This window comes from Haliotis cracherodii, unplaced genomic scaffold (assembly GCF_022045235.1).
Source record: "Haliotis cracherodii isolate W230 unplaced genomic scaffold, xgHalCrac1.p SCAF_6, whole genome shotgun sequence".
Classification (NCBI taxonomy): Eukaryota; Metazoa; Mollusca; class Gastropoda; order Lepetellida; family Haliotidae; genus Haliotis; species Haliotis cracherodii.
In genome coordinates, this window is record NW_027266319.1 from 19,726,316 (window position 1) to 19,790,835 (window position 64,520).

The window sequence follows — 64,520 nt, forward strand, 5'->3', positions numbered from 1 at the left end:
TCGGTAACAGTGTCACAAAATACGCCTCGAAGGTGATGCCAAAGTCGGTGCATCTCATGTTGGTCTAGATATCGGTCCAAATAGTTTAAACTGACTTCATTTCGCCACGCTTAACCTTTTACATCAAATCAAATTGACAGTCGCGAAATCGGTCGTGTGCATTCCGCTCAGTCGTCGTACATGGAAAATGTATATAGCTCGATCATATATTGTCTGTAGATCCGTGTGTATATACATCTGAATGCAAATTGAATTTGATGCATATGGCGATTTGGTAGAGTGTTAATCTCAAAAAGGTTTCATTATTGTTTATGAATGAATGTAAGTTCCGCCATCACCTCGCATGCGTGACCAAAGCGAGGTCACGGTTATCCAATCAAAACGAATAAAACGAGGTCAACCTTGTACGACCCATGTGTGAGATTACGGAGTTAGTATCTCAGCACCTTTCGCTGCACCTCGTGGGTAATAAAAATATTTACGTCACATCTTTCAGAATCGGATACACGAGTATGCATGACGACCTTGAGTGAAACACGTCGATCGATAGTTTATGTGCTGTTATCTTTGTCAGTGACCTTAATAAGAACAAGTGCGATCATGTCGAGCCTTTATAAAACGCAAAACATTGTTAGATTAAAGATAAAAAACATTAAGATAAAAAACGATAACGTTACTTCAGCGTTTACAAATTTGATCAGTCTTTGAATTACCCGTGAGGTTTACGGTCTAATACCCCAAGGACGACTTTATTTTAGAGGTGTTTCGTAACGATTCACCGCAGTGCCAATCCAACATTTTCTAACGTTTCGCTAACATTTAAAACTCTCGGCAAATTTTAGGAAGCTTAGCTCAGTTTTTGTCTAAATGTCCCACCTGGACAGTAACAAACAGGTCGATGGGAAAATTTCGATGGCAGGCTTGGGGACCTCGAGTTCAGAATGCGGTCCGTTGCAGGTCTAAATCTTAAACTTGAAATAAATCGGCTCCCGAAAGAAACAATTAGGAACTAATGTGTCAATATCATTTACGAGGCGAGTAAACTAATATCATATCAATGAATAGGAATTCTATGCATTTTAACACCCACTGTTGTGCAATATAATTGAAAAACGCTCACATGTGACATAAAGGATAGAAATACATGGGATTGGAGAAGCAGAGGTATGGGTGTGTTGAAAGTAAGACCACAGTGGCGAGACCTCCTTTACACTATCTCTAAGCTTGGTCAGGAAAACGCAACACTAGATTGTTTGAAAAGATCCTTATGTTAAACCAGATTCGTCTCCTTACTAAGAACATAAGAATTACTCTCTAAGAAACGAGTAAACATGACACAAATTAGGTAGAAAAAGGGATATTAAAAATGTTTGACGTCAAAAGATATCATCAACAATGTGCTAATGCAGCCAGTTTTCTGAAACGTTCCGAAGGTCAGAAGCGGCATACAACGCAACTTCGGTTTTTTTAATTTAGAAAATAAAATACAATCATAATGAATATTTAAAACTTAACCCTTCAAAGTCTTGATGAAATAAACCTAATAGAGAATTCTCTCCGATTGATCACATGAATACATTAGGTGTTTATACGACTCTGGTAGTGGAATTACAACCCCTTCGTTACAACTTAAGTACGAAGAAGATGGTGACTTCTATTTCAGTGGCATGCATTGTTCAGCATAAAGGTATCCTATTCTCATGTCCGCATGTCCTCTAATGCATCCATACTGATGCATGTATACATGCATACATGCATCGCATCCTCATCCTCCTTCCCACTTACACCTACATACACATCCATCTCACTATATCTACGTCAGCCCTCATGTATCCGTACTCATATTCACATGCATACACACACACATCCCCCTCGCATCATTCTCCATTATACACCTACATCCATCTCACTATATCCACGTCAGCCCTCATGTATCCGTACTCATATTCACATGCATACACACAGACATCCCCCTCGCATCATTCTCCATTATACACCTACATCCATCTCACTATATCCACGTCAGCCCTCACGTATCCGTACTCATATTCACATGCATACACACACACATCCCCCTCGTATCATTCTCCATTATACACCTACATCCATCTCACTATATTCACGTCAGCCCTCATTTATCCGTACTCATATTCACATGCATACACACACACATCCCCCTCGCATCATTCTCCATTATACACCTACATCCATCTCACTATATTCACGTCAGCCCTCATTTATCCGTACTCATATTCACATGCATACACACAGACATCCCCCTCGCATCATTCTCCATCATACATCTACATCCATCTCACTATATCCACGTCAGCCCTCATGTATCCATAGGGGCGGTCGGATAGCCTAGTGGTTAAAGCGTTCGCTAGTCACACCGAAGACCCGGGTTCGATTCCCGACATGGGTACAATGTGTGAAGCCCCTTCCTGGTGTCCCCCGCTGTGATATTGCTGGAATATTGCTTAAAGCGGCGTAAACTCAAACTCACTCACTCATGTATACACACTGATGCTTACATACATACCCCCTTCCCCCATGTCCCGCCAAACCCCTACTTCCACCTCCACTACATCTGCGCCAGCCCTCATGTATCCATACTCATACTTGCATACATACACCAATGCTTGTCGTAAGAGCAGACTAAAGTGGGCGGGGTGGGCTCGGAGACGTAGCTGACTGCCTGGCCTAATCCCCGTTGGCATGGTCCAGACTCGAGTATTTACAGGTCATCGAGACAGTACTGTTGATTGGTGCGTGAAATAATAGACCCTGATTTGATTTGGCACGGATATCATTTGGTGTAGCCAAAGCAAAAACGCTGTCATGAACGGCCATTCCAGAAACATTTTAGGTGAGGTGAAATGGGTTTAACGTCGCGTCCAAGAGTATTGCACTTATATAGCGACGTGCATGCATGTGTGTGTGTGTTGTGAGTGTGTGTGTGTGTGTGTGTGTGTGTGTGTGTGGCTGCTTGTACTAGACCAGACTGATGCTGATTTATAGTGATAACTCACTGAGATACCATGCCGCAGTTTAACATAAATACCCCACTCAGACACAGTATACTAACTCCGAGCCGATCAGTCCTTGTTTTAGCCCCTTACTGTCGAGGGCAAGACAGGGTAACAACAAGTACCATCTCTTAACGTATTTTGGTATGACGCGATCGGGATCGAACCCAGGACCTTCCGCTCTCCGGGCGGACGCTCTACCACTAGACCACGAAGGCGGTCTAGAAACAATATAAATATGGACATACTGAAATCTCACAATACCGTCTGCCATGAGCTACACCCAGGTACACATACAACGAGGAGCTTTCTCCAAAGTCCTGCCAGGATCCGCTTGCCGGCAGTTCCAATACCACATCCAACCAACAGTCCTTGTTGGCCTACACCAAACCTTGTTCATGGTGTTTGGTTGGAAAGATCCACAATCTCAATTTCTTCGATCGTGGTGTACCGTATTCACATACACGTATCCAGTACGCCGACAGTGCACGTGTTATACGTTGTGTGTTATTGTCTTCAGCCTGGCTAGCAAACGATTTAACCACGACCTACGTACCACGCAGCACAGACCATCTGCATACAAAAGTACTGACAATGATTTAATGGGTTTCTATTTGATGATATCTAACATAAAATTAGCAACAAAATGTGATTAAATTCAATTTTTTTATTCAAAGATATCATTGCCAATACAAAGAATGTATTTGTTTTTCAGTTTTATAATATATATCATAATACATAGATAGTGTTGCTAATACTATGAATAAATGTTGATGCTTTTCATTCTAAAATATACATTATAATACAAGATGATATTGACGATAAAATGACCATGTTCTTTTATTGGATGGTGTATAAAGAATATACATGGAATAAAAAGGATGTATTGTCAACACAAAGCTTCAACGTTTTGTTAAATGATATAATGGTGCATAGCGTATTGAAGCGGTATTGATATAACTATGTTTTAATAGCAATTGATGTTATAACATATAACATGCCAAAAATATCACAGTGACAAAATCAAATTGACAACGTTATATTGACAGTATAATGACTCGGTGATCATGCTTGTTTGTTTGTTTGTTTGTTTATTGTTTAACGTCACACTCAGCAATATTCCAGCTATATGACGGAGGTCTGTAAAAAATCGAGTCTTGACCAGACAATTCAGTGATTGACATCATGATCATCAATCCACGCAATTGGGATACGATGACATGCATCAACCAAGTCAGCGAGCCTATCGCCTCTTACGACAAGCATGGTCTGACGAAGACTAATTCTTACCCGGATCTTTACGGGGTATGTTATTCATGTGTAACATGGAGAAAAGAATGCAATTTAATATGTGGTGTTCCTTTATGTAATAATAAACATCTTATAGTGTAAAAAAGATTGCATTGACAATTTGAAGATGTAGTGTTCCACTGTCTAGTCCAGACTCGATTCTTTACAGGCCGCCAACTTAAGACAGGAATGCTGCTTAGCGGCGTAAGGCAACAGAAAATTGCAATTTTATGCAAACTGCGCAAAACGCGGGTGCTTCCTGTAGAGCAGGACATGCTTATCCTTTCCGTGAACACCTGGTGTCATTACTGATTTTCAGTGATCGGTTCATACAATTGTCACCACTAGCTTGCCCTTTACGCCTATTTGAATCTGTTTTGGTGGGTATCGTTGACGTTTAATATTTTCTGTAACAATGTAACAATTAACATTAAAATTTGCATTAACATCTGACCCATAATCTGACCATAGTAAATAGGTTACCATGGCAACATCAGTTGAATGTCTCCTCTGTGTTGCATTCCTGAGGTCATGCGGTACTCTGTGGATGTATGGAATGGAATAGGAATACCTGAGCAGTATTCACAGTTGATATTCCTCACATGAAACAGTGGCACCAACACGACTGGACATACCGAAACGAGGGGCCATGCCTTGCGATAATCTGACGTTTACATTTATCATATAATGGACAAAGCATTTAAGGACAGTATCAAAGCAGGGTTAATTCTTTAGTATGCGTTCAGTGTTGTAGGAATTGAACCTAGCTGGTAAGAAGTGCGGTAATGCCATACGAGAAAATCCTGTCCTTTCCGAGCACGAGTCATCTCATTATCTCGGTACTCAACTTTAAGCCCATCTAAAGAGTTCCATGAACATATAGCATGTCAGGTCACTGAGTGAGTGATGTTAAATGCCGCTTTGATGAGAATGGCTGTTTTATCACGGCGTGCCAGCTTGGTGCGCGTGCGTGCGTGCGTGCGAGTGTGTGTGTATGTGTGTGCGTGCGTGCGTGCGTGCGTGCGTGCGTGCGTGCGTGCGAGTGTATGTGTGTGTGTCTGAGTCTGTGTTTGTCGGGATTCGGACCCACAAATTTCACCGTTGTTATCAATATGATAACACAATATAGTCTATTACAAAATAATTAAAAATTATTTTTCAGTGGCTAGGAAGGCGGTGAGAAAGAAAACAAATTATGCAACATAAAAATATGAAACCGAAAAATATAATTTCACAATAAACTGTCGTTCATTTGATATAGTTTCCCCAAATCGTTCCATAATTCCGTTTAAGGAAGTAGGATGGAAGTAAAGAATAAAAAACACAAACACGGTGCACATGTAGTGCAAAGGCGTAGGATGGTAGATGAAGGAAGAAGGAAATCCTGCAAAGGTAGCGTTCATTGTATTTATATAATTGTTAATTGATGCACAAAAAATATTCAAAAGTTGATTTTTATTACTTAAAAAGTACACGTCGATGCATCCAGAGGACACAGTAAACATACTGTGGAAGCGGCGGACGAGAATCACAGCCTCATCTGTAACGGCTATTTTGTGAGACAACAGAGAATTACACACGGGTCCGTGTGGTCAAACATTAGTGTTTCTCTTACACTCAACCAACAATAAATGCCTTCATTATTGTCAACACTATTCTTGGTGTTCAGCTTCGATTGGGAGCGTTGTGCATGCGCTAACGGAGAGGTCACCAAGTGTGACCCGGAAGTGTTTATTTAAGAGGGATTAATTAATTTACAATCACACGTTCTGTTTGCTGTTTAAAGCTCGTGTCACAAAGTGTGAGATGGCGTATTGATAGATTTCACATATAATATTTAACATGGAGAGGGAACGTTTGAGTGTATTACGAACGGAATGTCAGTGGGACTATTCAAGAAATTATTTCTAGCTGTTAAAAAATATCTCTTGAATGTTTTTCATGAGATAGAAGAGCCCCCTTTCAAACCAACACCCACCTACGCCCAAACACAGAAGATACAAGGTCGTTTACCAATGTAACTACGGTCCGGTTCCTGAATTGAACTGCTTTCAGGACATGCCACTTTTAAAGATATCAACTGCTATTTATTTTATAACGACGTCTCTTGGCTAAATCATAAGTGTGCCATGTGTATATAGTTTATTAACTTCCTGTGGTACATCTCACCTAAAGATTTGTAAAACTTTAAAGATGTCTTCAAGTGCTAATTACCAAAAAAAACAAAACGTTTTACCGCCGTAGAATGTTCTACCACCAAAGTTTAGTGCACCCAACCTTCACTCAAAACAGGTACTGTGGGTAGGGCAAGACACGCTTTTCACGAACAACAGTGATTCGTGAGTGAAGGTTTTATGTGTCTGTTGTTTAATATTGTTTAACTTTATGACGAAAAGCCGGAATGTTTTGCTATAGACGTGGACGAACGTGATCCTCTGTAGCTTTGTCGGGAGAATTGATGGCGTTCATCGACTGCCGAAAGAGAAGGATTGCAATGACAGATGGGTTGCAAATGTGGAAGGTTTCAATAGTAGAAGGTTGCAACAGTGGAAGGTTGTCAATAGTAGAAGGTTTCAATAGTGGAAGGTTGCAACAGTGGAAGGTTGTCAATAGTAGAAGGTTGTCAATAGTGGAAGGTTGCAACAGTGGAAGGTTTCAATAGTGGAAGGTTGTCAATAGTAGAGGGTTCAATAGTGGAAGGTTGTCAATAGTAGAAGGTTCAATAGTGGAAGGTTTCAATAGTGGAAGGTTGCAATAGTAGAAGGTTTCAATAGTAGAAGGTTGCAATAGTGGAAGGTTTCAATAGTAGAAGGTTGCAATAGTGGAAGGTTGCAATAGGAGAAGGTTTCCACTTGTAGGATGCTTCATGCTGCGGTGGTAGTTTCACACAGGATATACATACAGTGTGTTACGAGACTAAGACTAGTAACTGAATACCACCCTTCTCCTGCAGGTGTCTCTTTACACTGTGCAGAGGTTGATGGTTACCGTATTCTAAACTCACATAATCTTTTTTTTTCCTTGCAAAAAATGTTTTTGATCAAACAGGCTGGATACATTGCCAGAGAGCGGAACGTTACAGTTTGCTTATTTTTAAATGAATATTATACATGTTTTAACATATTTAGTATTTTATGTTTGCAAAAATAAACTTCGTTGTCTTCAGGTGGTAAATGGACGTTTATATTACACAGCCCGGCACAAGAAAGCACATATCGATGGTAGAGTATACGTGTAACATAGTTGGACCTCAAGTTTGCAGTGTTTCAGTTGCCGTATGGCGACAAGGTGTTTCCTAGTAACGTTTTGTTTACGTTTGTTTCGTGGGAAAGCACTGATATTATGAAATTCTCAATTAAAAATATATTGACAATTGAAAAAAAAACATCGGCTGTTTTGATAACTCATCCTTAACCCAATGAACGTTTGATTTGCTTCATTGGAAATTCATAAGAAAAAAAAAGGCATATGTAAAAATCAATTTATAGCAAAACGGGAAAAGTTAGGAATATTTTTTAGCAAAGACAGTAGAAACTAAGAACATGTTTTAGTGTCATATGGTGCTTTTTAATGAGCACTTATATCAAAATTCGATTTCTCCTGTAACGACTTAAGATATATCTGTAATTAATATGGCTTAAGACTGGCCTCGCAAAATGTATGATTTATCCAAAGGCTTGCAATCTGTTTGTACTTCATGCGCACTTATAATCAAATGTCAATCACAGGATTGTTTGGTCCAGATTCGATTTTTTACAGACCGCCGTCCTATAGCTGGCATATTGCAAACAAACAAACAAAACATGTCTCGTTGTTCCCCACATAATAGATAACAGTAGAAACTAGATGGAAGAGTGACGTCCTGTTTGACCGTACATCAGTTGAAACGACACCCTGCTCATCTTGACAAGTGGTTGAATTGTGTAGTTGGACGATTTGTCCATTTGTAATGCCATATTGTCCACAACGACAGGATTATAGATTTGACTATAGAATATAAAATTTATATATATATTGAAAAACTCCTTACAGTTTCGTCTACATCAGTATACATGCATACTACTCGAAAGACGTTAAAGATCTCCGGGTGCTTTCATATCATTATAGTCAATCCGTTAATCGAATCCGGGATTCGAACCCACGCTCTCCGATTAAGACAAGTTATCACAAGCACACAAAGTCAGCGATCTACCCTACCCCGCCACCAAGGCTTCCACTAAAATGGAAGTCCGACAACTGAGAGTCACGCACTTTGTGTACCTCTTTTGGGGGTGGCTGAGTGGGTTAGATCGCTGACTTTGTGTGCTGACGATTAGTTGCCTTACTCTGAGAGCGTGGGTTCAATCCAGGATGGGTCTAAAACCAAAAGAGTACTAAAAAATGTAAGAATGTGTTATTCCAAAATTACACTTGTTATTAAATGTGGTGTGGCACCTCGCTATAAGGCTCCAAACGCCAATGAAGGCTCGGTGAGTATATACATTTATCACGTATCAACAAACATCGTTGCCAGTACCGACCGCCTCCGTGGTCTAGCGGTAGAGCGTCCGCCCGGAGAGCGGAAGGTCCGGGGTTAGATCTCCGGCCGCGTCATACCAAAAGACGTTAAACGATTGTACTTGTTGTTACCCTGTCTTGAGCTCGGCATTAAGGGGCTAAAACAAGGACTGGTCGGCTTGGAGCCAGTATACTGTGTCTGAGTGGGGTATTCATGTTGAACTGCGGCATGGTATCTCATTGGGCTAGCACTATAAATCGGCATCAGTCCGGACTAGTACAAGCAGCCACACAAACACATACACGCACATGCACGTCGCTATATAAGTGCAATAATCTTGGACGCGACGTTAAACCCAGTTTCACCTCACCTCACCTCACCTCACCTCACCTCACCTCACCTCACCGTTGCCAGTACCGTAACAATGTGTCACAGTGTTTTGGCAAAGGGACCTGACCACTGGCCAGTATCGGATCTGATTCACCGGTGACGTCAAGTGGCCAGTTTGTCGATAATCCCAGCCGTCAACACAGAAAGACGCGTGACCACTCCAGCCAAGCACGCGTAAACTTGAAACATCCCCAGTGTTAGACAAGGATTAAGGAAGCGGCATTAACCCATCTGTTATACGTGTGGACACGGCGCCACCTCGTCATTAGCAGACTGATATAGGGTATCATAGAGATAGGCAAATACGTAATGAGCTGTCGCTGTCGGTCATGTTGCGGCTGCCAACTGCAACAACGTCCGCGACGTTGGACGTGAGGGAATGAGCAATGTCGGTGTCAGTAAACATGAACTTATTGTCAGAGTGACCAAGGTCAGGTGTCAAGTGTCACGAGGTCCGTTGTAGGAAAGCGTGCACTGAATAGTGTGAGCATTATTGTTGTGTTGTAAAGCATATAGACACACACGCAGCATCATGTGTGTTATGGCGCTATAGGGGAGACGGGACGAAAGAGTGTATGTCTTGTGTTTCAATAGCTAATTAAGTGACATCGTGGACCCTATTCAGTGACCATGGCGACATCGTTCTGTGTCATCATAATAGGCGCTGTTTCAGGAACAAGATGTTTTGTTGAAAAGGATGGCTATTTTCAATACTTTGAACAAATATGGCACTGTAATTTCAATTGTTTCTTAAATCGTTATGCATTACATGTATATATTCAGGCAATTGAAGGTCGTCATCGGCGGGTGATATAAAAACATGCTCACACTCGTATAATGGCCCAAAACTTACTACAGAAATCTCTAAATAAAATACAAAAATGGGCTGACAAATGGGGCTTCTCCCTAAACTCAGAAAAAAACACAGGAATAGTATTTAAACACAAAAATATGCAACCCGCCTCCCTAAACCTCCAACTAAACAACAAACAAATCAAATTCCAAAAACAAACCATATTTTAGGATTAATCTTCGATGAACATCTCACCTGGGATGCTCACATCAAAAACCTAGTGACCAGATGCAGCAAAGACCTAAACGCGTTAAGATGCCCAACCGGCTCCAACTGGGGGGCCTCTAAAAACACCCTCCTCTCACTCTATATATCACTAATTAGATCTAACTAGACTATGGCAGTGCCATTTACGACACCTTAAACAACTCTCTCATTAAAAAACTAGACTCAATCCAGTATCAGGCTCTAAAACTAATCACACGAACTCAACATGGCACCTCCTCCGCCTCACTCCAGGCCTTAACAGGAGAAATGCCACTTAAACTACGTAGGGAACAACTTACCCTAAACTTCTGGGCCGCGTCCCAATCAAACCCTCTAATCGAAGACGTAATAAAAAAACAATATTAGCCCTAGAAACCAAGCCCTAGCCCGGAAACATCCACTACTTACTCCAATTTCCCAAAGAATAACCAATTACCTAAATGAACACAAAATAAATAATCTTAAACAAAACAATAAATCATCCAATATCTTCACTCCAAAACTTAAAATACCAAAAATAGACACAACACTCGCCGATACACTAAATAAACAGACCGATCCTAACATCGCTAAAACCTCCACATTAGCATACATACACGAAGATTGGCCAAATTGGTGTCACATATACACAGACGGATCCTCAGATCCGATCTCAAAACACACAGGTTTCGGAGTCCACATCGCACAACCAATCAAAAACACAAATCTTACCGACTCCCAAACAACCAATCCATATTCACGGCCCAACTAATGGGCATGGCCTCAGCACTACACAATCAGCAATCTAAAAACACCAAAACATCCTCATCCTAACCGACTCCCTCAGTGGACTACAAGCCCTCAAAAATAAAAACACTAAAAACCACCCCAAACTAATAAATCAAATACTCAATAGCTCAAACAACTTAACTAGGGCAGGTAAACAAATACAGTTCATTTGGATCCCCGCCCACGTAGGAATCTATGGAAATGAATAGGCAGATAAAGCAGCAAAATTACCCCTTAAACTCCAAGAAATAAGCTGAAACTTACCCAGCTCAAAATCAGAAATCAAAAGTCTCACTAAACAAAAAATCAACAAAAAATGGCAGAATATATACCAAAACTCAAATAGCCAAATCAGGAAAGTACTCATAAAACCCCTAAATAAACCAAAAATACTACACCCATCCAAAAAAATCGACAGAATAATTACTAAACTACAAACAGGCCACATGAAACTAAATAATCACTGTAAAATAGCTAATCTACACACAACAGGAAACTGCCCACATTGCAAACAACAAGAAACACCAGAACACGTACTCATTCACTGCACACACTACCAAACACACCGAACAACACTACAGACCACCCTAAATCTTAAAACCGGACTTACACTAGAATCAATCCTAAATCCATCAAAATAAATTAGAAAAATTCAAAGCCTTAGGCATATACCTAATTAAAACAGGACTAATTAGTCGCATTTAAACCCCAATAAAATAATAAAACCAAAACTACCTTATCTAACAACCACCCAACACACACAGCTCCCTTAGTTCGTCCCCCACCCACTCTTGGCATTATTTCCAAATCTCAAAATTTCAAAATTACTACATAAGCAACCCCTCAAGCCCCCCTCCTGGGTAGCACAAACTCATTTTTCCCCTTTTTTGAAACACATTAAATGGCCTGGCCGGGCCCGTGTGCGACATACGCTTGCAGTCGCAAAGCGCACGTTAAATCTCCAATATAAGTAAGTAAGTCGTATATCAGTAGTATTCACCAGTAGTGTATATCAGTTTAGTGTTCGAAAATTGAAACTTATTACACAAACTAAAATCTTTGGTGAGGTGAAATGGGTTTAACGTCGCGTCCAAGATTATTATATCATTATTAAATAGCGACGTGCAAGTGCATTGACGTGTGTGTGTGTGTGTGTGTGTGTGTGTGTGTGTGTGTGTGTGTGTCTGCTTGTACTAGTCCGGACTGATGCCGATTTTATAGTGCCAGCACACTGACATAACATATGCCGCAGTTTAACATGAATACCCCACTCAGACACAGTATACTGATTGCGAGCCGACCACTCCTTGTTTTAGCCCCTTAATGCCGAGCGCCAGACAGGGTAACAGCAAGTAGCATCTTTTAACGTCTTTTGGTATGACGCTGTCGGGAATCGAACCCCAGACCTTCCGCTCTCCGGGCGGACGCTATACTACTAAAACCTATTATAGAAATCGGTACGTGGAAGATTATAAGGCATCTGTGAACATACGTGGTTAGGATTGTAGTATGTTGTTTGTTTGTTGGTTTGTTTGACGCCGCACTCAACAGATTAGTATTCACCTATAGCCGGTATCAGTATTCGGTATCAATAGCCGAACTGGCGGGCAAAAGAAAGTATACACTAGAAAATTAAATTTGACCAAACAATTACAAACGTTATGAAAACGATACTATGGTGGAATAGTCCCCGGAACACTGCAAAGTTAAGACCCATAACACAAGTATGATGCCCCTAGCAACCATTTTAGCCACCATCAAACATGTGTACATTCTTTCTTTTATCAGTTTATACCAGAATTCTGCATCAGTATTCTGTACCAGTATTCGATACCAAATAGGCTGTATCGATAGTAGTAGTAGGCATCGTTTGTGGCAAATTCAACATTTCATTTATTCTGATTGAATATATTTCATTTCAGACGTGGACCCTCAATGACGAATGTGACGAGGATAGGATAAAACAAGTACAAACAACATTAGTTATAATGTGACCAGATGTCGTTATATTTAAGTTTGATCCGATCTACAAAATGACAAACACAGTTCGCCTATATCACTTATGTCTAATCAATCTTCTGGTGTAATCTACAGTCTAGCTCAATTTCTCCATCAAGCACTCAATATTCGGCAAGAACTTGTCAATACAAATGTCTCCTAGAACGCACATATATGTTGAAAGTATGTATACATTGAGTGTATTTGTATATAGGCCGGAGGCCTTTCATACAATAAACTTCTTGTCTTGTCTTGTCTTGTAAAGTCAAGCCAGTGTATTTGATTAATGTCTATTCATGTAGTCTAAAGTTACAACCATTGGCAAGCATGCTATATAATATTGATTTGGGTTTTTTTTAAATATCTTTTTTTTTAATCAATAAATAAAATAAGTACTCGGGGGCCATGTGGTACTGCGTCTACCTGGCTTCCAATCCTTTACAAAGTAACTCGTCACCGCCCGATTTATTGTGTGCTAATGAGAAAAGCCAATCAACTGAGCTAAATATTTAAATGTTAGCAACTTTCATTCCAAGGTCAAGCTAACGTCAACATTTGTGACAACACGCATGTCCTTCCCACAACAGGGAACAAGTTCACCAAACGAAACAGCAAAAACAGTCGTTTAATCATCTTAAGAACAGTGATCAACAATTGGCTGAGCACATTGAAAACATGGCATCAGGAAGCAGATCTTCCCCCGAACTTGTATAGTAAAGATAGATTTGGAAGATGTACAGAACGGAACGTCAATGCTATATTCGATGATTAAAGCTGGGTCGACGGGGTGTGATTGTGGTATACGTAGTGCAGTGGCGTGGGAGACAAAAACCCGTGCCAAAAGAGCCACGTGGAATGCATACAGTCTGTGCAAAGAGGAGGCTTAGCGTCATTAAGTAGTCATCTTTGTTCGCGGAGATTGTAGGGTGACGCTACGCTGGCCTACACGCGGCAACGGCAATAGTACTTAGTCATATCTTGCGCAATTTCCGTTGTTTCACTCGTGCAGGATGAGTTTCTGGAGGATCATTATTCATTCTAAGCACTGTCATTCAGCAAACACGCTCCAGGGCGGGATACGAATATAGCTTGTGTTGATTTGTAAAAAAATGTATGAATGGGCGTTACCCGTTACAGTTAACAAGACAGGTTGTAAATTATCTAATCTGGCTAAAGCTAAACCAATGACCAACGCTCCACGCCGTAGAGTAGGAGTGCCAACTTAGCGCGACGACGACGACGACGACGACGATGATGATGATGACTCTCATCGGTTAACAAAGGTTTACGAAAGTTCTGCTCTATGGCACAGGCCCTACAACACATTATAACCTTTCGATCTTAACAAGTCGAATATTACGACAAACATGGGGACCCATTCTGCACTGAATCCGCATGGATTAAATATAATTAAAATTATTTCGGTTCTTGTGTCAATGGGTAAAATGTTTGATTCCAAATTTCAGGTGTAGCCCGTTATAATATTTCTAGAATATCGATAAATGCGGCGTTAAATCACACTCATTCACTCTTTAATATATTTTAAGTGAGTGAGTTTGGTTTTGCGCCGCTTGTAGCAATATTCCAGCATTAACACGACAGGGGACCCCAGTAATGGGCTTCACACTTTGTACCCATGTGCGGAATCGAACCCGGGTCTTCGGCGTGACGAGCGAACGCTTTAACCACTAGGCTACCCGACTGCCCCACTTATAGGCATGTAGATACGAAGGTATATAGAAAACCATACAGAAGGCTATCTATTGATAACATCCCCTCATAGCAACATTAAGATTACACATATATGACCCATCCTAGTAATTTCACAAGGTAGAAGTGCATTGCACAATGTCATTGTACATATTGACGCGCTGATAACCATCCCAACGAAAGGAAGGGCGGAGGTGTACACTGTGACGTATTGTAAGGGTTATGTAAAACTCTGCTCCCGCAAATCCACAATGTGTTGTTAAACTAACGGGAGTGTGCGCTGCAATCTGGGTGGTTGAACAATGCTGTTTATAGGATTGGATCCCGGAAAACATTCAGTCTTTGTACTGTGAATAATTTACTCTCATGGATACATTTCTTTTTTTTTCTCAGTCCAATATTTGAAAAAAAAACATATTTGAAATTCTGTTTGTCGAAAAGGATAACGCATTAATTACATTTTGTTGTAATGGAGATTATTTCAATAAGTTTTGGTCAAGTGGCATATGTTATGCAAACTGCTCCAGAAAAATAACCCAATTATAAGAAACACACAGACACACACGAAAATGTCACAGAAGCCATGTATTCAAAGGTCAAGTTACCCTTCCAAGTTGTTTGGTGTAAGATTCTTTTCATGACGTTCACACGTTTCATTTTGAAAAATAAAGAGGTTACCCGCCGAATGATTATGATTTCATTGATAGAAAAGGAATAAAAGTTGTTGAAATGAATAAAACTACAGATCAAATTTGAACAACATTTATCACAAAATCTTCTATATTGTTTTTTTTTGGGGGGGGGCATATTTTACAAAGCAGACAGATTAAGTTACCAGGAAATCTGAGGAAATCATCAAAATATATCATGACGTCAGAGCTTTGCAGCCGTCGGTTTCAAAGGACTCAATAACACCCACATATCTGAAAGCACGTGCTGTTTATCTCTAAATGAATAACGTTTTATGTCGCTTTTAGAAATAATCGAGGCGGTCTGTAAATAATCGAGTCTGGACCAGACAATACAGTGATTGACATCATAGCGCATCGATCCACGCAACTGAGATCGATGACATGCAACAACCAAGTTTTCAAGCCTGACCACCCGATCCCGTTAGTCGCCTATTACGACAAGCATAGTCGCCTTTTATGACAAGCATTGGTTGCGCGCGTGCGTGCGTGCGTGCGTGCGTGCTCGCATGTGTAAGTGTGTGTCTGCTTGCCTAATTCACACTAATGCCGATTTATATTGCTAGCCCACTGAGATATCATGCCGCAGTGTAACATGACTACCCAACTCAGACACAGTATACAGACTCCGAGCCGACCAACCCTTGTTTCAGCCCTTAATGCCGAGCGCCAGACAGGGTAGCAACAAGTACCATCTGTTAACGTCTTTTTGGTATGACGCGGTCGTGGATCGAACCCCGGACCTTCCGCTCTCCGGCAGACGCTCTCTATCCACTAGACCACGGAGGCGGTAAGTTAACAACATGGGATAGCTTATAATACGGAGTGTCTCCGATGTGTTTGGAATGAAATGGGGAATGTTTTCATGACGCTAATAATTTGATGTACGTACCTTTGAACGTTCATATACTTAGTAACAGAACATTATTAAATATGATGCTGTCCTGGGCTATATTACAAACTGTTTACACAATAAACTACTATTGGCCATGATATCTTCACTATATGATTGAAATACTGTGATGTGGCGTTAAATTATAACTCACTTCCTCACTCACTCGAGATGGGACAAGGTAGCATGATAGTTTTTATGCATGTTCGTACCTCGCCGTGATTTGTCTTACTCAACAGGCGAGGAATTCTCTTGGGAATGGAAATAACAAGACATTTCTCTGTCAGATAGACTTTAAGTTAAAATTATTGTAACTTTAATTTCAAATCGTTAGAAAGCCTCTGACGTCCATCATCAGCAAATTTAAAACCCAGTAACAAATCAGTGAGGAGTTATGTGCTTTGAAATCTCTTAAGTAACAAACAAGTGTATATACTGTACCCCTGTTGTGTCATACAAGATGCTTTGATGTAGTCCGCCATCTGCATCATCATAAGAAATGGAAATAGGCAAATAAACCTTGTTGCATCTCTTAGACATGTGCATCGCTTCTGTTGGGCCAAGAAAGAACAAATGCCAGGTACACACTGCTGATTATAACATTTACACGAGTGTCATCACTCTTTGGCTGCAACGTCACTTGATTAAATTTGACGTCATGGACAACGGATGACGCAATCTCACACTGTTGTTATCAAGATAACAATGTGGCTTCATATTGCTTCAACTCACCAATGACGTTTTAGAATAGGAAGTAACTCTATATCGTCAAAGCCAGAGACTAACCAGTCTCTATTATCCGTCATTTGGGGTAAAAGGTGAAATAGCGGTTAAAATTATATGAATGGATCACTGAAAATAAGTGACGACACCAGGAGTTCTCGTAAAGGGCAAGCGAGTCCTGCGCTATCCGTACCCATAAAGAATGTTGCACTCAATTTTTTTTAAACCTAACGGAAATGTTCATTTTACGGACCTGGTAATTTATACTTACTTACACAGCTAAATCAGATACATTTCTTTGGGTATTCTTGCTCGCCTTTCAGTCACATGAAAAAATAAACTATTGATTAAAAAAGATAACCAAACTCATGAATTATTGTTGAAATAAAACTCGTGTTCACTGAACAATTAAAATACCTTTGGTAGTACCCGCTGCACGTGAAGTATGTGAGCATGTCCTGACCTACCTGACCTCAGCACCCGCTGAGCATGATGTACAATACTGGTGAATACTACTGCTACAGCCTACTGCTACATACTACTGCTACAGACTACTGTTACAGGTCATCACGCTACAAGTGAACACACACAAGCAGTTAATAACGCAATCAGCAGCATTGCGTGCAGACAGGAGGGCAGTAAGTTTCTATACCACACTGTGGGCTTATCGAATGCGTTCTGGTGAATATAGCATTGACAGTTATGTTGCTAGGTGCTGTGTATGGACATGTATAGTTTTAATATGAAGAAACCATACACCATACAACATTTGAAGGAGTTGTTCTGGCTACCATCATCAATGTGTGGGCTATGTCTGTTACCCACGTAGGGAACAACAGTTAAAGGGGGGTAACTCTGATATTCCGTAAATCGATTCAAGCGTTGCGCTCGTACTTATGACAATACATGTACTCGTCAAATTAACAGACCCACTCCAACAACCCACTTTGATTATCTGGCAGAAAAGATCCTCATTATGTCTATCAGAACAGAGCTTATTACACACGACAGTTACCAACATTATAGTGATTTAGCAATACTCCAGCAATATCTCGGCGGTGGACACCAGAAATGGGCCTCACACATTGTACCTGTGTCTGGAATCACTGTACCCAATATCAGCAGAACAAGAGGTTCATAGATGTCACAGACATAGAACATTAACATGGTATAGATATGCATGTTACATACGTATACATACGTATACATACGTATAATACGGTTTTCACGAGAACGCAGATACAACTATCATAACGCATTGGGCAATAGTAGTTTGGGCGGGATTTAAATTTACCCAACATGAGAGCGCACATTTTCAAGATCTTTCCTGACATTCCGATATAATTTGGGCTGAATAGCTTAAACATTTGGACGCATACTGGGCTCTTTGTTATTTTAGGGTGAGAAATAGAGTACTTTGAACACTGGAAACATAAATATAGCGGAAGAGAGTTTTTAATACGTATCGGCTGGACACAATGGATGACAGTCTTTCATCAGTAGCTTGTCGTACCCATGTGACGTGATCAAGGTCTAGGCGTTCGAGGAAGGCCAGGTCTACTGCGGTGTGACGCCCTTCTGTTCGACGCTCCTGTACAAACCGCGTGCTATCCATGGAGAAAATATATTTGGTAGTTAGCATTAACATTCAAACCATGACATGTCTGTGAAAGAAAACGTTTTATTAAAGTCAACAAGTCGATCAACAAGATAAAACAAGCATTGTCATGAAACGGTTAGGAGTCTTAACAGCGCTGTCCCCCTGGAACCATCCAATAAACCCCAGTGGTAACAAGGTAAATTATAAGGGAATACTTATTCATAAGCACTGGTAACAATGCAACATAGGGAAATACAGGGTCAATGTCCTTAGAGATCCCAATGATATCAATGTAAATCATAAGGTAATACGTATTCATTAGCACTGATAGCAAAGCAACATAGGGAAATACAGGGTCAATGTCCCTTGCACACCCAAATGATAACAATGTATATCATAAGGTAATACGTATTCATTAGCACTGATAAAGCAACATAGGGAAATACAGGACCAATTTTCCTTGCACCCCCAAATGATAACAATGTATATCATAAAGTAATACGTATTCATTAGCACTGATAGCAAAGCAACATAGGGAAATACAGGACCAATTTCCCTTGCACCCCCAAATGATAACAATGTATATCATAAGGTAATACGTATTCATTAGAACTGATAAAGCAGCATAGGGAAGTACAGGGCCAATTTCCCTTGCACCCCCAAATGATAACAATGTATATCATAAGGTAATACATCTTCATAAGCACTGATAACAATGCACCAAAGGGTAAAAAACAGGACACATGTCCTTGAAACCGCATTCAACAAATATATAACAAATATTCGTTTTCCGAAATGGAAAATATGGCAACAAACTGACAGGTAAAATGCAGTAGAGAGAAGGTAACTGTGCACAATACTGACCAGTGCAATCATGAAGTAAGAACAGTTAGGAGCAACCAGGTCTAGATTTAAGGCGCATACTGGAACTGAAATAGTGGGTGTCTGTATGTTACCTACCAGGCAAAAGAAAGTACACACTTGAAAAAAATGAATTTGACCAAAAACTATACATACGCATTCAAAACGTTACCAGCTGAAAACAGTCGCCGAAATACTGTAAACAAGGTCCAAATAGAATCGTGTACCCGTATCAAATACATCACTATCGAATAAGCATTATTTCCATTTTAGCCACCATCAAACATGGGTGTATACTTTCTTTTTCCCGACAGTTTATACAGCCTCGCGGAATGCATGATATGCATACTATGCATGATGAAGAAACGCACGGTCATATGAAAGTTTTCACTTGTTCTGATTCTGCACTGTGAAAGTAACGGTACGGTCAAACAAACCCAAAACACCGTTCTGGGAAGATGTTTTACGTACGCATGTCAATAGCTGCAAGCGTCGGCCAACATAATATGTAATGACAGACACACTTGCAGATATAATTTTATCAAATAAACAAATAATATATTGATAAATAGTGATATTTTCATCTCAATTTAAAAATAATAATACTTATTCTGTTGCGTAAAAGCATTTTTTAAACCTGCATCCTACATTTTCTGAAAACTTCGATTTGAAAATCATTGACAAAGTTAGGGTGGTATGCACAGCATGATATACACATTAAACACGTTTCGCCTTAATTTAATATTCATAGTAGAATCAACATATTGTGTTAACAAATAGTTGTGCTTTGCTGGCTTTCGATATGGGTGCACTAGACAGAGTACATGGAACACATTCTGTGACTGAATTATGCAAATGCGTATAAGAAATATATGCATTCTAAAAATTAAAACTTGAAACATGAAACTAACACGTGCTTCTTGACATAGAAATGTCTCATATGGATATGACGCTGACATGCTTAACCTTTTCTCGAACACCTGGTGTCATCACTGATGGGTTTTTTCTCTTGTACGCCTATGGAATCTGTTTCGGCAAATAATCAAGACCGACTATTCTCCCGCCTTGACCGTTTTATTAAATTTGTGAGGTGGAATGGGGTTTAACGTCCAAGGTTACTGCACTTATATGGCGACGTACATGCACGTGTGTGTGTGTGCTTGTACTAGTCCGGACTGAAGCCGTTTTAAAGTGCTAGCCCACTGAGATACCATGCCGCAGTTTAACATGAATACCCCGCTCAGACACAGTATACTGACCCCGAGCCGACCAGTCCTTGTTTTAGCACCTTAATGCCGAGCACCAGACAGGGTAACAACAAGTACCATCTTTTAGTATGACTCGGCCGGGGATCGAACACCCGGACCTTTCGCACACCGGGCGGACGCTCTACCACTAGACCACGGAGGCGGTCTCATTAAATAAAGTTCAGTTTGGTGGACATCTACATGACAAAGAGGTTTTTCCTTTAATCTAGAAAGAAATAACACAGCTGCATTCAGAAAGTTTTTGAGTAGTAGGGACTTACGCCTCTCTTACAAATGCCCCATGACTGTCACAGCAATGGATTGAGCCCGCTTACCCCGCGGACGCTTTGCCGCTCGACCACACTACAGCTCTATGCATTTTGAAAAAGCTTTTGTCTATGTGAACTTTGATTTCGATGACGAATCAACCAAGCAAACAACAGAGAGTGGGTCAGGCATCACCCGACCAGTGTCGTAATCATCCTGCCTTTTGCATAGCAATACAATAACATCTGAAAACAGAAGTCAACTTCCTTTGTTCTACCAAGAACTCGGCTGATCCAATAAAAACGGTTTCCTTTTGCACAACTGTGATATCTACAATAATATATACACAAGGTGAATAGTATTACCCCTTTCAGCACTGGGGACTGAGAGTACATCTAATGACCTCAGCCGTACAAGATATAAAACGTAATTACCCAATCCCTGTATCCCGTTCTCCACAATTCTAAAATATAAAAAAGATTATTTCAGGGGCAGATTACTAAATTATGTCCTAAATTAACTCACTGAGACAAATAGTTATTAAAAAAGAAAACGTCCATTCTTTCATCTTTTGAGACCTAAAGAAAAACACTCGATGTGTTGTGTCCGGATTTAGTCTTGAGCTGAATTGAAACAGGTTTTAAACATTTTAAGGAGCAAAACATCCTTTCCACAATCATAAATATACTATGGTGCATGATACACAAGGTTTGAAGTAAAATGATTTAGTCACCGTCATTTACCAAACGGATTTAACACAATAGAGACATTATCCAGGATGTAACACTCCGCCTTGGTCACATCTGGGATGAGTTGATGTAGCTGATGTAGTCGTGCGTTGCCGGTCCCGTCATGGCCGCTAGTTCTAATGTGCTTTGGGCGTAGTCCAGCCCTAACGGTACAAATACTCCTAGAAAATGGGATAGGTAACCCACAACAGTAAGAATACAGAATTTTCAATTTCCTAAACAGCACATTTCAGCGTTGGTGTTCATATCACATATATACTCTATAAAAAGAGCTGAACACCCTTGTACTTGAGATATTCCTCGGTAGCGGTTCATATGTACATGCAGAGCATAAACGTAATCAACATTGTTCGCTTAAGGTCATAAGAGGTTCATACTTTGGACAGAAGCGGGCTTTGTCCTGGAAGCATGACAAGTCCTAAGCAGCAGCAACATATGTATTTGTATATGTAGTTGAGCGTGCAGTTTGCCACAACTTTCAATATCAATTGTACCTGGATTCTCATCAAAGTCTCTACTGTTAAAACGCTGAAGTTCCTGTCAAATATAGGTCTTCCTTCACCCGGTGTATCAACACGATGACCTAAGTACCGTGTAGTCGTATTGTGCCAAGATGCATTGAACGAGACACTGCACCCAGCTGCTTCCAAAGTTCTAATACCATAGTTATTCCTCAGGCCGGAATCATGAGGCTGTTCTCAAGCGTTCTCTCGGTCACATCACCAACTAATTCCAAACACCTACAGGACATCAAGGTCTGCTTCCAAAGCCTTGAACTGAAGTATTCTTAAGTCAACAACTGGTTCCATACCCTGCACCTGCCGGTGCTTCCTCTGCACACTGAGGTTTGTGCGCGCGGTTGTCAGATCCCTCGTTCGGAGGTTCATCCTCATCCGAATTATCGTCTGCTTCCACCAGTTCCGTTGTGTCCATGCCGGGCTGTCGTCTGATGAAGCGAACGACGGGAAGCATGGCGGTTTTGTAGTCTGGGTTTATGAGCCAGATCGCAGGTTGAATACCTGACTTTGCAAACAGAAGCCATTCAAAGACCGTAGTGACGGGCAAGATCCAGTGGATACATTCAAGGGATCCACAGCTTCCCAGACTAAGCCCTACGATGAGGACAAAGCACGGGAGTGACATTACCAGAGTGATCGCGTTAGCTCCACACAGAACCTTCAGACTGAACACTTTGTCCTCTATCCTGTTAAGCTCATGGTGAGTGGGATGGGAGAACTTCTCTTTGATGATTATAATGACCAAGAAGATGACGGTCAAAACAGCCGGAACGAAAAATCCTAGGAGACTTGACGCGAGTGCACCTGTGTAGGAGATGTCAGCATGACAGAACAGGTTAGGGTGAACGATGACAGCTTCAGTTGCTCTGAAGTTCTGGACAGATTGACCAAAGAAAACCAGGTAGAACCACAGCAGAAGGATCAAGGTCAAGTTTATGGCTAATTTCAGTTTGGGGCCAAATCGAAGACGACAGCAGTGCCCCAAAAGACGATTTAGATTAATCAGCCCCAAGGCATGAACACTAATGAATGTCGTGTAGTACAGAAACGTATTCCAGATAAACAAACTCTCACAGCCGTGAGTCCACACCTGCTTGAGGTAGAAGTCGGCAGCGAGTGGACAATAAAACACCCCAACCGCTAGATCTGCTATTGCGATCTGTACGACATACAACGTGGGTCTCTGTTTACGAAGGTATCTGCTGGTTAAGATTACTGCAATGAGGAAGGCATTTGCCAGCACGATCCAGAAGGTGAATATGACGGACACCGTGGCTACAGCCCCCTGGGCGCCCCAGGGTTTGAACTGGGGGATTGAGAAGTTGCCCCCATACCTGTCCTGGCGTCGGGCTTCCTCGGCGCCACTTGTCTCTGCCCACTCTAGCCTGCTCTCGCCAGTCATCTGCAACACAAGACGTCACTGAGAAATGTCACACCAGTTCTCTGTAATAATACACACAGAGATATAGGCCACAAATAAATATTTGTTTGTTGTTTTTGGTTTAACGCCGCACTCAGCAATATTCCAGCTATATGACGCAGGTCTGTAAATAATCGAGTCTGGAACAGACAATCCAGTGATTGACATCATGAGCATCGATCCACGCAATTGAGATCGATGACATGCATCAACCAAGTCTGCGAGCCTGACCACCCGATCCCGTCAGCCGCCTCTTACGACAAGCATAGTCGCCTTTTACGGCAAGCATGGGTTGCTGAAGACCTATTCTACCCCGGATCTTCACGGGTCACAAGTTAATGTCAATCATCACTTCATTACTCACTAACAAAACACAGGCGGTCATAGAGTTGCAAGTTGACCTCAATCAGTAAGCTCTAACAAAAGCAGATAATTGTTGTGTTGTGTTATTTAAAAAACAGATAGATAATCACCAGTTAATCGCAATCATTACCACAGTAACGCTCAAACAAAAACATAGATTATTTGTGTTTGTACCTTGTTGTTTTAAAGACCTGAGATAGATAAATAATAAACAGTTAATCTCAATCATTATAACAGAACCCTCGAACAGGAACAGAAAAATAGTCCCAAGCTAATGTCGGCCATAAGAAAAGTACTCTCTGCCAAGAACATAGATATATAGTTACAAGATAATGTCAGTCATTACAACAGTGAAGATCCGGGAAAGATTAGGTCTTCAGCAAACCATGCTTGCTGGAAAAGGCGACTCTGCTCGTCGTAAGAGGCGACTAACGGGATCGGGTGGTCATGCTCGCTGACTTGGTTGATGCATGCCATCGTATCCCAAATGCGTGTATCGATGCTCATGATATCACTCACTGGATTATCTGGTCCAAACTAGATTATTTACAGACCGTCGTCATATAGCTGGAATATAGCTGAGTGCGGCGTTAAACAACAAACAAACAAAACAACAACAAACACTACAATAGTGCCATCTAACAACGACATTAGATAGACAAAAGCTAATGTCGACCGCTACAATCGTACGCTCTGTTTGTTATAGGTGTGGGGGCGGTCGGGTAGCCTAGTGGTTAAAGCGTTCGCTCGTCACGCCGAAGACCCGGGTTCGATTCCCGACATGGGTACAATGTGTGAAGCCCGTTTCCGGTGTCCCCCGCCGTGATATTGCTGGAATATAGCTAAAAGCGGCGTAAAACCAAACTCACTCACTCACACATGTTATAGGCGTGAGTGTGCAATGAACGATGCTCCTGAAGTTCAATGCATCTGGGTTCATTCATTCATCCGTGTCATCTCATAAGTATGTGTGAGCGTTCCCGAGTGCACATCTGTTGCAGGCACAATAGTGTAATTGTTTCCAGGCTAACGAATATACGAGTATATGACCAGATACCATAACATTTGTTATGGTCCCTGGCATAACGATAAATGAGAAAACTGCCATAATAAAAACAATATTCAGTTGAATCAGAATGACAAATTATTAGTGTTAAAAGGAATATATCTGTTTCTAAAACATTTAAAATAACAAAATAGTGTTTGAAGGATGATTGTAAAATAGAGAGTATGTTAACCTACATGTGTACGTTGTATATGTTAATTATTACATTGAATTTATGCCAATTAGTGTAACGCATTTTAATCACAGTTTGGTTTTCGTGGCTGGGTATATGTTTATACGGATAAGATACTATCAACATGACATGGAGTCGTTTCCCCACGTCAACTCTTATGGACAGTCGATGTGTCAATCATTTGGTGAAGGGGGCGTCCTCTGAACTTTGACATAAAGAAACTGTCTGTCTATTATAATACAATGTAAAATGGCAGACACACAATCGATTTAATTCAGAGAAATGTTCAAAGTGGCCCAGTGGGAATGGTGACACTACTGCCTTGAGTACTATGCCACGAATGGCTACCATTATAACGAATACGTTTACATATTAGTTTCAAATAATGGTGCTCCTATCGAAAATTTATCTATGTAAACATATATATACCTGTATGTATAAAATGTAAAGACGATACACATTTCTACGCATGACACCGTTCGTAGAATCAACATTTTACATTGTGAACTGTAAAAACCTTATCGACAAATTCACTTCTTTACTTCACATATTTTATTGCATAATAGAGCTGTTGACCGAATGTCACCATGGGCGATACCGACCTTCCTCTGTCATTTCTTACCTGCATACTAATCGCTGATAAAGCCTCACGATCGGTCGCTCACACCCGACTACAGCAGACACGAGATATCACAAACGCCTCGGGTGTCTACACCATGCAGCATCTCACTTCCATCCTCGCGATCAACAATCCATGATGGCTAACTCGACAGATCACGTGACCTGCCAGCATATTTTATGAGAATCCATCAGGCATGCGAGGTAAAAGCGCTCTCTCCTATTTTGCAATCAATAACTCCAGCATCGCATGTTGCACGGAGTGATGTCTTGATGGGGAAACATGTGCTTCCTTCGTCCACAATGGTTGTGGTACCAACGTTTTCCCCTTTGTATGGGGGATGTGATGACCCGGGAACCCAGGTCAGAAAGGCAATATCATAGAAACAGGAAAGTGGCGTAAGTGTCGGAAGGCGGGCTACGTAGCCTGTAGGAGTACAACCAGCGTACATGTGGAAATGCCGACTCTTCTACACATATGTCTATATCGTAGTAGGATTATATACATATCCATACATAGGGACTTTTATATACGACTATTTAATAGCATATTACCTATATTGCAATTTTTGGTCCATCGATGGGTTTGGGTTTTTTTCGCATGGTCGACGTACTGCTGTGCTGTGTACTGCAAATTGTGTGAATGGCGGGCGCTACCGGTAGGGCAGGGCATGCTCCCCCTTAACGCGAACACCTGGTGTCATCATGTTACTCATTTTCCAGCACGTATCCTCTCCAACTTGTCATACAGCCTTATGGATATTTGGTGTTTTTTGTGAAATATTGAAACGTTGATCTTAATATGATGGGGCACAGGTGGCCCAGTCGTCTAAGTCGCCGCGATTCGCTGTGCTGAGTTGCGTCTCTTGGGCACGCCAGAAACCTATGATTGAGGGTTCGATTCCCGTTTCCCCCCGATTATGTTTCTAGGTTTGTCAGCACCATACCCGGGCTCGTGTGTTTCACCGAAGTAAACGTCTGAGACCTGCATCACGCCAACATTGAGCTGATACGCCGTGATGATATAACTGGTTTAATTTTAAAAGCTTAAAAGTGAATTATCGACTTTGGTAACCACATGAAAGGGTGAGAATCACTTAAACTTTTGTTAAAAACTATAGCAAACTAATACTCATCATCATCACACGAAGCACTGGAGGCATAATTCTGCATTTTTTAAATGAATTTATTTGTGTTTCTATTTTAGCCCTGTTAGTCTGACAATTTAAAATGATCTCAGTATGTTGTCGGAAAAGGCCTAAGGAAAATAAACGACCAACATGCTTCCAAACATATAACTTCACAAGATGGTCAGAGTAACGATACGGACGATGATAATAGCAAGTACGTAGATGACTCTATCTTCTGCGTAGATTAGAGTATCATATGTGTAGATAACTTTTTTTCAGAATGTTCTCCTGAGCAAACACGGGAATATATTGTTCAAGTCAAAATATGGAACTGCATCAGACACTATTTTGGTCATTGATGCGTACAATTTTCTCTTCCACATGTAAGTTTAGTCTAAGAAGATCTGTTGTTGATCTATCCCTGCCCTTAAGGCTTTACTTGAGTTACTTACTACAACTAGAAAAATATAATATTGCTGCCCCAAAAGTATCCTTTATGTTATTTTATTGGTCCGATTCTTTTGTACGCATCTGAAATCTGGGTATCAATAGATTTGAGGGAAAAGAGAAAGCCCACCCACTGGCTTGTAAAAACATCTTACAAATCGGACTCATACACCTGATGCTCTAGTTTACAGTTAATGTGGCCGATATCCGATGTACATCAACTCACCTGTTCGTAGCGTTGGGTATGTAGACACACCCACACCCAAAGACGTGTATCACTTATGTAAATATGAAATAAATAATAATTAAAAGGATACTTGCCACAAATGATACAGAAATGAAACACTCAATATGCCTGTCTGACTGCCTGCCTGCCTGCCTGACTGACTGACTGACTGACAGGCTGGCTGGCTGGCTGGCTGGCTGGCTGGCTGACTGACGGACGGACGGACGTGCACACGTCATGACGTAAATACTTTTTGTAAATATCCTTTTCTTATCCTCACATAATAATCACCATTGAATAAATTGTTTCGTTTCGCTGGTCCGAACGTGCACATGTTTATTCACGTGATGTATTGTAATAGACATGTATGTCTAGACAGTTCATACCTGTAATATGATCTAAAAAAATGGAAATTATAATAGTGCAAGCAGTTCTACGTGTTTCGTTCGATGTTTATTCCAACATGGGTTTCGAACTCGCACTTGAATACTAACCTATGACGAAATCTATACAGGTATCTCAAGCCTTGAATTATCTCCCTTTGCAAGAATACTCCCAATCTCCTTCGAAACCTGGATCGCAGTATTGAATTACACGTTGTTCACTATTATATGGTCTCTGACGCATTACAGAAGCAAGAATCAGAGTCACGTAAATGCCTGAAAAACACATAAAATGATACTTAAGTAGATGTATTTGCTGAATTTGAAATAATTATACTTTAGTGCATGTGCAGTCAAAGTATGAAACTTAATTTTCCTGTATTTCGAAATATAGCTGTTTTTGTATGTAACGTTCATATACCGCTTACCGATAGTCAAAAGGATTAAACAAGACATGAGAATTATTCGTAATTCATTTCTGAACAAGCTGTATGCATTCCAGGTGTCAGGTATAAACTGATTTTTTACCCTTGGAAAATAACTTGGAAGATTTTTAATGTGGAGTAAAGTAATATTTACTCACACACATAATCTCAAAGTTTTTTTAATCAAGAGTTAACTAGGCCACACACAACATTGACGAACAACGATCCCATACCATGAAACCACCTGAACACGATCAGCGACTTCTCCTTTGCGGTTACGGAGAGGGGCGAGGTTGGCCGAAAGTCTCGTTACAGTGAGCTCCGCGAACTGGCTATCGCTGTGGGGAGCTCAGTGTACTCAACCAAACTGCAGATCGTCTCCGTGAAAACAAGAATTATTGGCTGTATTTTCAGAGACAGATACTTGGCAACGGTTTATAAAGGTTGGTATGAAGTTTCTTAATATATTGAGCATGTCTGTTTATGTTGGGACTGCTGTGTTAGTTGTAACCCACTAGCCCAGGGTATAAGGCAGGCAAGAACCGAAAGTAGAACTCGGAACGAGAACATTTTTCTAAGTCGCCTAATAAAGGTCGCCTCAGTGGTCTCGCCGGTGCCGTTTTAATTAGCTTGCGTAATCATCAGATACCAAACAGCGTCAGCGACCAAAAAACTCGTCAACAAAGGGGAACCCCCTTGAATGAACTCGCATTTGATTGGATGATGTTTACTATAACCTTTCAACTTGCGAATTCCTATGTGTGTCCAGAGACCATATATGGTCTCTGGTGTGTCTAAATGTGCATGTACAATTATTCTTAAGTATAAGTGGGGCACGTGTGGCCCAGTCGTCTAAGGCGCCGCGATTCGCAGTGCAGAGTTGCGTCCCTTGGGCACGCCAGAAACCTATGATTGTGGGTTCGAATCCCGGTTCGCCTCGATTATGTTTCTAGGTTTGTCAGCACCATACCCGTGCTCGTGTGTTTCACCGAAGTGGTAAACGTCTTGAGACCTGCATCACTTCGGGCTTTCCTCCCACATTAAGCTGACACGCCGCGATATAACTGAAATACTGTTAAAAGCGGTGTTAAACCCAACTCACTCACTCCTTCACTCATAAGTATAAGAGTTACCGTATTCGATGTAATAAGCGCCAGGGACGCTCTCAAAATTAGAAATAGGAGGCTCTTATTAGAATATAATTTTGGTGAAAAAAACAGAGTTGAAGGATAAATTTCGTGGTCTATGTTGACATCCTGAAATGTTTATATGCAAGATAAATATTTTTCCAGAATTTAATTGACTATAATTAAGGGTGCATATAACACACGAGTGCGTATTATACGCGAATAAATAAGTCTTGTGTACATTGATCAATCCAAAGGAGTGCTAATCATGCTAATTGGGATTGTTCACTAGCCAATATGTTAGCAAATATTGCCATGGGCGCTTATTACGTCGAATACGGTAGTTTGTTTTTGAGTGAAGGAGAGCACCATTTTGGTTTCTCTCTAAAATTTGGAGTCTGTAAAATGAAATGAGAGTGACTTTATCTTGACATGTTTCAACCAACTGCCTGTTACATTCTGTGACTTAGTCATGTTTCTTTATGTAGATAATCTATGCAATTTGTTCGTTTTGTTTTTAAAAGAGCTTAATATGTTTTTGGGGAAATATATCTCCTTTCGCTAAAGTAAACCGGTCTATATTTTGTAAGAATAAACTATTGTGCATTGAGCGATTATCTTCAGCTATAGTCGTAGTATAGAGCTTTATCACGCACTGACCTTGCAATGCTGTACATCGTATCGTATTCAAGCTGTATCACTGAGAGTGAGTAGAGTGCAATGTATCGTGTGTTATTCAGGCAGCCAGCGAGAAAAGTTCCAGGGAGAAATTTATGTCAAGTATGTAACGCGCAACTCAATCTTTCTCCCTACACACTTCTATTGCAACTTATTGTTCAACACGATTAAATACCAGGCTTCTATTAAGTATGATTTTGTTCAATAAACAACTCATGTAAACCAATGGGTTTGATATGAGAAATTTGTTATTAGTTGTCTTCATAATCACATATTTGGTGCTAGCTGTGCATAGTTGAGCACAATACTGTAGATCACTGTATGTAATGTATGATTCATACCGTTTCATGCAGTGGTTTACGGTTCTGCATGGTTTATTGCTTTAACAGTTTTTTCAACTTCCGGCAGAGATCTTGATACATAGGAAATCAACAGGTTAGTCTTTAGTTTGCAATTATTTTCCTAAAAATGCATGATATATTTACGATGTTTGGGTTGAATATAGTAACATTCTTCTGAACAAACTTCAAATCTAAACCGGAAGTAGTCACAATACAAACCCAGATAACCAAACGGAACCGTTCACAAGACTAATGAGTGAGTTGGTTTTTAACTTACAATAGTATTCAGAGATCCAGATAAGCTGCGTATCTGCGTAAAAAACGCATCAGAAATGCAGAAATACGCAGTAAAATAATATCCAAGCGTATCAAATACGCAACGAACATTACAGATACGCTACAAAAATAAAACTTGTTCGTATATTCAAAATATTGTGAAGTAACCCTGCGTATTCGATTGGCAAATCAGCAACTTATTTTGAAATTATAAACAGGCATTCTGTCAACCTTGCCAAACTCGACGATGACAGTTACATCATGATCATTTGCCATCACACTTTCTTGTGGAAGTATAGTGGTATTTTTGCGTCCTATAAAGCTCTCGAACCCACACAACACCAGTTTGCAGGGACTAGATGAATAGTGTTTTTAAATATTTAACTTAAATACCCACATGTGTAAAAACTAGTGGGTAACAGAAATTTGAATACCCAGATAGAATAGCTGATACGCAGTGTTTTTAAAATGCATGGGTAAATTACCCACAACACCAAAAGCTTATCTGGAGCTCTGAGTATTCCACTTATAACACAGCGTGTCAGCTTGATGTGGTAAGAAAGCCCGAAGTGATGCAGGTCTTAGACGTTTACAACTTTGGTGAAACTCACAAGCATGGGTGTGGTGCTGACAAACCTAGAAACGTAATCGGGGCGAACCAGGATTCGAACACACTGTCATATGTTTCTAGTGTGCCCAAGGGACACAACTCTTCACAGCGAATTGCAGCGCCTTAGGGGATTGGGCCAACCGATTGGGCCAATATTAATATTGTTGTCCTTACATGTACATATATTATGCTCTCTGCCTCATGGCATACTAATTAGATCAAAACTAGACTACGGCTGCACCATATACAACACCCTAAACAACTCTCTATCTAAAAAACTTGACTCAATACAATATCAGGCTCTCAAGCAGTAGTATAGGTAATAGGGGTTCTGGACCACTTCCACTGGAGCAGGATTCATATACCTATACTGCTACTACAGGGGGAATTTTTTATGCCAAAATGACTATGCGATTCAACGATAGTCATGAGATTAAACTAAATTGACTCCAGCTCACCAATACCTGGGTCCAATCATTGCTTTAGATGAGTCTAAATGGTAATAAAAATATTCTTCATTATTTTTATCTATAAAGCGATATTCAACATTTTTATTAAGTTCTTCGTTCATTTTACTAGGAGACCAGACTATATAACTACACTCTTTTTGTAAATTGATAAGAAACAATTGATTACCGTATTTGGTTGGTTTGACATCACTGATATAATAAAAACCTTGTGGTAATTCTCTCCATTTAATAGTTTTTTCCATTATTATATATTTATGTAAGCATTTGTCTAAATGTAATCAAACGATAGTAAGCAATTTATTTTTAATCTCCAACCAGTTCTTTGGTTTTGGCACGGAATAATTGACGCGCTTGTTGCCTCCCTTGTTCTATGAACTTTTTTTTCTCATCCTCGCTAATACCATTGGTCTTACGAGAATTTGATCGAATCTCCTGCTTCATTTTATTGTATTTTGAGAGTTCCGACATCACTAAATGAAACTCCTCCTCGGATATCTTACAATCGGCCATTGCTGTCGAAATATGATCCTCGATGCTGTTCAACTTTGCTTCGGCGAGTATCCGAATACTATCGTGTTTTAATGCTTTCTTTTGCAACCTACGAGAAATGAATTTTATCGCTATTCCTGCCAGTCCCGAGACTCCAGCCGCTATTTCCATGCCGAGCACGATAGGCGCGGCGATTATAGTTGATAGTAAACCGACACCGGCTACACCGAGTCCCATGCCAGCTACTACAAGAGCGGTGTCAACTCCGTCCAGAGCATTCACGGCTCTGCGATACTTTTTATACAATCCAAGTCTCAACTCCCTATCCTTTTCTATTTGATGTTTTATGTCGCTTATTTGATGTAATCGAAATCCATCAACAGTTTCCATCATTTCATCGAGCGCTGGATATAAACTCATAGTGTATATTACGAATATATAATAGTCTTTAATTGGTCTTGCTTAAATGTTTTGAGAGTATACATCAACCTTATCAAATGTATATTATACGGCAAGAATATCTTAGAAAGGGAAATACTACCACTTTTAATAATTTGAACCCCCTCGAGGGATGTAACGGGTGATGCACCGACATGAATAATACTGCAACGTTGACGCTCGTGTTTCTTGAGCCATTTAATCGATAGACCTGGTAATATTTCGAAGGCATCTACCGGTGCATCACCGAACAAGACTTCAATAATAAGCGTAGAAATATTAGGTATTGCACTCAAGTTCTGTTTAATATCATCGAATTCTGTAACCAAATTTAAACTAACATTTTGGATTGCCGGACGACTATATAACATATGACCTGGTTTTTCTGGCAGGGGAGTGACTAACACACTTTTTCGTTTTGACGGGATATATGCCGCGAGTACGATGCCACTATTTATTATCTTAGTTAAATTATGTCCCTTACCCATCATCGCATAAGGTTGGGTAATGACGATATTCAGTAGCCACTTGATGTTTGCCTCGACCATAGTCCATTTATTCTCACTGTTGTAAATAATATTGTACGGAGTGGTTTTAAGGAGTCTACTAACGTCGACATCGCTTAAATCTTCTAGATTACCCGCGAATGTGACTTCTTTCCGCTTGTATACATTATCGTGTAAGTGTAAAGCGTATAACTTACCATTGGTACCGGGTTTACCGAATCCTTCCGTGTCTCCGAGATCGGAAAGCGCAATTGTATTACATTGTCTGAGCGTTCCAGGGCCTGATGCATCAACCATTATTTATAATATGGAGTGTTACACTTAAGTATCCTATATGTACAGGTTGGTGATTTACATCTAATACAGAAATTTTGAGGTCTGAAATAATACCACGCTTCAATTTTTTATATTGTAATGATGAGAAAGATTCCGTTCTACCGCTATTGTATTTTTCATTTTTCACTGGAACACTTCTGAGCAAAGTTGAAGGACTTTCTTGTTGAATATTATCCGTTGTACTGATTTGATCAAGATGGATGCACAGCTCTTTATAGGGAACTAAATCGGGTAATGTATTTCCCTCATTTGATGAATCGACTATTATAGTATAATTGGTTGCAAATCCAATTGTAATTCTTAAGTTCCTGTAAGGAATTACACCCATTCCTCCAGGGGATAATTTCAGTCTCCCAGTCGCCTCATTTTGTGTTAGACTAGCTCCATAAGGCTTAAAAAATTCATCATTGAGTGAGCATACGCTGTAATACCCATCAGGTATAGTAATAATTCTATCTCTTTCATGTGTTAATATTATCTCATTATTTCCTCTCGCAGCACTTATATTGGTCCACCGTGGGTAATACGTTACATCGCATAGAGCTACTTCGAGTTGTCCATCCGAGTTATCGATAGTACGAAGCAGTTCAATAGACTGACTATTTGTTATTCCCAGGAGTGTAACATACATATCAAATATACAATGATACTATATCATAACTTAAATATGGAATCAACCATTATTTATAATATGGAGTGTTACACTTAAGTATCCTACATGCACAGGTTGGTGTTTTACATCTAATACAGAAATTTTGAGGTCTGAAATAATACCACGCTTCAATTTTTTATATTGTAATAACGAGAAAGATTCCGTTCTACCGCTATTGTGTTTTACATCTTTCACTGGAACACTTCTGAGTAGAGTTGAAGGACTTTCTAGTTGAATATTATCCGTCGTGCTTATTTGATCAAGATGAATGAACAACTCTTTATAGGGAACTAAATCAGGTACTTCGTTAATACTTGCAACCACTGTTCTGCCGCGTGGTAATGGTGTTGCCCGCCCCAATCCAAGTGTAATTGCTAAGTTCTCACCAATAATTATATCTGATCCTTCATTGATGATTTTCACTGCCCCAGTGGACTCATTTTGTGTGATACTAATTCCTTTATGAATTAAATTAATAAAAAATTCATTATTAAAATATTCATCATTGAGTGAGCTTATGCTGTAATACCCATCAGGTATAGTAGCAATTCTATTATTGTCATATGCTACTATTATCTCATTATTACCTCTCGCAGTACTTATATTGGTCCACCGTTGGTAATACGTTACATCGCATAGTGCTACTTCGAGTTGTCCATCCCAGTTATCGATAGTATGAAGCAGTTGAATAGACTGGCCATTTGTTATTCCCGGGAGTGTAACATACATATTAAATATACAATGATATTATATCATAACTTAAATATGAAATCAACTTACATTACTAATCAATCGATTATAGTAACTGCCTCTGGTGCTGAATTTTTAGTTAAATTCCCCGATATCTTTGAAAACTACAGAGTCACGGCAACTAGTGATAAAATGGTTCACGATTGGTTTCACAATCCGATGCAATTTTGGCAGAATCAGTTAAACTTTGCCATATGGTGTGCCACAACGGGATGTGGCGTATCTCTTTACGCTCCAGGATTTGAACTGAATAAGTCTGTTATGTCATTTCACGTGTACTATCAGATTAGACGTATACTTAAAGAAATTAGTGCTCCATTACCGCATGATCGAGCGTGGAATTCCACAAATAATAATTATGATAGGTCCGCGTATGAGCGTATTTGTCAGGAATTTAATGTTTCTACGAGTAAAGATTGGCGTATTAAAGGAGCAAACCATGGTCTAGGTGTTCCTTACACAGAGGAAAATAAATCCGTCAAAGAAGAAAGCGATTATGTATATAGAGAACTTAATAAACTTCCAGTTAATTTTGGTAAGTTGTATAGTACCAGCAAACTTTACGCAAGAATATATGATCATTGGCATAAAACCGGTGATTGGTATAAAGGCTGGGAACTTTATAGTAACGATTGGAGAGGGGATATTATGAGTTTTAAGAGTGGGTTAATTTACATTGTTAAAAAATTTATACAAATGAACGATACCGCAGACGCTTGGAATGAATTTCTTAATGATAAAACGGAAAATAATTTTACTAATCCAGGATTTGTAAGAGTTAATGAATCGATAAGAACTTATGTATGGGCAATTCTCGGTGCGCAATCTCAAACACGAACGTCCATTATCGGTTCTGGGACGGCGCTCGATGCGCAAAAACAGTTTGTCGCAAACGTGGAGGACGCCATTAATTCGCCAGTTGACATACCATCGTCTATAAAGCGTTTTCAAGATGCATTACAGTACGCTCAATCCAAAGTGGACTTTGTTTATGCACCGGGACTATACATGTCTCCGAGTAATATGGAACTTAAGATCGGTCAAGTGATAGGCTATAATAATAAAATTGTTATCGCTACCGATCAACAAAAACCAGGTATAAATTCAGATATGAACGTCGAATTAATAACGCAAACGATCACGGGCGAAAAGGGAATAGTCAAACCACAAACACCACATGTTTCACAACCATCTACTGACGCACAAGTGTCACCGCATATTGCGGCTAAAAATCAACAACATATCGATGAAAAAACAGCGCTTGTAGTGGGTGGAGTCTCGGTTGGCTTACTCATGATTTGGTTAAATAGTCTTTAGCGAATACGTACAACAACCCTGCAATTGCTACGATCAACCCCCACAAGTTTTGACTAAGCCAAGTGGTGGTCTTAGCTAATAAATTCAATAGCCAGGAAGCAACACTCCCTATTATACCGGGAAGTGCGGCCGCGGCTTTCTCAGCTAGCTTTCCCAGTGCTGAACCTAATGCTTTTAAATGCTTTTTTATCCACTCTCTTATACCGTTTTTATCGTTAGGCGGTGTACCACCACCTGTACTGCCACCTGTTAATGAGAGAGTCAAAGTCGATATGATAAATCCCAACGCGGTTAAAATACTAGCAATTGTTATTCCCTGTTCTCTGAACAATGTTTTAATTTTATCAGCCAGTGTAGTATCATCGTTGAGGACTTGATCGATAGTTTCTCGAATACGACTGATTTGCGAACGAAGTGCCTTTCTATTACTGGAAGCCGCTTCGAGGCGGGCCAATCTTTCCTCTTCTAGGTTACGCAATCTTTCCGCTACGCGGCGTCTACTGAATTCATCGCCCGCCTGTTCGAGTTTTGTTTTCTCTTGAGCTATATGTTTGTCGATTTCGGATAGCTTGGCTATATTATTGATGAGTTCTCCCCGCATAGTTTGCATTGCCTTGTCAAGACCTCGTAATTCCCTAATACTGAACTCCGATACCTGTAACGTGGAACTATCGTAATAGGTATCTAAGATTTCTCCGAGTCCGTCCGAGGCCACCATCGAGGCTGCTTCCAAATCATCTGTATTAACGAGTTCTTTCCTCATAGTCTGAAGAGCCTTAGTAGTCTTCGCGGGAAGTCGTCGGTAGTCTACAAAACCTAATTCATCACGAACAAAGCCGATGCCTTTTTTAGCGGCTATAGTAGACAAGGCTAGGGGCTTACGAGTACGAGAATGCATAAGATCAATATCCGGAGCGCCATGCAGTCGCAATATTCCTTTACTATCTAGCATAAACTTTGAATATTCACGACCTATTGGAGTAACATAATTTTTATCATCTTTTAATGCATCGTAATAATCATCAACGGCTGGTTTCAAAAGTTCATCATTTACGGTTGGGATCATAAAGCTGGTTTCATCAGTACCCTCTTCGATGGTACTAGTATCTAGATCAAAGTCATTATGTTCAAAATTAGTCATTTTTATATTAAACATAGGGTACATGTTTTCAATATAACAATGTCTTCGCAATACGGACGCAAGTTAAACCCACAACGCAGACTTCGAGATCCATTAGGGGTCAAAGCAATTCGTCAGTCTGTAACTATAACTAATAACCCTAGTACCATCGATCAGAATCGCTATTAAAATTAGCGGTAATGAGGTTTTGAGTATCGACGATAGCGATGTATACTATTGTTACATGGATCTCTGGAGAACGGATAAAGAGCGGGAAAACTTACAGTACCAAGGAATTTGTAATAAGAACACTTTGAGACTGCGCGTAGATGCTGATAATGGTGATGGTACCATCGTAAAAGATCAGGCCGTTGCCGACGCATTAGGTAACCGATTCTATATTCCCCTAGACTTTGAATTACTAGATTCCCACATGCCCTTTTATCAAGCATCCCTCGGCGATAGGTTAGAATACGAACTCACTTTTAACGACTACGGTAGAGTAATCAGATCCGCTAATGTAGATGCTACCTATTCCATTGACAATATCTCTCTCGAGTACGATATGATAACGGATCCCGAATTAGCCAGACAAATTCGTAACCAGTATTCGGGAAGTTTAGCCATTTTGTACGATCGCGTGCTACGACACCGAAAGATCACGAAGGACAAAAAAGATACGTTGTGGAATATCAATCTAAACGTCCCCACGAGGTCTTTGAAGGGTATTTTAATGTTGTTCGAGGACCCCTCCGATGCGTTTAAAAGAAATACCGAGAAGTTCTACAATCCCAAGATTACGAAAGTAGAATTGACTATCGAGGGCGTTCCTAATCAACTATATAGCCAAGGAATGCTATCGTATCACCAGTGGGATGAGATTAAAAAACTTCCTTCTATAAAACGCTCTCCGGAAGTTAACGCGGTCGTGAAAGATCTGTCTCTCGGGAGTGTATCGATGGGTGAATACCTCACCTCGAAGTACGCGCTATGGCTCGACATGCGAACAACGGACGATGACCAATTACACGGCAGTGGGAGGAGAATAGAAAATGCTAGCGAGGGTGTCACCATACAGATAACGAAGCTCCTCGAATCAGCTGGTAAATTAAACATATATTTGTACGTGATTATGGATGCGCAACTTAATATACTAAATGGGAGATTCGTGCAAGCAATCTATTGATAATCTTTTACCTAAAGATCCGCACTGCGCTATCATATGCGGGCAAACGGGCTGCGGAAAAACAGCCTTTATTCTAGATATTTTAGAAAGTCATTATCGGGACGTTTTCGATCATATTATTATTCTGTGCCCGACTATAAGCGTTAATAAAACATACTTATCGAGAGATTGGGTAATGAATGACGACGGAATACACAGAGTCGATCCCGGCGATCGTTTACAAGACTGTCTCCGAGTATGTCACGAAAAATACAAAGGAGAATCAACCCTTTTCGTAATAGACGACTGCAGCGCGAGTAAAGAACTCACAAAAAAGAAAGATATGCTTTCGTATTTAGCATTCTCCGGTCGGCATACTCAACATAGCGTTTGGGTACTTACTCAAAAATACAACTCTGTCCTGAAAGATCTCAGAGAGCAGACCAAATGGGTAGCGCTGTTTCATTGCAAAGATCGAGATTCATTCGAGGAATGTTTACGCGAAAATGACGTCATTTATACCAAGAATGAACGTGACAAAGTCAGAAAAGTGTTAGCAGCAACGAAGCACTGTAAACTCGTATTAAAAACCGATCAACCAGCTGCTTATGCAATTGCTTAGCAAAATTATAGCAAAATTATAGCAAAATTGTAGCAAATATGGCAAAATTATGGCAAAATGTAGCAAAAATGTAGCAAATTGAACATTAGCGGTTAATATTACATAAAATGTGGTTCGAAATCATCATTCTTTCGCAACAGTTCATTATTACCGGATGTATTGGATACGTCATATTATATTATGTTAGACTTAAATATCTCCTTAGGTATTACATTATGGAATGCGACGAACTCATCGAACAAATTCTCAAAGAATCTGATCCTGATGTAGATAAATCTTTAAATAAACATAGAGAAAGACTCGCGGCTTTGGTAGCCGGTGGAAAATGTTCCCAATATTTGGGAGAAAATTATACCATCGAAAAAATTGATAACATGACCGACGAAGAGATTAAAAAACTGTACGCGCGTTACGAGTCTAGACTGGGAGCTACCATGACTAAAACTATAGGGTCGTCTATATTACAACTATACACAGTCGTAGCTAGTACGTTTCTCCCCATCCCGGCAGAACATCGCATGTATTTATGCGAATCTCTAGAGAAAGACCCATTCATCGAACACGCTATAAGCTCAGTGAGCTGTGAGTTTTATCATAGATTCGGAATGTTCTTAGCTCCACTCACCACAGCTTTAATAACGGCTAGGTATTGTCAATTTAAACATACGTGCCCACTTAATAATATAAATGGAGACACAACAGGTGACACCACAACAGATTGCGGAAACGGAACCACATGTGAATGAGGATGAACCACAAGTGAATGAGGAACCACCACAAACACAAAAACAAGCTAGAGTTACTAAGAACCCCAAAAAAATAGCCGCAGGAAGGAAGGGAGGGCTGGCGCGCAAAGCAAAATTAATAAATAATTCAAATCCGATTAAAACATGGGCACTAGTAGGAGTTGCTGGTATAGCGGCTGTATGGTTCTTTTATAAGACCGAAGAAGAGAAAACGTCACCCCCGCCGCAACAACAAGTTCAATTAGAGGTTAGTCCTCATATAATGCTATAAGAAGCATGACTACTCCAGTTACAGACGGTAAAATGTTGGTAAACGCGACGTATCATTCAGCGGTGGTCACCGGCTTGGCCATTGGCTATGCCCGTATGGCTAAAATGCTTACTAAAGCCACACCTCCCAAGCTAGATTTTAATGGATTTGATATAGGTATGATGATTCTGGATATTGGATTAGCAATGGCAACGAAGGATATGCTCATCAAACAAGGACTTATCCCGGAAGACATAATGAAGTAATTAAACATTTGAATATTTATATTCATATGGCATCAATTGCGATGATGGTCGGTGGAGCTGTTGTTAATGCTCTAGCTTTTTCGGGGAGTAATTATTTATTTTCCAGTATGAGGGAATCAAACGCTAAAGAAGTTGAAGAGGAGCGTAAACGACATAATAAAGCATTAGAACAATACCAAGCAGCCCAGTTACAATATACGCAGCAGAGAATGAAGAGATTAGACTTTATTCATGAAAAACTGATTAAGGAAGGACATTCAATTCAAACGTTTAAGGATGTCGAATCCGCCATGCACGAATACTACCTCGTTTATGGGAAAAAACTCGACCCAATACCTAGACCAACAATGAGTCAGTTTTATACACCGTCAGAGGCTCAGAAAGACCGAGAGGTCGCATTTGTTATTATTGGGTTATCCGCAGTATTGATTTTCAGCTATACACTAGTGTAGATGTAATTTGCATTTAGACAAGTGATATGATAGATGTATATACCATGAATAACTGCAAGTTTACACTCATGGGGAAGACGACTCTATGTAACTGCCGCTGTGTTGATGTTTACTGCGGTATACACAATTATTACATCAAGCGTGGACACTTAAACTATAAGTGTTCTGAATGCGGGATAGGGGTCAAAGGTCGTTATTGTTTATGTAAGAAACATGGTGCTGATAGGGTCAGGAATCAGATTATTTATGCTAGGAAGAGAGATTACATCAATGAGAGGAATAGGTTGGGGAGGATACGTATTTAGATATATGAAAACAACCAATTAGACAAATGAATCATTTTGCATATACCATTCAACCACAATGGTTTTTGTCAGAGAGTTAAAAGCTATGGCAAAGCAACGTGGTCTACGTGGATATTCTCGAATGAGAAAAGCTGAATTGATTACCTTACTCGGTTTGGAACCACCCCAGACTGTTAGAGAACTCAGAGTTCGAGCGAGAAACAGTGGGCTGAGAGGTTATTCTCGAATGAGAAGAGCTGAATTGATCGCTTTACTAGATAATAATCAACAAGACGAGGATGATATTCAACATAATGATGATAATAATCAACAACAACAAGAATTAATATTTGTACCCACATCCGCCGGCGTTGGTAAATATCTAAGAGGTTGGAAGATGGATATTAATTCCAACATGGATGTTAACGATATTGAGCCCATCATATCGAGTAAAATTAACGAGGAAGTAGATGATTTACAAAGTATAAAATACCAGCTGACGATTAAAATGACATTGAGTAAAAGTAACGCAGACGATAGCGTCGAATATACCGAACCATATTTCCGTAGCAATCAAGAAGTTATAACCGAATCCGATACTATAGACGCATCATTAGATACATCAATTCAGAGGATACAGGAAACTTTAGAACGCTGGACTAATAGAGGTTCGGGTTGGGGTGTGGATAGAATCGATAGTTTATATTTAGATATAGCGAATTATATGCCCTTCAAAGGTGGATCTTATATAGATTTACCCCCGTATTATAAGAAGAAAAAAGCCATAATTAATGTAAAAAATAAATCCGATGATTGTTTAAGAATGATGATAAGATCTGCATTGTTCCCCGTAGACAAGCATCCGGATAGACCTTCTAGCTATCCCCAAAACAATGGACTCAACTTCGATGGTATAGACGAACCTACACCAATATCGCAAATTGATAAGGTGGAAAAGCAAAATAATTTAGCTATAAATGTTTTCGGACATTCTAAAGGAATTGTTGTACACAGAATAAGCTCCGCTCCGGAACATATTCCCAGAATCAATTCATTTCTGATCGAAAAAGATGGTAAATATCATTATACGTGGATAAAGAGTTTAAACAGGGTGCTATACGATCAAACTAAATATAAGGGAAAGAAATATTTCTGCGAAAGATGCCTGCATGGGTACAGCAGACAAGATCTATTAGAATCGCATAAAGAAGACTGTAGAGGTGTTGGACAGACAGCTATCAGGATCGATATGCCTAAAGAGGGAAAAAATATATTAAAATTTGAACATTATTGTAATCAAATGCCAGTACCGTACGTAATTTATGCCGACTTCGCTTATCAAGCCCATAGAAAATACCAACCATAATAATCAAGAGAGTAGTTTTACGTACAAAACTCAAGAACATATTCCTTGTGGGTTTGGATATATAGTTGTAAGGTATGATGGGAAAACAAACACTCCCGTGATTTACAGAGGTCCCGATGCAGCTGGAAAGTTCCTAGAATATCTACAAAATGAAGAGAGAATAATCAGGGAAGAATTATCGTGTAAGAAACCCATGCGTATGTCGATAGATGATTGGAGGGCCCACAAGAAGTCAACGAGTTGTCACGTTTGTAATAAACCTCTGGATGGGGATTCCGTAAGAGATCATTGTCACGTCACGGGTAATTATCGGGGAGCCGCTCATAACGAGTGTAACTTGAAACTAAAAATGAATGCTCAAACAATACCTATCCCCGTTGTGTTTCACAACCTTAGAGGATACGATTCACATCTCATTATGCAAGCTATCTCAAAGACCGACGGCGGTTTAACCTGCATTCCTAACAACATGGAAAAATACATATCGTTCTCGTTGACTAAACCTATACATTATAGGGACAAGGATGGGAAATCTAGAATAAAGCAAAGTAATGGGCTTAGATTCATAGACTCCGTACAGTTTCTGTTATCTTCCCTGGACAATTTAGCTAAAGCGAACAATCCCGATGACTTCGCTATAACAAATAAATATACCGATCAGATAACTCGTCATTTGCTGCTGAGAAAAGGTGTATATCCTTACGAATATATGGATGATTGGTCTAGATTCGAAGAAACTGAATTACCACCCCTCGAATCATTCTATAGTAACTTAACGGAATCTAGAATAACAGATGCCGATTATGAGCACGCTCTTACGGTCTGGGATAAATTAGGTTGTAAGAATTTAGGTGATTATCACGATCTGTACTTAAAAACCGATGTACTGTTACTCGCCGATATATTCGAGATATTTAGAAAGACGTGTTTAAAACAATACGGCTTGGACCCGGCATGGTACTATTCCAGTCCCGGACTATCGTGGGATGCATTGTTGAAGAAGACCGGCGTAGAACTAAAACTACTCACAGATTACGATATGCACTTGTTTATTGAGAAAGGATTAAGAGGGGGTATATCGATGGCAGCGAAAAGGTATTCCAAGGCTAATAATAAATTAGTGGAAGGATACGATCCGAGTAAACCCGACACGCATATATTATATCTCGACGCTAACAATTTGTACGGATGGGCTATGAGTCAACCTTTACCCACGGGTGGTTTTGAATGGGTCAATGTGAATGATATCAATGTGAATGATGAGAATAAAGGGTACATACTAGAAGTTGACTTGGAATATCCGAGTTCCTTACATAAAGACCATAACAGTTATCCGCTAGCTCCCGAAAGATTAATGGTTAATAAAGACTGGATGTCGGAATATCAACGTTCATTGATGGGTAATAATAGGTTAGCTAACGTAGAAAAACTCGTACCAAATTTGATGGATAAGACAAAATATATAGTTCACTACAGAAATCTCCAGTTGTATCTATCGTTAGGTATGAAACTAAAGAAAATACACAGAGTTCTTAAGTTTGATCAAAGCCCTTGGATGGAGCCCTATATAAGGCTGAACACAGATTTAAGAAAGATAGCCACCAGCGATTTCGAAAAGAATCTATATAAGCTCATGAATAACTCGGTATTCGGTAAAACTATGGAGAATCTAAGGAAGCGTGTTGATGTTAAATTAGTCAGATCTAATGAGGAAGAAAGACTCAGGAAACTTATAGCCAGTCCAGCTTTTAACAGAAGCAAGATATTCGATAACGACTTAGCCGCGTTGCATATGCAGAAGAGTAATATAAAATTCAACAGACCGGTGTACGTCGGTATGAGTATTCTCGACTTGTCAAAACACTTAATGTATGACTTTTATTACAACGAACTTAAGAAGCAATACGGCGATAGATGCGAGGTGTTATATACCGACACAGATTCTTTGTTGATGGAAATACAAACCGAGGATGTGTATAAAGATATGGCAGAAAAAATAGATATGTACGACACGAGCGATTACCCAAAAGATAATCCACTGCACAGCGTTGTAAATAAAAAGGTGTTAGGTAAGATGAAGGATGAATGTGCTGGGACTCCTATAGCGGAGTATGTAGGATTAAGACCTAAGATGTATTCTATAAAGAAGTCCGATAATGGAGAGATAAGAAAAGCCAAGGGTGTTAAGAAGTATGTGGTAAAAAAGCATATCAAACATGAACAGTATAAAGAATCATTATTCAATGGTAGAACGTTCAAACACGAGATGAACTCTTTAAGAAGTTACGATCATAGGATATATGGATTAAGAATGAACAAGACATCATTATCCCCCTTAGATACAAAGAGATGGATTGATAATGATGGTGTAACTACCTATGCTTATGGTTATGGTGGTAATACCGTACCGTCGGGAACTATGAACAACTCTTCTCGTACAAATGCCCTGCCCGGCCCATCTTGAAGATAATAAAGAATAGGCTCTCCTTCTTTCATAACCAATCGACTAATGTTATACGTCTTGAGGGACCATATGGGATCGGTTGCGCGACGTAGGCCTCCTTCGAGTTCACCGGGCTGGTATAAATATCTTACCCTTACTCTATCCGGAAGTTTTTGTTCTTTGCCTCTCCTCGGTGCTGAAGATATTTGGAAGTCACGGATTTCATTTTAATCGCATCGGATGGTTTCTTCCCTATTAATCCCGTTACTTCATTATTCAGCGCTGATACAACGGCTGATAATCGTGTCACCCATTCGGTTGATCTCAATCGCTCGGATTTCATTTCGATCCCATACTGATAGCCAAACAAACGTTCCGCTAGAGTCCGGTTAAATCTTTCGACGATAGCTTGACTGCGGTGGGCCTCTCTTTCACCACGGACGATTTTGACATCGTGCTTTGTTAAAAGTTTAGTTACCGATCCCATAAACTCTCGACCGGGATCTACTTGAAATAGCTTAGGCCATTTTAGCGGTCCGCGTTTATATATGCGACTCAGTGCATTAGCTACTTCTGTTGAATCTTTCGAGGTTAATGGCTCAGCCTCTTTGTATCGACTAGCCACATCCACTACTGTTAAAGCGTATTTATACGTTTTGCGTTTTACCTTATCGTGAGGAAGAAACAAGAGGTCAGCCTGATGAACTTCATTCGTCGTAGAAATATCAAACTTCTTCCTCGGTATATAACGCGGTGCCGGTAAATATATTTGCCACAACGCTTGTTTCTTTAACCAATCCTTGGCCACATCTTTAGGTACCTTAGCCGCGGTGGCTAATTTTTTTATTGCTCCTACACCTTTCCAATATCCTCGTGGGCTATAGTAAATTTTATTCATTATTAATTAATATTGATGTTTCCTTTAATACAAATCATGACTATCGTTGAATCGCATAATCATTTTGGCATAAAAAATTCCCCCTGTAGTAGCAGTATAGGTATATGAATCCAGCTCCAGTGGAAGTGGTCCAGAACCCCTATTACCTATACTACTCAAGCTAATTACACGCACCCAACATGGCACCTCCTACACTTCACTTCAGGCCTTAACAGGAGAAATGCCACTAAGTCTACGCAGGGAACAGCTAAGCTTAAATTTCTGGGCCGCGTCCCAATCAAACCCTCTCATTCAAAACTTAATAAACCAAAATATCAGCCCCCAAAACCAAGCTCTAGCTCGTAAACACCCCTTACTTACCCCAGTATCCCAAAGAATAACAAACTACCTAAATGAACACCAAATTAAAAATCTTAAACAAAACTGCAAACAATCAAATATCCTCACCCCTAAACTTAAAATACCCAAAATAGACACAACACTAGTCAGCCAAATAAATAAACAAACCAACCAAACATAGCTAAAACCACCACACTAGCATACATACACGAAAATTGGCAAAATTGGTGTCACATTTACACGGACGGATCTTCAGATCCGACCTCCAAACACACAGGTTTCGGAATCCATACCACACAACCAACTAAAACCACACAATCCTTCCGACTCCCAAACAACCAATCCATATTCACAGCAGAACTAATGGGCAAGAATCCAAAAACCACAAAAAAAATCCTAATACTTACCGACTCCCTAAGTGGACTGCAAGCCCACCAAAACAAAAATACCAAAAACCGACCTAAATTAATAAATCAAATACTTAAAAGCTCCAACGACCTGACTAAGGCAGGCAAACAAATAACCTTCTTGTGGAAACCCGCCCACGTAGGAATATACGGTAATGAAAATGCCGATAAGGCAGCCAAACTATCCCTCAAAATTCCAGAAATAAGTTTAAACATACCCATCTCAAAATCAGAAATTAAAAGCGTAAACAAGCAAAAAAATCACCAAAAAATGGCATAACCTATATCTAAACTCAAATAGCCAAATAAAAAAAGTACTCAGCAAACCACTAACCAAACCAAAAATTCTCCATCCATCAAAAAAAATCGACAGAGTAATCACTAACTCCAAACAGGACACACCAACCTAAATAACCACCTAAAAAAAACAAAAAAACACACTACAGGTAACTGCCCACACTGCAAACAACTAGAAACCCCAGAACACGCACTCATCCACTGCACACTCTACCTAACACATCGAACTGCATTACAAACCACCCTCAATCTAAACAAGGCTCTCACTCTAGAAGCAATACTAAACCCACAAAATAAACCAGAAAACTTCAAGGCCTTAGGCGTATTCTTAATCAAAACGGAACTAATAAAACGCATCTAAAAACACTATAATCTACCAAATCAAAATCACATAAACAAACAACCAAACATCCACCATACCCAGCTCCCTTAGTTCTCCCCCCCCTCCCCAACCTCATCGGTAGCTATTCCAAATCTCAAAATTCCCAAATTCTATATAAGCAACCCCTAAAGCCCACTCTTGGGTTGCACACACCACTTTCGCCCCTTTCGGAAACACATTAAATGGCCTGGCCGGGCCCGGGTGCGAAATACGCATCAGTCGGAAATGCGCACGTTAAATCTCCAAAGTAAGTAAGTAAGTACTCATGGCATTCATTCACCTGGTGAAGGAGTGAGCATATACTCCGAAACGTTGTGTTCCTCATAATAAAGAAGTTGACATCCATATATTCTCTTCCTTATTAAGAATTGTTCCTTTTAACAGAGTGTAGTTTGTTGTAGTTTGTTCCAGTGGGGTTGCTATTTTTGTATATCTACCAGTTTCAATTTTTGGTTTGTGATTACTTTAACGAAGTTTTTAAAAATGTGACCTATGAGCTTTGTTTTTAGAATACGTAAAATAATTCTGAATATTTATTGATAACTTGACCAACCTGTATGTTCTTAACTTGCTGTTGGATAAATGGGAATCCCTTAATAAATGCGATAGACTAACAATGGTTGTTTGGGTTGGGACTGGGACAACTTAAGATAGTGCTACAATAGAGATTAATAGCTGTGTATTTATTCAAGTACTTAGTAATGGGATGCTATTAGTTGAAGGATTTTTTCAAAAAGGAAATGTATGTGAACTAAGATAGTTTGACAATATAGAGATTAATAGCAGATAATGGAGTTCAATACTATTATCAGTTGTGGCGAATGCAATAGCACAGTTATCTTTCCTTTCTAACCTTTATGATGGTAGATGTACGTATCATACAGGCTACAAGTACTCAATGAGCATAGAGAAGTACGGCTGTGTGTACTGGAGGTGCACAGACATAGGTTTGTTTTTGAAGCAGATCAGCAGCAGATTGTGATTTCAGCACTTTCATTTGGACTTTTAATTACTGTCTACGAATGTTATGATTTCTCTCTCTTGGAAATTGACTCAATGTGTCTTGGAAAATTTATATTCGCAACAAAATCACCATCACAATTTTTTTCAGTTTCCTTGCCCCATAAATCAGAAAAATTGATTCAGCGCCTTGATGTTGCAGAACAAATTTACATGGTTACACCAGTACCTACCATGTAAAGAGTAGAAAGTTGGTCCAGGAAATTGGAAATGAGTGATACATTATTCATATCGTGAGATGATTAACTCCAAAATTATATGTGATCTAACTTTGCTTTACAGTATGTCTGAACCCCAGGAGAAGGTGGTCATGAGTGCCCTCAAAGACACATTCCTTGAGTGTCCTGTATGTGTGGAACATTTCAACCAGACAGACCGATGTCCTCGTCTCCTCCACTCCTGCCTCCATGCCTTCTGTACCCTGTGTCTTCAACAGCTGCTCACCAAGGAGGGGAAAGGTCAGATCACATGCCCTCTATGTCGCAGGGTCCACAAGGTCCCAGGGAAGGCTGACACACTGCCCGTGGATGCAGTCAGAGCGAAACTTGTGGATTTTGTGCAGATCAGGAATGAAGGGAAAGTTCCTTGTACAGACTGCCCCGAAGGAAGTACAGCGGAGTCAAGGTGTCCGGAGTGTTCTCTATATCTATGTAAGGACTGCACACATGTACACAAACGTCATCAACTGACAAACGACCATACAATCATATCCCTGAGTGATGTACTGCAACAGCCCTTGAACACGTTTGGCAAGCGTCACTGCTGCACTCATCACCCAAAACACCAGTTGGAGTTCTTTTGTGCTACTGATGAAACTCTGTGTTGTATGGCTTGCACAGTTATGGAACATAAAGGCCATGAATTTCAGAAACTTGAAGAAGCTGCTAAAAACCGACAAGATGAATTGGAAACATTGATGCAAACCGTCCATACAAATGCCCAACGATTGCGTCAGAAACGACTATCTGAAGAAGGACGTCAAAATACAATCGTGCAGGCTCAGGGAAAGGCCAAATCCGACGTAAGCATATACTTTAAAAGTTTGACAAGTATTATCAATCTGAGAAAAACACTTTTGGACCAAGACATCGACCAAAGAAGTAACACTATGTTGTCTCTGTCTAAGAAGGAAGTAGAAGCGATCGACAGGACTCTTGCTGTTATAGACTCAACTGTAACATACTTCACACAAGCCAGGGAGAAGGCCGATGTCGTGGAAATGCTGCAGGTGTATCCTGCTATCAAGAGAAGCCTGGAAGCATCAGCCGATGAACAAAGACAAGGTCAACCAACAGCAACAGAAATTCTGACATTTTGTCCCTCAAATGGAAAAATTGTCGATAAATTAGTGTCAGAAGTAGGATGTGTGAGAGAGTCTACGGAGACCTCGAAGGGTAGGTACACCAACCTTCATGACAATACTACACCCTTGCATTAGTTAATGATAGTTGTTTTGATAGGTGTTTATCATTGTTAATAGGTGTCCAGGTTGTAAATGAAAAATGAACACCAGTGCACTAACAGTTTCTTCTGTTTCACAGGGCGGTCGGGTAGCCTAGTGGTTAAAGCATTCGCTCGTCATGCCAAGACCTGGGTTCGATTCCCGACATGGGTACAATGTGTGAAGCCCATTTCTGGTGTCCCCCGCCATGATATTGCTGGAATATTGCTAAAAGTGGCGTAAAACCACTCACTCACTCGCTCAATCACTTCTGTTTCACTGAATAGAGAAATACATTGTTTAAAGTAGTTGAAATACTGTGACTGTACCTTGATGATTTCTTTAAAGAATATACTGCATGGGCCTATAGCACATGCCTGCCATTGAAATTTGTGTCGCCAAATACTATATAATTAACATGTTTGTTCACATATATGACTAGTTTATAATAATATTTTGTAATGATATTACCGCCTACCCGGAGAGTGGTATTTACATGCACGTTGCTATATATAAGTGCAATAATCTTGAACACAACGTAATAAACAATTATATCTAACCTCACCTTGTAATGAGATGAACTTCATACCAAACTTGATTTCCCTTTTTTCAGAAGGTAATCAACTCCTACTGTGTTTAAATGCAGTATTTGATGCTGCTTTAAAATACAAGAGCAAGTATCAACTTATTAAACATCTTCAAGCCTTGCCTGGCATGGGTGCAACAGAGTTTAAAGATACATTGAGATCAAGACGTGGGCCCCCTCCTCTTGTAAGGCGCAATCCAGGAAATAAAGCCATGAATGCTGGGACTACAGGGATGGGAACAAATGTGGAAGTCAGAAGACAAAGACTTCATGTTGGTGATGATAATAGGTACCAGAGCTTGCCAAGAGATAGGTCAACATCCCCGGATGACACATGCAGCATCTGTATGGACACAATCACTGTCCCCAAAAAACTGCTATGTGGCCACACCTTCTGTGCTGACTGTATCAGACAGGCGTTCAAGGTGAAGCCAGCCTGTCCTGTATGTGGAAAGCTGTATGGTGTTGTGAAGGGGAACCAGCCCAAAGGGGGGAAGATGACTCATACAATACGCCACGATACTCTTCCAGGATATGAAGATGCACGAGGAGTGATTGCTATCAGTTATGAATTTCCAGGAGGGATACAACAGGTAGGTGTTCGGAAAGCTTGGGAATATGTACACCGAAATAAATGCGGGTGCTTACTGTGTTTATGCCGCGACTGCAAATGTGGCACAACCACGAACTTAAGACAGATGTTGGAGTCTTCAAATCTGATAAACTTCCTATGTTTCCCTGGGAAATGTTTTGACATGATCGGATGACACGGACAAGGTCCCACATTACGAATCAGGCTTTAAAAAGTGGATAGCTTGAGTATTTATTTTCGGAATTTGATGAAACTTCTTACAAAATACCTCTAGGGTGACTTCTGTATGAAGTCAAGGTCACTAGAGCTGACTTGCTGATACCTGGTTCAAATTGCACTACCTTCCTTAGTTTGTTAAAAATAGGTGTTCTAATGGTGGACTCTAAATAATTTACAAAATACGTTTCATATATCATGGTTGTGTCATGTACTCATGTACGTAAAAGAATATAGTTTGTAACCAACAGACAACCAACAATTGATATGCAATCAACAATTGTGTTTCAAAATTAACAAGGTTTACAAATCAATACAAATTACTGCACAGCAATTACAATGTCAGTACACAATGGAATGGTAGTACAATATTCAATGGCAGTATAAACTGTGAGAGCAGTGGGAATGACAATGACAATGAATAATAATCACCTGGCCGCAACAGTAGTCAAGCTTCCAAGATAAGCCTATGGTAAACACTAGGGTGAAAAGTCATCTTCACACGAAAGCTGGCCTTGATGTACCGTCAGATGAATTGTAAGATGAGACAGGGACGTGCCCGGTCCACTTATTTAGTCTGACCAGATTTAAGCACTTTCTACACAGTGCCAGACCAGTCCAGTTTAACTTGAACGTCACAGAATATTCCACATGTTTCTATAACGCTTGACATCAATCCATGCTATTCCGGAAATATACAGATAATTCGAGCATCTCAATATAATAACTTCCTCACCACTGCTAACATTAAATAGTACTACATTCCTGACAACGAATCATTGTCTAAATACAATGCACTGAACTTCTACTTAATATCAACAGTAAAAAAATGTAATACAGCTACAACCGTTGTTTAACAATAAATTACACTACCTTATAACAGTATTATATTTGTAACGACACTTAACAGGCAATGTTCTCTGGCTTGTGATTGGATGACAGTGAAGGTCAAGGTCAGGTGGTGAGATTTGGGGATTGTGAAGGGCTTTGTGTACATGATAACTTGATTATACGTTATCTCAAGGTCAGTGATAGTGATCATATCACCTATTAAAAGTTGGCAAAGGTCACTCAATAAAGAGCCAAGGTCACTAGAGGTAACAATATACGTAAGTTCAAAAATAATTTCACAATCTGCCAAGATCTCTAAATAAATAACTCACCATGTCTCATATATGTCGCTCTATACTCAAGAAAATACGGTAGTTGTCTCAAAAGTCAATGTCACTATAAAGGTCATTCATTCATAAAATATTGTCAGTATGGTATGGAGACTTCATATTTGTAACAACACCTAAGCTGAGCCTGAATTATGTTTTAAGAAAAATACCTTGCTACTAGTAGTTTTTACGGCAGGAAATTTATTTCTTATCAATAGTCTGAAGTATAATTATTCGTTCAACATTGTCCCAGTCCAGTCCAGCAAACCACCACCACCCCAAAATATTTGCCAGCAACAACTTTCATAAAGTGACTGTCTTTTTTACTTTTTGAAATGTTGACTACACATTCAGGTGAGCTACAGTGTCGTGGCTCTATTCATATGTCTATGCAGGCTGATCATCCAGAACCTGGGAGGCGCTACTCTGGCATCCAAAGAACAGCCTATCTCCCTTACAATGATGAAGGATGGGAGGTGCTGAGGCTGCTGTACAAGGCGTTTGATGCTGGTGTCACTTTTACTATCGGCGACTCTGAAACTACTGGGCGCAGTGGCCTCATCATCAGGAATGACATTCGCCATAAGACTAGTATGGCGGGAGGGTCTTCACAGTAAGTCCCAACGAAATGATGCCTGAAAAAATTTTAATGTTCAGTTAAGGGCTTTGTGGTGGGTTCTTCACGATTCAGATCCAAATAGAAAATGTAAGATATAATACCCACTATTATGTAGGGGTACTTTGGCGATGTGCAGAATGTAGTATACTTGATCATGTGGTTGAATAATTAACTTAGGTTATTCTTTTATATATTTGGTATAAGAAGACAACTTTTTGTAGAACAACTTCTGGTTGTTGCATATAGCGACGTTTCGATGTATATTCTTACACCTTTATCAAAGAACAGAGGACATCCAATTTATGGTCACGTCAGAACGGCCATCAGATGGGACGTCATTAAACCAGAAATGCTCAGAACTTTGTTAGATATGTAGCTAGAGGCTTGTGACTTCATATTCAAAATTGGCCTGCAATGGCATGTATTTATTCAAACCGGAAGTGATTTTATTGAACCGGAAATGCTTAGTACTTAGTTGTCAATGTAGCTACATGCATGGGACTTTCTCTGTCAAGGCTGTACTGCATTTGGGATTATATTCCTAAAGTCGGAAATAAAGTGCTTATAGCTGTCACCTGATTTGTCAGAGTCAAAATTGTTCATGATTCAAGTTCTGGTGTGAAAGGTTTGGGGCATTCAGGAAATCGTCGGGATAGGCTGCTTATGTTTTTACATTTAATGCAGACACCTTTCTAAATGTTGGTGTTACAGTTCTACATCGCTTCTGTATATACTAGTATCTGTTCCAGGAACGGCTACCCTGACTCTGACTACCTGAAAGAAGTGAAGGAGGATCTGGCTCTCAAGGGAATCACAGCTTCCACATGAGAGGTCAACACTGACCACAGAGCATCGTGGCCCAAACAGACAAAGAATGGTTCCAATTGCAGCTTCATCGGCCCAGGGATACACTGACCCTTTAATGCTGTGTTTCACAGCAAATTTTATGAGCATTTCACATCAGATATAAGTAAGATCAAGTGACTGTACTCCCAATGCTATATCAGAAAATTAAAGATAGCACCAAACAATTGGAAAATTTGATTTCCAATAATGTACAACAAATGTTTAATTGAACTAACTCGTATATTTTCATTATATCATTATAATTTTAATGTCATGAGTGACAAAGCAAGAAAACTTAGTATGAATTTGCACTGAGAGAAGACAGTGGTTTACCACTGCCACTAGAATTTGGATGTTTAGTCAACATGTTTTGCCTCTAATCTTTGTCAGTATGTTTGCATTTGTTTGACCATTGTTGTGACTAATACCGGTAAACATGGTGAACAAAGCACATACAATGTGAAGAATATATTTCAGGTTTCTACAATATTTTACACGTGGTGTCTTGTTACCTTACAGATGGAACCTGTGTTGTCATTTTTGTATTTATATCAGTAAATATGGTATATACTTTATAGTTTTTGACATATTGATAAAAAATTGATAGATCTTGACATTTTTTATCAAATAATTGATGGTCCTTTTCATATACTGAACAACAAAAGTTCCTGTGACATTGAATAAGATTTAATGCAAAGTTATGTTTTTTACCAAATCTGAAACAATTTCGGTTTGCAAAAGATAAAAGACTCCTGTAAGTGTTCAAATGGTTTAATTTGCCATCCATCTCATCCCACATGTGCTCGATTGGTGAGAGATCTGGGGAGCGAGCCGGCCAGGGGGTGACATTCATGTTGTTGTTTTTAAGAGAATCCTGAACAAGTCGAGCAATATGAGGCCGGGCGTTAACGACGCAAAAACGGTAGAACAACAGGGCCGATGATCTCGTCGCGGGAGCGCTGTCCATAGGGATTTCCCTCTACCACTATCAAACGGGTCCTCTGTCTTGCTGTAATCCCACCCCATACCATAACGCTGCCGCCCCCTATGGGATCTTCTTCCATGACACAATGATTGACGTAAAGTTCACCTCGACGTCAGTACACTCGAATCTGTCCATCGCTGTGGCTGAGGTGAAAACGAGACTTGTCAGTGAACAGAACTTGCTTGTCCCCACTGCATGGCCGTCCAGTGTAATCGCTGTCTGCACCACTGTAGACGTGCTTGATGGTGGTTTCGTGTCAAAATTGGATGTCTGGCGGGTCAGCACGATGCTAAACAATGCATATGAAATCCCGTTAACGCACATGTCTTTATACCCATTCTTTGGTAGTGAAATGAATGGGGCTTGCATAAAAGTCCACTTTTGCATGGAATGCATGCTTTTCTGTAGCAGTTGCGTTTTTGTGACTTGATTCCATACATGTACTACAATATTGAAAACCAAACTTTACTTGTTTGAAAAATACACTAAAATATTGGGGTCACAGGAACTTTTGATGTCGAGTATGTGTTGGTCACAGGAACTACTGCACTCCTTTCACAAAGCCCAAAAGGCACTTGAGTCGAGAAAGGTTATCACACTACCAAGACCAAGTGATCAACTGTGAATAGTCACAGATGGATCCATAAAACAGCATGGACTTGGTGCTACTCTGTATGTGATGCATGAAGGCAGGTTTCTTCAGTGCCAAACTGCGTGGTAGACAAGTGACATGGATTCTGTGTGAAATAGAAGCCTTATCTATTGCTGTGGCAACACTGCACTTCAGTCCTTACATTATTCAGTCTCAAAACTAGGTGTGTATTTTGACTGACAGCAAACCATGTGTTGAGGCTTACAATAAACTCTGTTGAGTATAATAAACTTTTGTTGTTGAGTATATATTTGTTTGTTTGCTGTTTAACGCCTCACTCTGCAATATTCCAGCTATATGACGGCGGTCTGAAAATAATCGAGTCTGGACAATCCAGTGATTGATATCATGAACATCGATCAACGCAATTGGGATACGATGACATGCAACAACCAAGTCAGTGAGCCTGTCCACCCGAATTATATTTAAATATGTATTAAATAGTGTTGTGGGACACTTTTCGGAGTCAATTTTGCGGGTTTCAACGGCACATGTAGTTCAAGAAATGAGGAAATGATGGGCAGAAGTTTATCTTTGGCTTTTTATCCCCCGCCGGGCCAGAATGGCCGAAGGCAGATTAAGTCATGGCGCAGTCCGTCCATCTGTCTGTCTGTCTGTCCGTCCCACAGAGGGTACTAAGCTTGTGAAATCAACTCCTCCTACAGTTTCCAGAGAATATCTCTGACACTCTACACACAAGATGTCGACATGATGATGATACGCATATCGCAGTCCCGTTTCATTTCGACTAATTTTAACAGAGTTACTGCCCCTGTTTTATGGAGCTTCATTTGCCTAATTGTGAGAGCGGTACTAAGCTTGTGAAATCAACTCCTCCTCCAGCTTTTAGAGAATATCCCTGACACTCTACACACAAGATGTTGACATGTTGATGATACGCATATCGCAGTCCCGTTTCATTTCGACTAATTTTGACAGAGTTACTACCCCTGTTTTATGGAGCTTCATTTGCCTAATTGTGAGAGCGGTACTAAGCTTGTGAAATCAACTCCTCCTCCAGCTTTTAGAGAATATCCCTGACACTCTACACACAAGATGTCTACATGTTGATGATACGCATATCGCAGTCCCGTTTCATTTCGACTAATTTTGACAGAGTTACTACCCCTGTTTTATGGAGCTTCATTTGCCCAATTGTGAGGGCGGTACTAAGCTTGTGAAATCAACTCCTCCTCCAGCTTTTAGAGAATATCCCTGACACTCTACACACAAGATGTCTACATGTTGATGATACGCATATCGCAGTCCCGTTTCATTTCGACTGATTTTGACAGAGTTACTGCCCCTGTTTTATGGAGCTTCATGTAATCTACTCCTCCAGTTTCCAGAGAATATCACAATATCTAACTATAACTATAACTATAGTTAGTTTCCTTGTATAAGGCTTTTGTGGGTGAGCTACATCCTTATGGCATTAGCATTCAGACTGGATTACTCCCAACAAAATGTTCTGCACAATTTGTTTCAAATGCAGTGCCATCTACTGTTGTTATTTCATAAAATACAAAGAAAATATAAACTTGTTTATGTTGGATGTTGTGCTCTCAGAGCACTCTTGTCGTGCTATTTCCTTTTTAGTTGAGTGTACTGGCAACTAGTGATATTGTTCATATTCATGATACTACTTCTAGTAAAACCTTCTTACAATGTCATAGTATTCAGCCCCTCAGCTGCTGTAACAGTTATGTGTTGAAAGCATACATGTATGTCCCCCTATCCTATACCCCATGTTGTCTTGTATTAATCTGTGCTCAAACAACTGATGATGTTCTTCAGTGTCAGCATTTAATGGGCTCTGGGGCCCAATAGGTTATGTCCTATGGTGTTTTAGTTTAGGGACACCAAAAATGTCATGTAGGACTGTGATGAGGACAGGCAGCTTGGACAGGGAGAGACTATTAGTATCTCAACTAGTTATTGATACTTGACAGTGAAGGGAACTTCTCTTTAAAATCTGAAGATTTGTATTTATCCAGCGACAGCCGTAATACAGGATTTCTGGTAATGATGTAATGTAGGTAGTATTATTAATACTGATGACTATTGTTTGATATGTCCAGATGAGTATAAGCAGACACACACATGTGCATGAACATCGCTACATGAGTGCAATCATCTTGAAAGCAACCTTTAAACCTCACCTCGTTAAGATTGAAATTTCCGAAACGAGGCGGAAAATATTGAAACGGATTTGTTTTGGAAAAAGTACATATTCTAGAACCCACATTCAATTTTGGGTGGTAAAAGTTTGCTCATTGTTCACTTGATGAAACCTTGTTTGGGTGAATTATATTGAAGTAAGTGATCTGATTGTGGTGATATTTATATTTATATAAATATGCTGCTCTACATGTGTAGTTGTTCATTGTTCACTTGGCGCTGTGCAGAGTTGTGTCACTTAACCATGACAGGATCCGGTACCATGAAAATCAGAAAATGTGCTCATAGCATGGATAGTTTTTATTTCTTCAATTTGCAGTTCTAATGTCACATTTATTTTAAAGTACTTATATTAGACAGTTTAGAACTTTCTAGTTCATATACTTGTATATTACCCTTTTGTTTTGTTTTCGTTGTTTGCTTTTAGTATATGTCTTAGTGTATTCAGAAGACACTGTTTGTTTAATCAGATGTCATCACTGTTTTGAAAATCTGTAAACTGACAATTAATTATCAAGTATATTTCTTGCCGTGGTCGATTCCAATGAAGTTGAATGAATTGAGTACTACTTGTATTACTACATGCAAAGGTAACATTGACTTGTATAGACTTTGTTTCTTTTAAATGTTCTGCCAAAATATGAAAATAATATTTTCGTTTAAAGTAATGATGAAATATTTATGTTGGATTTCTTCAATTATATATTTTAAAACATATTATAGCATAGTATTTAATTTGATTTTGTTACAAAGGGGTCTATATTGAACGTTTTGTATTATATTTTTCCTCATGTCACTTAAACCAGAAGTCAGATAATGCCTTTGAAATCGACAATTAAAGGAATCTTAAAATTTTCTTTTGGCTGAGGATAGTAAATTACATTTCAAATTTGTGAACAGAATCTGTAGGCAAAGGATTAATATTTCAAAGTGGTTTGTTTAACTATGTTATTGTTCCTATCCCTTGACCAGAAGTGGTGTAATGTGATGCTTTCAAGAATAAATGTAATTTTAAGAGTTTTTGTTTATTGATGAGTGTCATTCACAACTCAAACACATATGCTGCTTGTTCTTTGAAAACTAGATATGTGTTTAAAACACCTTGGTCCTCCTTCACAATAATAATAATAATAATAATAATAATAATAATAATAATAATAATGATAATAAAAATAAATGAGTGTCAACGAAGCGAAGTGCTATATCAAATCGGCCCAGACTCAGTTTTTCCAGGAGAGGCCTGAGATCTGAAAGACCACTGCATCAAGTGCACTTGCAGTGTGTTGAGAAGGTCAGCAACCCTGCAGAGTCCTTACCTTGGATGATGTTGGCTGGCACACCCAAGGCTTTCTGTATGCTGCTCAGGACCAGTCACTTCCCTCTCGAAACCGTCAATGTGTGATTTTGCATCAAAATGTAGATATGAAATATAGATTATGTAATGAATTTAATAAGACTGTCAAACACATTGTCAGTGGATGCCCAGCTTTGGCACAAACACATGATGGTGTAGCTCGATCATTTTATTACCGTCTTCGCCATGCTTGTGGTGTTGACACAGAGGTTCATTCATGGTACGACCCGGAATATGTAGAGGGCGTCATGGAAAATGATAAATACAAAATTCTTTGGAATGGACACAGAGGTTCATTCATGGTACGACCCGGAATATGTAGAAGGCGTCATGGAAAATGATAAATACAAAATTCTTTGGAATAGGCCCATTTACAGCCTCAGACGTATCCAGGCCATCAAACCAGATCTTGTTCTTTTTGAATAATTCAATGAAATCATTTATATCATTGAGTTTTCTGTCCCTTTTGACAGTAATGTGATTGACAAGATTGAGAAAAAATATGCCAAGTATGCAGACCTCGCTTTCGAAATGTCGCACTTGCATCCCAAGTACCAAGTTGTCCGACTCCCCATTGTTCTCGGTGCCTTAGGTTTGGTACCTCCCAATCTGTTGACTGACATTGGGAGAGTACCCGGGTTTGCTACCAGGAATACATCCCTTCTGGCAATCTGGAAGGCTGCATCATTATCATCATAATGTACCGATTATCAACTGCAAAATGTGGGACAGTGTGCTAGATATGCGCCTGGTTAGAAAGAAAACAGATAGAATAAAAAGTAAAGGTATAATCACTTACCTTGACAGTTTCTTCTAAAAAAAGCCTTCGACTACAAGTAGGTGAGGTGAAATGGTGTTTAACGTCGCGTCCAAGATTATTGCACTTATATAGCGACGTGCATGTACGTGTGTGTGTTTGTGTGGCTGCTTGTACTAGTCCGGACTGATGCCGATTTATAGTGCTAGCACACTGAGATACCATGCCAAAGTTTAACATGAATACCCCACTCAGACACAGTATACTGACTCCGAGCCGACCAGTCCTTGTTTTAGCCCCTTAATGCCGAGCGCCAGACAGGGTAACAACAAGTACCATCTTTTAACGTCTTTTGGTATGACGCGGTCGGGGATCGAACCCCGGACCTTCCGCTCTCCGGGCGGACGCTCTACCACTAGACCACGTCGACTACAAGTAAGAAGCAGACGACCATGTTCATGTCGTAAAGGGGCTTTGGATGTTAATGATAACAGAACATGGGATAACAATGTCTCTATCAGTTATGTTTTAAATCTATTTTTCTAAATATTACAATTATATTAAGTTATAACATTTAAATTCCTTGTATACATGAGAACATATAGCAACGGGGTTATGAAAGCTACAACGTATATATAATTAAATTTTGGTTGTGTTCATTGAAATTCCTGCATTCTGATTAGCTGAATTGGTTACGTGTTATCGCATACATTTCCCAATGAATGTAAAAAATTAAGCCACGCCCACTGAAGCGGACCACTTTTATTACTACGGAATGTCGGGGGATCCGATTATTACAGTCGAGGGAATTCCCTTTCTGCTCACGTGTATCGTCATGCACAGGACATTAAGCGAAGTTCATGCATATTCATTGTCCAAACTACCCTTCGAGACCGAATGCCGAAAAGGAATGAAACAGCAAACATGCAGGCTCGCTCGCCTGTTTTTTCCCGCTCGCCTCAACTTTTATTTCTAACTAGTAATTTTCCAACTGTGTCTTTCCGTTCTCAGGGACCTAATGTTTGAATCTGGTGGTTACTGACCATGCCATTTGAAAAAGCCGCCTTCTCCCGGACATATTTGTTCCGGGTCGTTACATTCTGACACATTCGTCACCACTCGCCCCTTTCCGTAACTTGTTCCGGAATAACACGAGTTGGACACGAATTATTCTGACTGTTTCAGTTCTTCTCCATTCGTCACCACTCGCCCCTTTCCGTAACTTGTCCCGGAATAACACGAGATGGTCACGAATGGCTTGTCCCGGAATAACACGAGATGGTCACGAATGGTTCTTCTCGTCTCTTGATTGATATGTCCTATGAACATTGTTTTGATCTTACTCTCCGTTTATTGGCTACTGCATTTGTAGGCGTGTAAAGTTATGTGCATAAATTAAACAATCACCTGATTCATGTCACGCCACAGTATGCATTCCTTCACACGGAATGTTTATCAATCTCGTCATTTTTGTCTGCTTTGACAACTATTCATAACTCAATGAACCGAAAAAAATGCACAGTCAATCCTTAAATGAATATAGGCTGAGGATTATTTCTAAACATGATGAGAAAGAAGATGATGGTGATTCAAAGGAACATTAAGAAATATTTTTCAAACTTTCTACGCCATCATTTCTATAGGTAATTTGTTTCTTCTATTTCACGTTTAAGTCAGCCTTCTCAGATGATGCACACACTCTCCCACATCTTTCATCTGGTGTGGATGGTATATGTTACACGTCTTAATAGCGTATGTCATGATGTACACAATAATCAGATGGAAAGTTTGTGAATAATAGTTACCACTGGAATATAACATGATAGTGATAATAGTATTTAACAAAATAACTTTGGGACTAAAGAATAAAAACAACACCAATCACAAAAGGGTACCTGTACATTTTTTAATTCCGACGTAAGTATCATTTTCTTTGTTTGGTGTTTAAAATAAGTATATAATTATATTACGGTATCTACCCTCCCACAGTTATATTGTGTAAATTATCCCCTACTTTACAAAGTCACGAGTGACGCATATGTACGTTGTCCTCCTGCATATCACAAGAAATGTGCCTAACTCAGACATCCTAGGAGTTTTTTATCCACTAAATTAACCTTGAACTATTACACTTATATCCCCACCCAGGGGGCACGGGTGTGTAAGGCGCCGCGATTCGCTTCCCTTGGGCACGCCAGAAACTTATTATTGTGGGTTCGAATCCCGGTTCGCCCCGATTATGTTTCTAAGTTTGTCAGCACCATACCCGTGCTCGTCGGTTTCACTGAAGTGGTAAACGTCTGAGACCTGCATCATTTCGGGCTTTCCTCCCACATTAAGCTGACACACCGTGATATAACTGGAATAATGTTAAAAGCGGCGTTAAACCCAACTCACTATACCCCCACCTGGGATCGTCATAACATCTTTTGTTTAACATATTAAAATTAGAGAATAATTTTATTTCCTTAAGACATGGATGAGTTTTCAAAGGGACGTAACTCTTACATGCTTGTTTACACTACTCGTTTACGATGCAGACTGTCTTACCCCATTTACACCTGAATACAGAACAGAGAAACCTCTTTAGTCTGGACCCCATTAGTGCGACCACCTCGCATGATGATTGGATATATTTTAGAGGTAGAATATTTTCTACAATGAATGGTGTCGGGTCATAAGTCTCCACTGCCCCATGCTTGTCCTACGAGGAAGCTGGGTATCAGGTTGACATGCTCTGTGACAACTGATTGTGTGTCATACTCCGATGTCGTGCATCGCTACTCATGCTTTCCGTCACTGGTTTCTTGCCATGGGTTCGATAATTTAGAGACAGTTTTATTTTGCTCCCCGTTTACACCATAACTCTGAATATTGGTTATGTTCAGGTGTATAGAACAAAGCAGGTCAACCCAGCAACTCCCTCATCACTCATTGCGGTGGGGGACTGTTGTCCTTCGATATTAAACCTTAACATCAACCTTTGTTAAATCAGCCGTCTTTTCATTGGGAGAAACGTTCGTAAAATATATACACGTGTGTTCGATTGGTAGTACTGATATTTTACCGTTGTCTCTCAAACCGACAGTGACACAAAGCCACCTGAGGCCATACAAGTCTACAATACTTTGGAAAGTCTAGATTTCTTCAGTTACACCTGAAAATTAAGAAATGCTCTTGTCTCCTTTTCATAATATGTAAGAAGGTGATTTAAAAAGAGGTGATTTCAGAGACTAAACGTGCGTCTACCTTTGACGATTTGGTCGAGTTTTAGAAAAAAACCCGATAAATACGTCCTTATTTGCCATTGTCCAACCGCGAAACAGAAACAGGCTGACACAAGACATCAGGGGGTTGCATACACAAGGGGCGAGTGAGTGAGTTGGTTGATATTGCCGTTGACAGCTTAATACAAGCCACAAAACCATATCCATAATCATAATCAATCTCTCTCTGAGTCTATTTTACTATTCCGGTTATATCATAAGCATGTTTATGAATCACCAGATAGTGGTGATATCATGTGTTCACTTAAAGGTAAAGGTATCCTGACCCATCTACGGTACCCGTCACAAACACATGCAAAGGCAAGTTAATTGTTCACTCGTAAAAAAGGGAAATCACATCCCCAAGTACACTATTCAAAACGTCAGCGGCAGAGAATAATCAGTAGCGATCAACTGCCGAAACATTCAATAGGGTGTAAACGGCAAACTAATGAAGAAAATTACATAAATAATTAAAGAAAATAAATAAAGAACTGAAAATCAGGGTTGACACCAGATGTTCGCGTAAAGCGTAAACATGTCCTGCTTTACCGGTAGCACCCGACACTCACACATTTTTTATGAAGAAATATGTGTTTGTATGTTTTTTATGATTTTATTTCTTTTAGGAGTACACAAACAATAAGTTTACAGAATATATTCCACATGCAATCTTAAATACATACAAGTTACAAAGTATATCTATAGATGATAAGAAACAAACACTATTCCAGTGTCATATTGTTGGAATGTGCAAGTTCGTGGGTTTCAACGAATAGGTGGTGACAGAGAGACCAAAATGTCATGAACTTTGTGTATTTACATTGTGAATATGATATATTTTTTGTAGATGTAATATGAATCGGTTATTTCTTGTTATCCTAATAAAATTGTCACTTTTGAAAATTTTAGTTCTATTCCAGTTGTCTTCCATCCATTTTGTAAGGTTGTTCCGGATATGTTTTACAATTTTGCACTCAAAGAATATGTGCACTAAGGTTTGTTTTTCCCGTTAACACAAATTGCAAAGACATGATTCTTTATATCCCATTTTGTACAGTGACTCGTATGTTGGTAGAATTCTATGAATAATTCTGCATTGGAAGCATTTTTTGTATGTTGTTTATCGCCGCAAAGAAGTACTTGCAGAGTCTGTAATCCCACCTGCGGCGTCGGGGTGTGATACTACACAATCAGCCGGCTTGTCACAAATGATGTTGTTTAAATGCCGAACTCAGCAATATTCCAGCTATCTGACAGCGGCCTGTAAACGATCGAG

At 39.8% G+C, this 64,520-nt stretch overlaps 2 protein-coding genes across 2 annotated transcripts; one reads left to right on the forward strand and one right to left on the reverse strand.

Annotated features, from left to right (window-relative positions):
• Positions 1-21,595: 21,595 nt before the first annotated feature.
• Positions 21,596-26,276, reverse strand: LOC139445386 (D(1)-like dopamine receptor). The gene is made up of 2 exons (XM_071226525.1): positions 25,933-26,276; positions 21,596-23,691 (listed from the first exon to the last, which is right to left on the reverse strand). The coding sequence occupies exons 1-2, from the start codon at positions 25,936-25,938 to the stop codon at positions 22,564-22,566; spliced, it is 1,134 nt and encodes a 377-aa protein (XP_071082626.1). The 5' UTR covers positions 25,939-26,276; the 3' UTR covers positions 21,596-22,563.
• A 2,606-nt stretch (positions 26,277-28,882) lies between these two features.
• Positions 28,883-54,584, forward strand: LOC139445387 (uncharacterized). Its single transcript, XM_071226526.1, has 5 exons — positions 28,883-28,982; positions 48,869-49,980; positions 50,641-51,206; positions 52,977-53,194; positions 53,950-54,584. The coding sequence occupies exons 2-5, from the start codon at positions 48,870-48,872 to the stop codon at positions 54,026-54,028; spliced, it is 1,974 nt and encodes a 657-aa protein (XP_071082627.1). The 5' UTR covers positions 28,883-28,982; position 48,869; the 3' UTR covers positions 54,029-54,584.
• Positions 54,585-64,520: the final 9,936 nt, after the last annotated feature.

Bases quoted from the DNA above. Each gene is read 5' to 3' on its own strand.
- LOC139445387 (XM_071226526.1), top strand. From the start codon at position 48,870: ATGTCTGAACCCCAGGAGAAGGTGGTCATGAGTGCCCTCAAAGACACA. The intron at 49,981-50,640 runs GTAGGTACACCA...CCCTTTTTTCAG, and splicing joins GTCTACGGAGACCTCGAAGG to AAGGTAATCAACTCCTACTG. The intron at 51,207-52,976 runs GTAGGTGTTCGG...ATGTCTATGCAG, and splicing joins TTCCAGGAGGGATACAACAG to GCTGATCATCCAGAACCTGG.